This window comes from Orbicella faveolata, unplaced genomic scaffold (genome assembly GCF_042242905.1).
Source record: "Orbicella faveolata isolate gen_17 unplaced genomic scaffold, um_ofav_v1 contig_2, whole genome shotgun sequence".
Lineage (NCBI taxonomy): Eukaryota > Metazoa > Cnidaria > Anthozoa > Scleractinia > Merulinidae > Orbicella > Orbicella faveolata.
In genome coordinates, this window is record NW_028301547.1 from 25137620 (window position 1) to 25195000 (window position 57381).

General features: G+C 39.3%; 3 protein-coding genes across 4 annotated transcripts; 1 reads left to right on the top strand and 2 right to left on the bottom strand.

Moving 5' to 3' along the window:
- Positions 1–4239: 4239 nt before the first annotated feature.
- LOC110049890 (uncharacterized) lies at positions 4240–7611 on the top strand. The gene is made up of 5 exons (XM_020755735.2): positions 4240–4544; positions 4636–4856; positions 5089–5179; positions 5393–5542; positions 6063–7611. Exons 1-5 carry the CDS (start codon positions 4361–4363, stop codon positions 6599–6601), a joined length of 1185 nt encoding a protein of 394 aa, XP_020611394.1. The 5' UTR covers positions 4240–4360; the 3' UTR covers positions 6602–7611.
- Positions 7612–10279: 2668 nt separating this feature from the next.
- Positions 10280–40821, bottom strand: LOC110049850 (polyunsaturated fatty acid 5-lipoxygenase-like). Of its 2 annotated transcripts, none has more exons than XM_020755684.2 (15): positions 40674–40821; positions 21310–21667; positions 20875–21013; positions 19723–19881; positions 19589–19615; positions 18832–18984; positions 17760–17792; positions 17485–17591; positions 16778–16973; positions 16324–16430; positions 15870–16124; positions 15458–15564; positions 14665–14767; positions 11513–11731; positions 10280–10727 (listed from the first exon to the last, which is right to left on the bottom strand). In XM_020755684.2, exons 1-15 carry the CDS (start codon positions 40727–40729, stop codon positions 10494–10496), a joined length of 2253 nt encoding a protein of 750 aa, XP_020611343.2. In that variant the 5' UTR covers positions 40730–40821; the 3' UTR covers positions 10280–10493. The 2 variants fall into 2 exon arrangements, with proteins under 2 accessions (XP_020611343.2, XP_089146615.1); XM_089290489.1 differs by lacking the exon at positions 40674–40821 and adding an exon at positions 25138–25208.
- Positions 40822–44073: 3252 nt separating this feature from the next.
- Positions 44074–54459, bottom strand: LOC110049811 (uncharacterized). The gene is made up of 12 exons (XM_089289346.1): positions 52722–54459; positions 52185–52484; positions 51075–51161; positions 50254–50334; positions 49480–49667; positions 48940–49090; positions 47766–47989; positions 46513–46651; positions 45656–45885; positions 45097–45238; positions 44650–44815; positions 44074–44194 (listed from the first exon to the last, which is right to left on the bottom strand). Exons 1-12 carry the CDS (start codon positions 54457–54459, stop codon positions 44074–44076), a joined length of 3567 nt encoding a protein of 1188 aa, XP_089145472.1.
- Positions 54460–57381: the final 2922 nt, after the last annotated feature.

The following is a 57381-nucleotide window of genomic DNA, read 5'->3' on the forward strand; positions in this document are numbered from 1 at the left end:
TCATGTTGATCAGTTTCACATTTCTTTACCGAGCTTAAAATTCACCTTCTTTATTTTGATTATCACAGGAGTTTCGCTATCATGAGGTACTTATACTTGTCTTCTCCTTTTATCTCTCTCTTTCTTTTTTTTTTTTCTTCTGCTGTTCATGTTTTTTTTGTACAATCCAATTATTGCGTAATCTTCTCCTTGTTTTATCTGCCAATTAATATTTTTGCATGGCGGATGAATTTATAGCCAATCTTAATTGTAAGTAAACCCTTGACCAATTTTTGTACAGCTAGTAGCGACGTAAATAGGAGTGTAAAGCCCCAGTCAATTACACATGTTAATTTCGTTGTTTGTTTCATTTGATTCTTTGTTTGCTTTGCAACAGAACATATTAAATAAATAAGTAAACAAATTAATAAGGGAAAAAAGTAAGCAATGTAAGTGTTTAATTATAAGTAGAATATTGTACATTTACTAGTGAAAGTAACCTGTAGAGTAGGCAATGAAAAGAAGGTATGAAATTGTAAGCGACCAGTATTACAAGGCATGTAAATAGTGTACTGTAAATCGAGTATTGCAATGTGAGCGGTATAAAAAATGTAATTTTGTAAAGTAAGTATGTGTGTATTGAATGTATATAACTTATTAATTAAAAAAACAAACAAATAAACAAAAAACAAACTAGAGGAGGAAAGGAAAGCTTACCGCGCTTTTTGTCTGCCATGGATCTGTCAGCATGGCCGCTGTTTATCAGCTGAAGATAAAATATGATCAGGACAAATTTGGAGCGGTTTTTTTAGACGCATTCGACACGATAAGCTTTCCTCATAAAGATAAACACGTTGTGAATGAACATCACGTAATACGAAAAGTCATGACGCCGCACAGGAAAAATGTCCTCACGTGATGCATTTCAATGTACCGGGTGATTGGTTTGAAACAAACTCGCGGTATCAAAAACGTTAAGCCCTGGTCAAACGACGCATGATAGTTGATGATAGTTGATTCTTTCCTAACTATCATCAACTATCACCAACTATCATTCACATGGTCAAAAGGCCAAAGAAGTTCGTGATAGTTGAAGATAGTTCACCAGCAGTCGCGCGAGCAAAGTCACACGAGCAGCTAGTTCCAGGCTCTTCCCGCGTAAAAATGTGCACACTTAAATGGTGTTGCGTGTGACAAACTTGTAAAAAGTATGAATTTTTCGCGACGAAAGAGGGCGGCAGCTTGTTTGCTGGTAATCGATTCGTTGGAGGAATGTCAGTACGGAAGGTGAATCTGGAGAGCGTTGGTGGAAGAGAGGACGGACAAGGGAATGGATCAAAAGGAGAAACGAAAGCGGAATGATGAAATTGGAGGAAGAATTGCGAGTGAGGACACTGTCGCTTACAAGGAAATTTTGCGCATGAACTGTGAAACACTTGAGGAAATATTGACCGCTATCGGGCCTGTGATTACCAAAACAGCTGACCGAAAAACTATCATGAACTATCATACGCGTGGTCGAACAAGAAAAACTATCATGCTCTGAAGGCGGCAAAAAAATGCGTAGGTGTCGGGGTCTACTGGGAAGAGTAATACAACATTGTCGCCAGCCATCTGTCTTTGTTGCGCAGTCTGCGTTAATGTCTTCCTTTAAAATTATTTGTAGACAGTAAATTGTCTTTTGGGTTATTCCCCTGAGCCTCAGAGTCAAGTTAGAATTTTAATATATCGACATTGGCCTATTTATCTCAAGTTCTCGATGTGATACTTTGGTCTGCGAGTTTCTGGAGTATGTTTAACATACAAGAGCACTCTCCACCTGCAGTGACGGACAGAATTCTAAATTTAATCTGTTTCTCACTGCCCAAAATGTGACATAACAGACCGTGTCATCACCAAATTAATATACAAACCATTATAAAATGACTGTGTTAAGGCAGGCGTAAAGGAAACCCCAGCTTGAGTTGTAACGAAGTGTGTAACAATGAATTATAAATTAACATGCTTGGTAAAATTAATACGCTAATGTTTATATACAAGGAGGTTCAAGGATAGATGCACCCCACCACGTTTCTAGAAAACTGTTCATGCAAAATTTGTGGAAGCTTTTTCCCACAGGCAGACATGGCATTGTCGTCAGACATCTGCCTTAATGTCCTAACAAAATACGCGCGCTGATTGGTTAAAGGTCGTGTTTCTATTTAACAAGTAGATTCCATGTTGCCGTGCGTCTGTTCAGTAATAGATCACAGATGACGTCAAAATGTGGTAAGAACAAAAAAGTGGCACACGAGGCGATAGCCGAGTGTGTCACTGATGTTCTTACCACATTTTGACGTCTTCTGTGATCTATTACTGAACAGACGCACCGCAACATGGAATCTATTTGTTTTATATAAAAACGAAACAAACTACTACAGATAGAGCTTATTTCTTATTTCAAAATCTTTCAACATAACTCGAAAACCGCCCTTTGTCCACTTTGACGAACACGAAAAAAGCCATTTGACGTAATCTGTTGTCTATACAAATTGAAGCAATCTCATTGGTTGCTATGCGTAGCAAAGAATTTGGATTGGTCCGGGAAAATCACGCCACTGTCAAACTTGACTCGAGCGTCGCTTCTCGTGGAATGAAAACTTACAGCAAAAGCAGAGTTGAACTGCGAAATCTACAAATCTTAAAGAAAATGCTGGATAAGTCAAGTCAGGTTTTGTCATCAGAGCAGCTCTGTGAGCCGAAAAGCTTGGATGTTGCCTCGAATATTGCAGGAGTTGAAAAACTGCACTCGGAAAACTTGCGGTTGCGGTCAACCTGGGGGCCATTCGATTCGAGTTTTGAATGAAAGGAGCGTTAGTGATGGTGGAAATTTGTGTCCTCTGTGGTTGATGATTCTCAAATCAGTTTGAAATAGTGTCGGAGACAGCTTTTAGCTGCGATACAGTTGGCCGTGAGCTGTAGTGAGCTATACTTTGCTCGCTATTGCGCCCTGAAACGGACTGGAACATTCGCATCGGAAAGCAAGGTTATGTCTTTATTTTAAATTTAATTGATTTTAAGAAGTGGTTTTGACGTTTTATTCCAGACAATCACTGTGTCAACAATTATTTTGAGACTGAGAAAAGTTCAGTATTTTAAATAAATTAATCTCATAAACATTTTGTTTATTGGGTTTGTTAAATTCGAGATAAAGCAATGATTCTCGGCTTACCAAGACTAACTTTGTGTTTGGTTTAGTCTCGATCGACTGCCGACTGAGACTGCTCGGGTATTTTTTTCCAAGTCATTTTCTAAAAAAGAAACGGCTTTATCTTTCTCCTTCCTGCTAGACTACGCTTCTCGTTCTTGTTCAATGCCTCGACAAGACTTTTTTGTACTTTATCTTTTGCCCAGTCATGTAAAACATTATCTAAATTCTCAAAACTTTCCGCCATTTCAAAACACAGAGGGAAAAACTTTGAAATGATGACGTCAATCGTGCGTCTGTCCTCTAATAGATCATAGGCGAGAACCAATCAAAATGCGAGAATTACTTGGGTTATTATATAAAACTCGATGGAAACACAGAACCAGCACGAGCTGTTGACGTAATTATGACGCGAGCAAAGAGAAATTACACTTTGATAATCAAAGTTGACAAGCTGTTTTCCTTTTTTTAGTCGCGGTGTTTTCTAAAAGAAATAGAGAACATGTTCTCCGTGTTTCTATCGAGTTATAGAAACACTCGTGAAAGTTTGGGGGAACTAAAAAAAGCCGTGGAAACACTCGTCTGCGGCCCGTGTTCCCACAGCATTTCTCGTTCTCCCAAACTTCCACTCGTGTTTCTATAACTCGACAGAAACACGGTGCACGTTTTCTATTTCTTAATTGTCATGACAAAAAGGTTGATGATTGCGTCACGATATGTTAGAGCATTTTTAAGTCCTTATACGGTAACATTCTTAATTTATAAGATAGCACAAAGAAATTTTGGCGAAAGAAAACAAATATAATTGTGGACTCTAGAATGTCGTTATGGAAAACATCCATAAACATGATGGTTTTTTTATGAAAGCAGCTGTATGCCTTAAAAGTGAGTGAATGATTTCATTGCAGTCTCAGCACACTTTCAAGCAAAGAAAGTCGCTAGCTTTGATGTACTATCAAAAATATTTTATGGCTCCATGCGACAGTTAAATTAATTGCGTGGTCATCTTGACATTCAGAATAGAGCAAACTAATTAAAAAGGACCATTAAACTTGATATAAATATAAACAAAGTAAATGAAAACGTGCAGGCATCTCCTTTGGTACTAAATACGTCTATTATTAATTATAGATAAACACGGCTTGGCATAAAAGTTTATCCGCTTTGGCCCAAATTCACAAAGAAACATGATCGATGCGTCAAACCTCGTTTCTCGACAACGTTTTGAACTGCTATAGTCTGGCACACAACAAAACACCTTCGATGGCAGGTTCATGGCTAACTCAGCTGGCCTTTGCAGCTCTCAACATTCTCCTGGGAATGTTATTTGTAGCGGCAAAGAAAGACTTTTGTGGAAGCGTTTTTGAAACTCAAGTCGGTAAGTAAACACTTAAGAAGCCCTCCTCTTTCCTTCTATTCAGTCTTTTTAGTTTGCATCAATAGAAATTTGATTTTTTTTCTCCTTTTAGATCATGTCTTACTTGGTCATGTCACGGACACGGTTACTGTTGTTGATGAGTTTGAATGCCAGCTTAAGTGCATCGGAAATAACAGTTGCAAGTCGTTTAACGTTCGTACTGGTGGCAACAATATACAACGACGCATTTGTCAGCTTAACAACAAAACCCGACAGATGAAGCCAGGAGATTTTAAATGGAAGAAAGGTTCTACATACTATGGCTCTGTTCAGGTCAGTTGAAAACTGTCGTACATTCACATTTTCTATTGTAGTTAACTTCACCCGCGCTAACTTGTTCTCGTGCGATTTTTGAGAATGGCATAGGCTGGCTTGTGTGGTTACAAAGAGTGAATATAGACTTATCGTAGACTGATATAAGGCGAACAGGTTAGGATATTAATAAACCTTGTTGTTACTACTTAATTTATCGATTCGGTTTATTTCATATCTTAACCCAACACAGGCCTCCTGCATCGATGTTTCCCGTGAGCAAAACAAACAAACAAAGAACGGAGAGTGTTATCCAGGATACAAGGGGAAAAAATGTGAAAAACGTGAGTGTTGAAAATTTGTCTTCCAACGATATTTTGTATGATTTGATAAAGCAGGTTGAATTTTGTTTCAAAAGGTGCCCGCGTACTGCGCAGTGCTTGTAAGAGCATTATTATTTTAGAGTTAGCGATGTTGGCGGACGTTTTAGAAAGATTTCTCTTCCGCTTCAAAAGAATATGAAAAGTTTTATTTAAAACATGTTTTGCTTTTTGCAGCTATAAAAGGTTTGAATTCCAATCAGCCTGCTCATTCCTGTAAGGACATCCGGGACTCAGGAGACTCCAAAGGAGACGGCGAGTACTGGATCGACCCTGAGAAGAGTGGAAACCCTTTCAAGGTTTACTGTGACATGACAACTGACGGAGGTAAGTTAAGGATAATGATATAAGAGAGCAAACTTTCTAAAATCCTAGGAAGGAGTGCACAAAGCCCCCACAGCTTCCCGCTGTACTTAACAAAGTGAGACCAGCTTTTTAGGCGTCTCTTATGTGTCCCTTATTGCTAATAAATTGCGTCGTAACATTGTTGAAGTATCTGTGGATCCACGAGGCTTTGTCGAGAGAGAAAATGAGACACAAACTGAGATAAAAATAAAAACAAGAGAAAACGCTAGGTTAAAACCCGCGAGACATCGATAAACTTTAAACATACAATAAGTCGTAACTAAATTTCAGAAATGGAGATTTTTAATTAACTTTTATTCCATTTGGAAATTCTTGGAAACCCGCTGAATTATTACCGAGTCCAGTCCACTCGCATCAGATCAGTACTCAGAATACAACAAAATAAATATTGCACTCATCGAGGTCCTCGTCAATATACGCGAATATAATCCCCAACTGCTTTTATTTGTTCACGTGACCACTCAACTTTGTCTTATTTCAGGAGGCTGGCTTCTTGTCTCCAACGCTGTGCTTGACGGCTCATCCTCCACACCACAGTTGTCAATAGAGACGCCATACAGAGGAATCAGCAACTATCACAATAACCGGACGTTTCTGACGAAGAGTGCCATGAATGAGCTCAGAACGCACCTGTCTTTCACTCAACTGAGATTCCACTGCAGTAAACAACAGGGACGCACGTTCCACGTGACCACGGCCGCCAACAGCACTGGTGAAACTGTAGTCCAGTACTTCAGCGGTCAGACGGATGTCCAGCCTGATGCCTGTGGCTCGTTTGTTAGAATGGAGAATGACAACTCGAAGTTAGCAAGAGTTTGCGGTCAGTGGGGATATAATGGTTACAGCTATAACATTAACAAATGGGGGCATGGTGCAGATCAAGATAGATTGTACTCTTTCCCTGCTTTAGAAGGATATAAACATGAATGGAAGCTGACTCCAGGAGGCTCAAGATGGGAATGTGATGATTTTCTCGTTGGAATGTCTTCTGGTGATTTCTGGAAAGTCTTTGTTCGTTAAGATCCTGGTACACTTATTACCAACATAACTCCAAATATGGACGTCCGCTTATCTATGCTCAAATACAGAGCTGATTGTAGATTGATATATTGTAAGGGAATTTAGTAAAAAGGGCTTTAATTTTCAGACAATAACTAGATTTTCAAGAACTCGTGTAAGAAGCCTTCCACGTAAACATGTTTAATAAGAGCACTTTCCAAGCTGAATTTTAGTCTCAACGTTTCATCGCAAACTGAGGCCCCGTCTTTAATTCGCTAATGCGCATGCGTTTTCGACACGATGCCCATTCGATGATGGGTTTTCTTTGGTATCCAAATCTTTGTGTTCACGCTGCTGCCGTCTACGCTGCATTTTACCCGTCCACCCTGAAATGCTGGCAAACTGACACGCTGATGCCCTGTGAGAGAACTGTACGACCGTAATTTGCCTATTTTCGTTATCCACACTAACAAGATAGGGCTCCGTTTTCAATAGATCCACTGGAAAACGACGCGCGCGTCTCCTGTTGTATCTGTTTGGACGAGAGGCGAAAACGCATTAGTTTGCAGACAAGGCCAGATATATCTTGGCATAGCTGCTGTAAAATTATTCTCTACACCCCCTCCCCTCTGTAAAACAAAGTCTATAGTAATTTTTCTAGCCCCTTATTTACTTAACTTAGTCACATGTACTCCGTTTCGTGGAATTCAATTTAAACATAATTCTTGAGTTGCTTAGCTTGTATATTGCTTCATTCTTTCTCGCTCCACGTTTGTACAGTGGCGCATCTAGGGGAAAAAATCACAGAAGAAGAAAAGCCGGCAGGGCAAGAAACAAAAAAAAGCCCCCGCCTCCTAGCTCAAGGCCTCGATCCGCCACTGTTGCAGATGTCTGATTGAGTAATAACCGATTTACGTGTAGCAGAAATAAACGGATGCACTTTGAAATAAAATACTTCGAATAAACAAAGCTGTAAATTGTATTATGAATAAATGTAAATGAATAAATGTATACACGAAGTGTTTACAAAATGTGCCAAAAAGCAATTCCTCGACACTTCAATGATTCTGCGCGTTTACGTCTTGTTTGTTTTTAAAACCAAAAACACCGTTTTATTATGAGATTGGCTTGACCAATCTCAAACGTGGGGCCTGGTTATATTGGGAACCGTTATTCATTTCCCCAGAACCACTTTAATTTTACTTAGCATGAAAAAAGTTGCCCCTACTGATTGGCCCTCACAATTTCGCGCACGCTCTTTATGTTCCGACTTATTCCTGGTAAGCGAATGCAAAGTGTTTGGGCTCACCTTACCTATAAAACGAAACATTCTTCACGCCTGGATCAGAGAAATCATTTGTCTGGAAACATGAGCTAAAGGTTTTCGAATGTTTTAGTGTTATTCAAATTTGGTGCCTTTCACAATAATAAACATGTGTATCTTTTAATTACGATCTAAACCCCGTCACACCCTTAAACCTCAAAGCCTTTCCTGTTAAACCTTGACAATAGATGGTTACGTGCAGTTACGGATGGAAGCTCAAGTTGGTAAATTAAGCGGTTTATTTTGTCATTCATCCTAGCTTTGTCGTTATTTGCACTTGACGGTCGATGGAACTCACACGAAACTGCCACTATCCATTGTTGACATTTTAATTTAAATGGCCTGAGCTGAAATTATGAATATTAAGCATTTAATAGCACGATTAATTGAAAACATGTCTTATATTCAGGTAGCGTTTATCTTTTAGAGAAACTTCATATTAATGTAGTGATAGTTTTGATTCGCGTTTGAGGCGTTTTACCTGCACACACATGTAACTGGAGCTGTCTGCTTTCAAGAATGTTTCTCATAGGGGCCGCTACGGGTGTAAGGGATGGATAAGGGATGCCCAGCTAACTGAATACATTGTAAATACAAGAAATACTGGCATATTAAATGATATTTTTGTTCTATTACCTTGTGGAGTGCTGCGGTTACAGCGATAACTGAATACAGTACTGTATACTGCAGAACTACGACTGGCCTTTAGTGATAATTAAGAGTAAATCATAATTGCAGCCAACATTAACAGTCTCACTGTAACAAAATGCAGTGATAAAATTTACAAATGTCAGAGTATCTTTCATAGTCAGGCCCAATTCCTTTCGGGTGCCTGCTGACACGAGCGTAAAACAAAGGAAACTAAACCATACTCCCTCAAAGTGTCCAGGGGCCCGTTTCTTGAAAGCCCCGGAAACTTTTCGGGCCCGTTAAGCCATTTTTAATTAATATGTATCTAACAACAGAGAGGTGTATACGCCCAAAACTTCTTATATGAAGAGAACTTCTGTTCATATTAAGAATACGTGAATAAAACAGCTCTGTAATCATAAGGTTTGAGATTTTGCTACGGCTTTCCGGGTGCGAAAACATTTCGGGACCTTCGAGAAATGGGCCCCAGGGCAGCTTATGGGAATGCCCAATTACGGAGATGAGTAAATAGACGGCTTGTTTAATTGGGAGTTCAAACAGAGCTTTTTGAAGGCTGTCGTAAATAGAATTGTCCGCTTACAAGAGTAGCCATTAATAATAAGAGAGCTTAAGACAGCTTCCATTGTAAGTAGACTAGCCATGGTGGCCAAATGGTCAGCGCGCTGGACTTCTGATTGAACTGTCCAGGTTTGAGCTTTGGCTGGAGTCATTACATTGACACTTTTATTACCAATACTCTTGCAATGCTTCTCTCCACCCAGGTGTATAAATGGGTAGCGCTGAATTGAATGCTGGGGGTAACCCTGCAATGGATTGGCGCCTCATCCATGCTATGGAAACAGGGATATGCTCAGGCAGTATGTGCCATTTGGCCTGACGTTGACTTTCCTAAGTACCTTGCCATCGTTTGAGCTTTTAGCATTCTTCTGAGATTATAAGTGGGCCGTATGAGAAATAAAAGTGAAAATATTGTTTTGCAGAGAAAGCATAATAGAGTATTCAAGAGAAAATATTCTTACATAACACATTATCTTCTGTCATATTATTTCGGTTCAATACCCTAAATTGTACTGCAAAAGCTCCTGCTGTGGACATTTTGACGCTTAACACCCTAAGAAGTACCAAAACTACGTTTTTAACGCTTACAAGAAACGACGAGCATCCCCGTAATTTTTTTATGGGAGCTACACCCTTTTATATGGGAGCTACACCGTTTTATATTGGAGCTACACCGTTTTATATGGGAGCTACATCGTTCGTACAAGTTGGGTCAGGTACCGCGCTCTCTTCCCTCTCCCACACATGTTGTCTGACATGACAAATCTTTACGAAATCAAGTTCCCAGCTCCCAACTGTTATCGTGCAATCTCACCAGAATGGTTTGTCTCCTGTCATTTGGGATTTTTAACCTTGTTCTGTTTATTTGCGTCATTGGTTTCCTTATTTGTTTCCATTGGCCCTAAAAGCCCCCCTTACAGGAGTGACCAATTAAGACATCTTATTATTTACTTATGAAGCGGCTAGGTGTATTGGTACTCCTCCCTGGATGAGATGCAAGTCCATTGCGTTTCTGCCCGGCATTCCCCGATCCGTACCCATCTTACACGGTGTGACGACTGCCACGTTCCAGACGGGGGCACATGCATTGAATATTTGTAAAAGGAAACTCTAAGAGTCTGTCCGCGAGTAAACAAGAATAACAACAAGAAAAACACGAGAGTGAATGACAAAAAACAAGCACGCATGCCCACAAGTCATTTAATTGACCTTCAAAGCTCATTTGTTAACAACACATACAGAGCAGTGCCGCCTCTACAGCTTTGACAATATTTACCCACGCTTTAACGCGAGACATTCAATAAGCAATACGATTAGTGTTGTTTCTTCTTAGATCGCAGCTTGTATCGCATGCGACCTCCTACGAGAAAAACGAACTTCCTAAGTATGTATACCATTCGGCAGCCATCTTGGAATAAAATAAGGATAGGTCAGGTGACCACTCTTCTCCCGTTTCTGGTTTACTTCTTGCAAGAGAGGCTGAATCTTATGCATTAGGTAACTATAGTAACCATTGACGAGGTTGACAGCCTTGTTGTCCTCAAGTTCGTTGCCGTAGTCAAACAAGGAATCGAAGCGGAAAGTCGCCAGGGAATTACTGAAGCTGGCCTCGATCTGAAAATTCAAACGAAACAAACCGTTTGACTTTTGCTACTGTACTGCTTATGCAACCTTGAACCCAGAGTTTTTATTCCCAGCGGTTGGGAGACGAGCGACCCTGGATAGTTCTGATTGGAAGTCCAAAATATCGGACTTGCAGTCAGAACTAATCGCATGCCTAGATGACAAACACGTGGTTCCATCGAGTTGCTGGTGTTCTACTTCCGTTCACGATCATTTCCGTTGTTTTTGAAACCAAAGAAAATCGAGCCTGTAAAGGAACTCTCGAGAGTCACTCGCATCGTCAAGTTTGCGCAGTAAGGAAAGAAGATTCGTGAGAGGGGTTTGCTGCCTAAGTAGCACTGAACCGCTCATTGACTTAAAAACATGTCGCTGTTCCCCCCGTGGTTTTTGCACTGTAACGAACAACGAAAACAACGCTAATTTATAAAGAGTTTTCGCCGATTAAGTTGTTCTCTCCCTTCATAAAGAGAACAAATTAGATGAAATGAAAGCTTCTGATGTTACAGCTGTTGAGGAAAATATATGGCAGAATTTATAGCAGTCTCCGTATACTCCACCGCAATACCTTTCCCAGCTTACATTTTCCTCACTTTTTTATCTTAAGGCCTGCTAGCAAATGATACTCCTTTAACGATTTCCCCAATTAATTCTCTGAATTTGGGGATATTTTAAGATAATATTTTAAATATTAAAATAGCTGCTTCGGATTTAGAAAGGCTTCTGGCCTGTGATGCCTCTCAAAACCCCTTTTTTCAATCTAATACGCGACAACTTACAGCAGAAGTAGCTCTGTTAGGCAGCCAATAAACAGAGAACTCCCCTTCTTCCGCTCTGGTGTCATTGTACAGCTTAGTCGGAAGGTTGGGTATGTATTCAGCATAGTCTGAGAGCTCGTAGTTGACCGCGGCATGCCCAATCGTCAAATGAGAGATGATGCGGGTCACAATGTCACAGAGTTCTTCCTTGGAATCAATTCTTGGAGGCAAACCTTGAATCTGTTCAGAAGAACAAGAGACCTCACATTACGTGTGCCATTTAAATAAATACCTGGTATATATGAGATTCTCGCGCACTCACTGGCTCATTTTCATTGTCAATAAGCGGACAGACGCATGAATTTTAACAAATGGTAAACGCCATAGCGTGTACTATTGAGTTATGGATGCACGTGGGAGGTTGCTAAGCACGAAAGAAGCGTAAGAGTCGCACAATGCGATAGCCGAGTGCGACTCTAGCTTCTCGAGTGCTTAGCAAACCTCCCAAGAGCATCCATAACTCAATAGTACACGCTATGGCGTTTACCATTTGTTTTATAACATAACATTGAGACATTGGTACAACAGAAGTCCTTTTATTGAGCTACATCACAAAAAAATGTTCGTGTAGTCTTACATGACTAGAGAAAACAAGCGCGCGAAAATTCAATCATGACAACCGACTGCACACCAGTAACTCGATGAAGGATCATTTTCACACAACTGTGAAGACGGTTTCGCATTTCTGGGAGAAGGACGTCGACCATTACTTTGGAAACAATGTCTGTCAAAGGATTTGCTTTGTAAACATTAGCACACACGTCAGCAGCGTATACCCATGGGCAAATAGTAGACGCTAAATTAACCAATCAGAGCGCGCGCTTTGCTTTAGTTATGTTATAATATAATTTATACGATGCGTCAACGAGCGAGAGCGGACAGTTTGCTTTATTATGGTAAAAAAACGATTTGACATCAGTTTTTCATGCGTCTGTCCTGTTATTGACAATGAATTTGCTCATAACGTTGTCAAAGTAGTCTGTGGATCCACGAGGCGATCGCCTCGTGGATCCACAATTACTTTGACAATGTTATGGCGAAGGTCATGATCAATAAGAGGACAGACGCATGAAAAATTGACGTCAATTTGTTAAATAGCCTCCATTTGGCGTGAAAATATGCTCGCGGATATTTGTCGGCGGACATTGTCTGTTCCGATTAGTGATCGGTTTCCCGAGAGCGAAGCTTGAGGAAAACTGTTAGCTTCGAGTAACGGATAATGTCTATGGGGTAATATTCGAGCATATTTGTAAAGTCAAATGGGAGCTTTTGTGTACTTTTCGCAACACCCGAGATTTCAAAATTGGGAAATATTACTCGGATATTCCCCAGGTCTAGCTGGAGGGAAATATTCGGTCAAGTGAAGCGTGTAGACCAATCTCCTATTGAGATCTCGATGAGGACAAAAAACTCCCAAATGGCGTAGAAATAAGCCGCTGTAATGGGCGAAGGGGAACAACAAACAAAGGCTTATGAACGGCCGAGGCCATATTAGAATTAAACGATTCTCACTGGCTCTCGAAATCACGTGTTGTAGGAGCGATTGCCTGAAGGATAACGTTACGGTTACCATGCTTAAGAACCACAACGAAAGCTATATGTTACAAACGAATTTAAAAACACAAAGGTAACAAATTGACGTCAGTTTTTCATGAGTCTGCCCTGTTATTAATCCATGAATTTTGTCATAACATCGTCAAGTAGTAAAGCAGACTACTTTGACAATGTTAAGACGAAATTCATGGTCAATAACAGGACAGACGCATGAAAAATTGAGGTCAATTTGTTTTTTACAATAACAAATTCTCGCGTCAACATAGCACAGATTATCAATTCACGCTTCTGACCGCTTATTGACAATGAAAATTAGGCAATGAGCGCGCGAGAATTCCAGCAGTTATTATAAAAAAAAAACCGACATCTGAATTACCATCCAGAGATTCGTCATAACTTTCGAAAACGTTATTGGCGAGTTTAAGGCTCCGTCCACACCACGCCGGAGAAATTTGAAAACACAGCTTTATTTCTACGGTTAGGCCTACCTTCCACACTGATCCGTCACGAAAACGGAGTTTTTTGAAAACGCTCCTCAAACCGGAGGAACTTGAAGACGCCGGGTTAACGTTTTAGGGTGGACAAAAAACATTGTGAAAACGGAGATTTTCGAAAACAATGACATTACGATAATCGTGTGATTTTCCTGACCGAGTTTTCCTCAAACACAAATCCAAATTGATATTTCCCCCGCGTAGTGTGGACTGAAAACATTGGATTCGTTTTCAGAGTGAAAACACCGTTTTCGAATTTCTCTAGTGCAGTGTGAACGTGGCCTGAGAAAGCCACAACGGGACGAGAACGTCGCTAAACAAAAAGTTCAAGGTTTACTATGGCTGCGCAAGTGCCGTATAATTTTTGGTAGATTTCTTTGGCGTTCTCTACAACTGAAAAAACAACGCGGAATGACCAAATTTTGCGTAGACTACAGAAGATGAACCGCGGTAGCCAATGTTTTATAACTTCGTGTTCGAATTTTTAAGCATGTCTTACATATTCAGGTTTGGGATACTTCTAACAGTGATAGACAAACTTAATGAATCTAGATTTTTTCGGGATTTGTACTTTGAATATAAATTCGTTCTTCATCGACGTTGTCCTAGGGGTTGCCGTCGCGTTTGCTTTAAAAAAAAAAAACTCTGTATGTGTTAACACTGCAGTCTTTGGGAAAGCGGGGCTGGAAGTCGAAGCGAATTGCAAGATAAACTGTGCAACTGCTGTGATCATAGCTGCAAATTTTCTTTACTTTCTATCGCAGTTCAAACGAAAATTTAAAAGAAAAGTCACAGATGGATAGGGTAACTAGAATCTTAAAAAGTTGTAAAAGGCGGCCGATTAATTTAAGCTAATTTAGTATGGTGTCAGGAAGTGGGACATTTTTCCACCAACCAAATCGACATCAAACCTAAGTGGTTGAAGCAAAACGGGGCGTCGTATTTTTAAGCCGCCAGAAACTCTGAACGTCATGTGCTCTGTGAGCAAAGGTGTGTACCAAAATTCACACAAGCAACATCTTAATTAAAAATAAGTTTTATGTTTTTTTTTGTTGTCATATTTACCCTTCCAAGGCCACCATTTGGTCCAGTTCCGTTTAGTGACACTTCATTCAGATAAGCCTGAAGCTCCACGTCTTCAGTCACATCTTCATCCTCCTTATAATACCTAGACAAGCATACATCTCATTATCAAACTGAACTCTGAAAATAGCGAAAACTCGCCTGCAGTTTTACGACAGGTAGTAAGAGAGAAAGGATAATGTAATGTCGTGATTCAGTTATTGCCTTTTCTTTTATTGTGATGAAAGAATTCAGCGGTTTATTGTAAAATGTATCGTCCCTTGCAAAAATATTCCAAGTTTTTTCACCACTCCTGTTATTTTTGCTTCTGAGTGCGTTTGTTGTCGCTTTTCAGTAGCTGAGAATTTGACTGCGGTTCTAGGTTACCTAAGAGCATTTTAGGAAACATTCCACTCTATTTGAAATTCTGCAAAAGGGCCAGTGTGAACTTGAAAAATAAACACATTTTAGCTTTAAAGTGGCCCTGAATCCCACGTACAGACGTTTTAAAAGCTCTCCCAAAAGTTGCGTCTTATCCCTCTCAGATCAAAATATGATGATATAAAAGATTTCACCGTGCCGTTTTTGAATTATAAGCCTTTAAAGCTATAATTAAGGGCTTTTTTTCATCAGTTCATACCGTTGCTACGTAACCTATTGTTGCACGAAAATGATGACAACGTGTTTACCAATGACTGGGCAGTTTTTTGATACCATGATTGTAGCATCAATTCTCGGAAAGTGCTGGAAACTGTTTGAGCCACTTAAATATTGTTTAAATGTTTGTTTCACTTACAAGTTCACGTAATTCTTTATCATGTCTTCGATAACTTCATAGATTTTTTCACCATCATCTCGAAAAGGAAAGTATGGCAGGAGCTTCTTGTCGGCCACTCCGCGTTCCTTGTTAAATTTTAAAAAAATGTTAACTTCAGCACGCAATCGAAGAAAATAAACAGGAGGGAATTAAGACAGACATGCAGTCAGACTAGATGGAATGTTAGTCCATCGCAGGGTTACCCCCCAGCATTAATATCGCCGGTACCCATTTATACACCTGGGTGGAGAGTAAGAGTATAAAGTGTCTTGTCCCCTGCCAGGGTTCGCACCCGGACCACTCAATCCGGAGTCGAAAACTCTGACCATGAGGTCACCGCGCCTCAAATGCTGGATGCTCTCATTTTAAAAGAATGTTTAGCAAGCTGTACCTTGATGTTGCGTCTGAAATCTGTTACATCCCAAGTGGCGAATGGATGTGCGTCACGAAGAAGCCTTACTGCTCCGTCATTTCCATATGCAAAAAGGAGATCCATGAACCGCGCTTCGTTCACCAATGCTGGAGTTCCAAAAGTGTTGGGGACAAGTAACTCCCGGCAGTGAAACTTCAGTATCTGATTCAGCGGATGCATGGGAGGTAAGGTGCGTTTTAAGGAGAGGCAGAATGGTTCCAGCAAATAATGGACCTGAAACAAAATGGATGTTGATCAGAGGTGCTTAACAATTGCACGCCACCTGCACAGGGTAAAACAGCAGGAGTCTCTGGGAAAACTACATCATATATAGTTGGAGACCATGGCTTTACTTCCCACTGATATTATAGAGAACTGCGTGCGTCTAGAAAGCTCTCATTTTCTTGAAGATCAAAAATTGAGCTGTTCATACCTTAGCGAGGTGCTCAACAATTTGGGAGTATCCTAAATCCGTGACTTGAACATTAAGTTTGGCCATCATCCAGTTGTCTCCATCTTTCGGAGTGTAAACGGCTGAATCTGGCGGGCAAAAAAGTTAGAAACCAAGTGGGTTTAAATCAATATAGGTAACTTTTAGTTATCTGAAACTCACGTGTCGCAGAACGAATAATACAAAGCAACCCCCACTGATCGGAAACATACGTACTAAGCGTTTCCACTATTAACGTTACAGTGACCATCTGTCTGTCTGTCCGTCTGTCTATTTGTTCCAACTGAATAAACAGTAAGAATTACGTGAGGAAAAGCTGAACATTATATTGAACGTGTGTCAAGAACAACCCTATTTTATTGACCCGGGCAAATGAAGAACTTGAGTTATAACCTAGGAATGAAAATAATATAAATGTCGGTGGATTCTTACTAACTTGGCTCGTAGTCCATTTGTATGGCAACGGGCACAAGTTCATTGTGTTGACCAATTTTGGCGGATGCAAACAAAGCGATGGGAGATAGAAAGTCCAACATGGTTCTTCGAGGATCTTGATCAGTGAGGTCTGGAGACCTCACCATGTCGTCGCAAAGCTCGTAACGAAGAACGTATAACCGGCCTTGGCTTATCGCCTGAAAAAAGAAACATTTTGCCACAATAAAACAACGTTTTCCATAACATCGTATGTCACAATGGAAAAATAAAAACGTTTCCAGAAGAGCTTGGGCTCTCAGGAAAGGAAGTGAATTTGTGTTTTCTATCATAACTTATAGAAGCAAGTAAAAATTAACGATAAAATCGAACGCTCGACGTTTCGTAGCAGGTATGAAACCATTTTCAAGTTAAAAAAGATAAGAAATAAACTGTCAGAAAAAGATTATCATATTAAATAATTAATCAACATACAGTGTCACACAAATAGTTTGGTTCGAGTTGAGTCTGAGGGTGTAATTTGTAATTTCTTTTTGAACTTGAAGATGGTGTCATGAGAACTCCGAAACGCCTTTATCATTAATTTCTAATTGCGAGCGCATTACAAAAACTTTGCTTGTAACTTATGCACCCCTTTAAATTAAGCAGGAAGAGGATTGCTTTCTCATTCGCCATTTAACGTTACAAGAAATGTGCAAAAAGAGAGCATACATCTTCCAAAGATTCTTTAGTCTTCAGGGCCGCTTGCACAGCGGCTTCCCAGTCAAATTCAGGATTTAGCGTTTCCTCCAACTCCTTCCAGTCCAGTCCCTTTGGTTCTGAGGAGATAACACGTGATCATTATCTTGGATAAACTGGCTTCAGACAGCTATAAAAGGGTCATGCACGTGAAGATAAATCGCTATGCTGTTGCATTCTATATCACATACATTAAGTTATGTTTGTTGCCACAAGAATAGTTTTTCAACATTTATATTACAACCTACCTTCCTGTTTTTTCTCCTCTTCGACCTCTTTCTCTGAAAGAAAAGGTATTCTGCTTCAGGGATGAAGAAATTACCTTTGCGAGTCTATCCAAACCTGTACGTCGGATCTCGGATATTGTGTGTACGCAAAGCTGAGTTGTTTGAATTGCCCAAAACGTCCTTTAAAATGTTATAAAGAACTCGCTGTCCAGTCATATTACGGGTATAAACGAAACTTGCCGTTCGCCAGCTCCTGCTGGCTTCATAACTTAAATTTTTGTTTCTCTGTCACAATATTAACGCAAATCCCCAAGGCCAATCCCTCCGAATGACTGTTTTGTTGTTAAAGCCGAAGGGCCTGCTGCAGATCTGGAGTAGAATTTGAAATACATCAAACACCTAACATCAAACGTTATCCGAGCTCTTTAATTTGTAACTATTGCTGGAGTACCCTCTTGGTTGGCTTTAGCTCAGCTTTCAGCGCGTCAGTCATAAAAAACTAAAACGGACTGCATAGCTTCGGGATACAGCTGCATAAATATATCCCAGAAGGAGAACAAGGGTTACAGTAGGGCTATGTTGAAAGCGAATGTTGCCTAAAATTTCCATTACTTCCTGTCTCAATTTTCTCCCTTATCATTTATTATCTCTTAAATGTTCGTTTTTTAGCTCCATACTGAGTGTAGGTTTCTATTAATTTAAAGATAACTTTAGTAGGAACTTCTTCTCAGGAAAACTCCTAATTGGTACTGAGCCAGAGGTAGGTTTGGGACACCAACGTGGCCGCCGTTCCATTGTGTTTTGGACCATCAAGTCAAGTGGAAACACTCTGTAGAGTCGATCAATAACAAAAAAAACTCGTTTTGTCTCTCGTGCTAATAGGTCACTTTCGATCTATTAAAATTCAGCTTGATAGTAAGGCCTGGAGGACACAAACAACAGAAACTAATAAACATGTAATTCAATTTCCTTTGTTTTTGTCCTCTAGGCCTCACTGCCAAGCTGAATTTCAGTTTATAGAAATCAGTCTATTACAACGCACCCATGTCTTACGAGAAGCCTTGAAAGTAACGGTAAAGGGGTAAATATTTACCTTCACAAATGCCCCATCTGAATTTGTCATTTATAGCACACCACGGTGTATAGAAATCCTTTTCTGTACATTTCTCGTATTTAACTCCTTTGTAAGTGAATGGAAAATGGCACCATTCGCCTTTTATTGTCTTTACGGTACAGTCCATCGTTTCTGAAAGTGTAACATCAACAATTTACTAAGTTAAAAACATATATATCTCAACGGTGTCCATGGGGCTAACAATACTAATTTTCCCTAGCCTAAAGCCTCGTCCACTCAACGTCGGAGAAATTTGAAATCGCAGCTTTATCTCCACGGTTGGGCCTACCTTCCACGCTAATCCGTCATGAAAAAGGAGCTTTCAAAAATGCTCTACAAACCGGAGGAATTTGAGAACACCGGCTTTGCGTTTTAGTATATAGACAGAAAAAAGTTTGAAAACGGAGTTTTCTAAAACGATGACATCACGATAATCATCATTTGATTTCACTGCCAGAGTTTCCTCAAGCACAAATCCAAAATGACCACCAATTGTTGCGTTTTCAAATTTCTCCGACGCAGTGTGAACAGAAAACACTTGATGCATTTTCAGAGCGAAACCTCAGTTTTCAAAATTATCCGGCGTAGTGTGTGGACAGGGCTTAAGATGAAAAAATACCGGTTCAACTGAAAATTAGCACTTTACAGTCTTGGCCTCTTGCCTCTTTCGATTTAAGAGACTGGCCGGCACGCAAGCCAGTCGGGGAACTGGGGACTAGTTTAAAAGATGACTTACGTTCTGCTTCTTCGATGTCCTCTTTCTCTAAACAAATACAAACAAAACAAACAAAAAATTAATTAAACAATTCAAAGTTATAGTACAAATTTCCAACAATTTTGTTATTTAAATCTGGATTCTGAAAGCATTACCTTGACAAACACCCCATCTACCCTTGTATCGTTCTGTAGTTGAACACCAAGCTTTATGGTAAGAATCAGTGATACACTCGTGATGAACTTTCCCTTGGAAGGTAAAGGGAAAATGACACCATCTTCCATCTTTTGTCTTTACTGTGCATCTCCTTTTTTCTGTGAGGAAAATTACAACGGTAGCAATGTCATCATCATCATCATCATCATCGGCATCATCATCAAGTTTTGTCCTTAAGGAGCTACTTCACGGTTTGCACATCTTGAAAGGTTAAGACAGAATTCACCAGAAGTTTGAGTAAGAAGTGGACAAAACCTAGTACCAAGATTATATACATCGTATTGCAAACTTCTGTACGACTGTTTTAAATATCTGCTCAAAAAAATTCATTTCTAGCAACACCAAACGTCGAAAACGAATGTTGAACTTCGTATGAAACACTTGAAAGCACTGGTGAAATGAAACTGATGATGAAATTTTGCCTGTGTTTGCACAAGTTCTCTGAACTTTGAAATTTATTTTCTCTCGTTCTCATGGGAAATTGTTTTCGGTGTTATTTCAGGCAATTATTCATGTATTTTGCTTTAAGAAAATGTAAAAATGACTGTAAAATACTTAAAATTATTCTGGTACCAGATTTTTGTCCACTAAAACCTGAAATTGCTCGATTTTCTATCGGATTACGTCTTAAGCTAAAAGTTTTCAGATTAGTCGCTCATAGTCCGTGTTAATCTTCTCCATTCTCCTTCCTTTCTGCTTTATTATTATCAGTCTTTGGTGGGTTCCTATCTTAGTAAATTACTAATTACTGGAATTTTCGGTGGAAGTGTTTGCTTTCCAGAAATTCAACAATTTCCGGAATTTCTGGAAACTTTCTCCGGAAATTTCCGTACCATTTCTTCGGCGTTTTTGGTTGGATGGAAAACACCCATCACAAACCAAACTGTTTTTATGTTTTGTTTTAGTTTTAGGTTTTACCAAGGCCAACGTCATTCAGCGAAACGGTGAAGCGTTTTCAAACGTTCTGCAGATGTTAACAACAGTGTCTGCTGCTATCAAAGTAGAACAATATCTACGTGAAAACCTTCATCATTTATTTACTCAAGGTGACGTAACTTCTGTGTTTGCCTTCATGTGGGTGACCGTTTTACCTTCTCCGGGAATAATCACTCGTTTGATTGACATGGGGTTAGCTCCTGCTAGGCGTTGCTGAGTGAAAAACTTGTCACTGATCCATTCATCTTTGTCGTTAATAAACGCCTCGTGTTTGGATGGTAGCCTCACATATTCCTAAAAGCAAAAAAATTATAATAATTAAATAAGTCTGTTATTTTATCCTCGGCTTAGAATCAAGCGAAAGGTAAAAATATTTATTGTTAAAAAAGATATCTATGATTTTAATTACTTCTATAGCCAGGTGGTTATGAAATTGATTAGTCTCATCTCTTGTGTTTGGTTTTGGTTGACTGAGCCTGGATTATCCGTCAGACCTAGTACCTAGGCCCATTACTATCACTCACGTCCGAAACAGAATCGTGCCGATCAAAAATAACAGGAACAATATTATATTCAAATCTAATATTCACCCCAACTACAGGCTCCAGAGTCGACTGAAAAAACTTGGACAACGCGAGATAGTCTGAGGTGTCGCTGAATTCTTGTCCAGCCGTCATGTTCAAATACGTTTCCAAGAGTGTATTGGAAGCTGTTGTTACTCCAACGTAGGCCACTGTGAAGTATCTCATGAATGGGTCTTTCAGAGCAACCTGTCCCAGCTGCTCTGAGGTCATGTTTAACAAAGCAAAGCCATGCAACTCCGGGTCATATTTATAGGTGTATGTCTTCTTGTTTTCAGCAAGAGCAGCATTCCTGACAGCCTTACAGACTGGATTGGAATCTGAGTGCTGAGGAAGGGACACTGCGCATTTTACAGCTGATGCATACCTTAAACAACAAAAAAGTCTTTGTTATACTAATGTGCAGCTTCAAAAATTGCAATGTTGCTTATTGCTGCAAACTGCATGTTGCTTGATCGGCAGAATGCTTTAATTTATTTTAATTTAATTTTGTTCAAATCCGCTGACCATTAGATAAAGCGTTCGCAGTAGCTTGCGCATAAGTTAGCTGTCAGCGCGCGATACGATTTGTTCACCAAGTGAGTTTCGGAGCAATGTTTTCAGTTTAGAATCTCAAGACGTCGTCGACAGTACGAGTGTGGTTTTTTTTTTACAGGCTCATTCAATGCTGTTCAATAGAAGCTGAATGGCGGCCTGTGCCCAGATTCGTCGACTGACTACACCAGGACACAAGTCGCAATTATATTTGTTTCTAAGGGAAAGACTTCATAGTTTTTCCTTCGCTTAGGGTGCAACAAAGGCTAGCATATTTTGAGTTCGAAATCGATCGAAATACTCGACGAATTCTCGAATGATTAAAAGCTCAAGATAATTTTTTGAACACGAGAAACGGAAAGGCAAACGCCTATCGATAAATGGTTTCCTAAGATGAACATATGCGTTTATTTAAAAGAGAGAAAGAAAAAGGAAAAACAATGAAAAAGATAAAAGTATGCGAAACCGAACCCATTTAACCCATGTACTCCCGCATGCGAGGCGGACGATTACTCCACTGCTCCCACATCTATAATACATTTTGTGCGGGCAGAAAACTCAAACGCTGGGTAATTAGTACAGCAGGCTCAAGTGAGTCACAAGTCGTGCGAATTCGAATTAATGGCTGCTTCAAGTTAACCTGTGTCACTTATCCGACGAAGAAGTCGCGGCTGAGCTTGTTCAAGTGGGGGTGATATGATTTTCTCACCAGGTGAATAGGCCATTTTCGAATTACCGTTAGCCGCTTTCTCGAAGCAAGTCTTGGTGCCCATCCTTTCATATGAAAATGAGATTTAATTCACATGCAAATTAAACTCGTTTTCATACGAATGGACGTGCACCAGACCTCGCTTTGATTGAGAGGCTTAAGGCAACTCAGAAATGTGCTATTAGTTGATGGCAATGGATTCTCATTCGTGGAACTGTTAAGACATACATCACTTTCGACCGACTACATTTCGTCATGAAAAGAAAATTAGAAAAAGAACAACGAATCTCCTGGAGTTGGACCCATGGCCTATGGAGTAATATGAAAATCCAGTTCTGAGCCATTCATAAATCATTTTCCAAGTTGGGTGATTCATGGCTACTTTGATTGATTCAGGGTCCGGTCCGGTTTCTATTAAGTTTTGCTTTAACCAAAGCAAAACTTAATAGAAAATGGAGGTTTGTGCTGAAATAACTCTGAAGTGTTAATTTTCGAGTTGCGTTGTGCCTCTGGGTCAAAACGAGTCTTCGAGAGAAACCATTCATATGAGAACATATGAAAATGTGTTCCGCACACTGATTCATTTTTATCAAATCAAACTCATATTTATAGGAGAGGTTTTGCTCGAGGCACAAGGTAACTCGGAAATAGCCAATTGTGACTTGGCTTGTTGGCTACATAACGTTTGTCTCAAAATGAAATCAACCCTTCTTTCACTTAAGGACGTTCGCGCTCATTGTTACTGTGCATCCTTACTGCGTATCTAATCCATGTGGCAACGTCACGCCACGTCATACTGATCAAGCGCGCGTTCTAGGGAAGAAGTATAACCAAGCATAGGGCTCAGCACCAGGTGTGCGAACTTCGCCTACAATTTGTTCCGTTGAATAATCCGTGACGTCTTCTTTCCTTTTCATAGATCACTTCCTTTACTGATTCTCTCCATTTTAACAAAAAAATCTGCATTTTCTGCTCTCTTGCGAGCGAGCAAATGTGGACGAGCAAGGCAAATATCTATTTTTTTCAAGGCCTATTCTATCTCAAAGAACAAATTCAGCCGCAAAAAATTACGAAATATGCTCAGTTGTGTTGAATTGAGTACGTTTACCTGATTAAAATTTCACTAATGAGCTTCTTTTATTGCTGATAGTTGTAAGCCAATATCGTCTTAAATTAACTGAAAACATATCATCTACAACGGCATGGTCTTCGATGCGCCTTATGTCGGGAACGAACACGGTGACCCCCACCTTTTTTGTCTTTTTCGCAAACGTTGATCTTTACCTTACTGTATGGCAAATACTAAAAATCTATCTACGTGGGAACATTTTGGGTGCAAACGTCCTCAACTTGTTTGTTTTTTTTCCTCATAAGACAGCTGTTAAAGCATTTTACCGTAATTTGCGGTTGAATGATGAAGTAATTAAAAACAAACTTTTAATCTCCTAGCACTTGTCAAACAGTTTAAATTCCACAAAAAGCATATTGTTGCCTTCGAAACGGTAAGCGATGGCTGTTTTCAAGTGGTTTAAATGTCGATTACAACTGGGGTACATGTGTTTTTGTTTTTTAACAGCATGGTGGGAATCTCAACACTTCATAAAATAAAGGGCTCTCAATTCAATTCAGTTATCATTAAAGGATTTTAAAATGTTGTTAGAATTGTAAGAGAAGGCCATTAAAAGTGAAAGTGAAGAATGATCATCGCAGTAAATTTTCCAATTTAAGCAATTGGAAAGAAGAAGCCTGAAAAAAATCAAGGCTTCAACGGGATTCGAACCCGTGACCTCCGCAATACCGGTGCGATGCTCTACCAACTGAGTTATGAAGCCACACATTGGGAGCGAGGTCAACTAATTGAGTTCATATTTTCCCGTGAGGAGTGAAATGATGTGAAGTATATACGAAATAATTCATATTTGAACTGCGGTTGTAGATGAAAGTGAAGAATGATCATCGCAGTAAATTTTCCAATTTAAGCAATTGGAAAGAAGAAGCCTCTTCTTTCCAATTGCTTAAATTGGAAAATTTACTGCGGTGATCATTCTTCACTTTCATCTACAACCGCAGTTCAAATATGAATTATTTCATATATACTTCACATCAGAAGGCCATTAGTTCAATCTTTGCAAAACAAATACTCGCGAGTCTTGAGCTCTTGAAAAAGAATTCCATCGTCGAGAAGGCGCTTTTCCTCAGTAATTAACAAAACACTTTTGATTTCAAAGATCTTTAGTTTTCAAGCAAGACGAGACTGGATTAGTGAAACCACTGCAAGATGACACCAGGCCCATAAATCCTCTTGGAATGGAATTTACTGACCCATATACATTTCAAAGCAAAGATATCAACATATAAATTGTGGGTAAAATGTGGGTCTTTGTCTGGAATCGCATCGCGTGGTCACACAAAAATCACCCAAATTTTATATGATGTTTTTGGTTCTTAGCAACCAAAAAACTCATACACGGTTACTGTGAGCCACAACCGTACCTTCTACATTTACGAACTGTCCAAAGTTCATCCAATTGATTAATTTTACCCTACCGTGAAAAATTCAACAACTAGTAATGGATAAATGATTCTTAGCCTACCTGGGCGCTATGAAAAAGCCTCCAATTAAAGTCATTATAATCAAGAACATAGCCATCTTGTGAGTTCGGAAAAGAGTGTGGGGATAATTGAAAAAAGTGTTAATTTAAGTCTGTTCTCACTTGAGAAACAATTCAAATGACGTATTTTGTTTTATCAGGAGGTAGTAGTCGCACATAAAATTAAACTGGTAACATAGAGCTTCGCGATCAACACCTTAATGCTATATTTACATATATGCAAAGAACCAAAGCGAACGGTAGCTTATAACTGAATTATATAAGAATATTCAAATGATGCGTATAAACAAGAGCATGACACTCAGACATACACAGTTTATTAGCGTCTATAGCAGGCGTAAAACGATGGGGGGGGGGGGGTGGGGGAGGGAGGGAGATGAATGGAATAGGTTAGGAGAGAGCAGGCACTCTTTCCTCCTCGAGTAATATTTCGTCTCCACTTCACTCAGTTTTCCCTGTTACGTCTGTAACGAAGGCTAACAATTTATGTTCAAAAACGTTGTACAAACAATGACAAACGTCACAGAGAACTACAGAATAGTAATTTCCATTCGTTCTTGCCTATACCAATCATAACCATGCCGACCAAACGTCGAAACGAACAGAATTGCCCCACAATCACCACTTGTCTTTTTTGAAGAGTTATCAAACAACGTTCTACAGCGAAGAGCAACTCTCTCAAAACTAACGAACAACTGGGAACTTATGAGTTTTGTTCGATCCGGGTGCCACGCACTATACTCGATCCTGTCATAATACACTTTAAATATCTTAGGCGTCAAAGACCAAACAGACTAATCCTTAAATGATTGCATTGTATCAGTCTGAATCAGCGACTGGCGTTACTGGCAGGGGACTATCAGATCGTTTTCGAGCATTTCGAGGAGCCGAAACTACGGATAAAAGCGCCTCCAGACTTGTCTGCGCGGTTGATTATTTGCGTGTTCACACTAGAACACAATCAACCTGTATAGAAGGATGGCGTGCAGTCTGATGAATTTTCGGTCCTAGTGTGCACGTGAATTCGTGACGGAAAAGCCATCTCACTTTACCTTCACAAATTCACTTTAGGATGGAATAGAGACCACTTAGGCGCCATTTTTTTTTAACCTAAAGTGTTATGTACTTCGGCGAATTTCTCGTCTTGTATAAGTCATAATTTGCGCAACTCAACGTTTTTACACGCGTCGTCGTCACACTTGGACGTGTTTCCCGTTTCTAGGGTAAATTCGACAAAACAGTATATAATGCAATGCGTGTAAACACTTTCTCTTTAATCCACCGTAACAGATAGTAACTTGAACCCATCTTTACTGGAGAAACGAGTCTGACGAGTTTTTTGTCCCAGTGTAAATCGTTACGCAAAACGCCTCATTCAAGCCTTATCTTCGACTTTCATCGAGTTTCTCTTCTAGCAGGAGCTCAAACTCATTGAATGGTTGGGTAAAGTAGGACGAGTTTCTCTTCAAAACCCGTCCCGTCCCGTTTTTACACAAGGACGAGCAATTTGACACTAACGGTAAACCAGTCTTGGACAAACTGAAAACAGTTGAATACAGGCTTCAGCACATAATGAACACAGGACATAATGTAGATCGAGCATGCAATCGCCTACTTTCATGTCAGCCTAAGAGAGAGCGTAATAGCTAGACATTTAACGATCGATATACAGCACCGGAAGCTGATCAATCTTTGAAAATCCTTTTGCGACCGATATTTTATCCTTTTTGCTCTTTTTACAGAAAAATCAAAATTTCGCGACGGTTCTAAACAAACACGACGAAAGGACTACCTCGAATGGAAACAATTTGACAAATTCCAGCCGAAAACAGTCATGCTACTCGAATGGTCCGGGATGATAGAAAAAACTCGGGAAGGGTTGTCCCAAGTTATCGAGGGCCCTAATAGTTTTCGGTTCAGCTTCATCGAACCTCACGATGTTTCAACGTGATGGACGAAGTTAGCACAAATACGTGTATTCGTAACTTCCTTGCCTTCCCCCGGCACTGGAACACCGTGAACTCCGATTAAACTATGACACGTTTAGGCGTTGGTGCGTACCCTTTTAAGCTTCCGAAAGACAACGTCAATAGGAAAAATCTGTTTACTGGACCATAGACAAGAGAATAATTTACATGTGAGCGAGGTTAAAATCATCAGTGCGTACGTAAAATCATGCAGAAATTTGTGCAAGAATTTCGTTTAAAGAGGCGCAATTCATGAGTGCTTCATTAGTGAAATCACCCTTCGCCAAGTTCGCTTGGTTTAAATCCAGTTGATCTGCAACGCTTAAAGACCACTTTTTTGTGCACTTTTGTTAATCTGCACCTCTGTTTTTCTTTAGGCTTGAGGCATTGTTTGTGTTCTTTACCCTATTTTTTTTTGGAACAATTATGTAGAGCCTTGTAAACGGTGCAGATCGTACAGTGAAACCTGTACATGCACAAAACCTGCAATAAGCGGACACTTCTAGAGCTATTTACTTCTAAAGGTTCAGCTGAGACTCGTAACATTGTTCAACGATGTCGTTCTTAAGCTAAGTGATTATTCCAGATTGATGCATTGATAAACTGGACATCGTACTATGCTACTCTTTGATCTTACACTGCGTTACAATGTGTTACACGAGAGTTAATAACTAGCACTATTATTGCACAACATATTAGAACCTGTTTTGACCGGACACCCTGTATTAAGCGGACACTAGTCAGGGTCCCAAGGGTGTCCGCTTAATACAGGTTTTACTGTATCTTTAAATCAGTTATATACGCTCAGCTTTCAGTTTTAAAGATTTTGGGCTTGATAACGTTTCAATTATATTGATAGCGTCCCTCACCGTTTTTTTTTTTTCGCCTAAAGTATTTTAAACCTAAGATGCTGCCCAGTTGAGTTACTTGGTTTGTTTCATCTGAAAACGACTTTTCAAAGTAATGTACACTGCATTATAAAACTATTTCACAAGCGGTTTGAAAGAGCAGATTAAACTGGATCCTGTTTTTACTTTCTTTTGTTATCATGTTTAAAATCCTCTAAACCCAGTGTACAATTAGCTTCAATAATAATTGTTCAGAGACGTAAAAAAGCGTGCAAAAACAGCATTGAACGCGAAAGTGTCATGAATTATTTATCACGTGGAGGACAGAATTACTGATATCCTGTGCGTGTTTTCTGTGTAGGAGTTGATATCTTTAAGCAACTCCCTTCAATGACCATAAAATTCCGCATTGGAGTATATTTCCAACCTTACGTAACTAACTAACAAAGCATATGAACTAATTTATACATTGCAGAGGGCAAAAAATAACAGCAAACCGGGCTAACTTCGCTGTCGGTCAAATAATCAACCAACACAGAAAACATGAATCAGTTTACAAACTAAATCAAGATAAATCACGGTGTTGCATTTCAGTTCTAGTTTTCCGGCTTTCTCCTAGCAGGCGTCAGTTACCGACGGTAAAAAACAAACAAAACAAAAAAAAAAAACGTGCTACAGCAGCTTTCAGACACTTTATTGTTGTATTCATTACGATAAGTAACCCGTGAATGATGTCTGCGGTAAATTTTGAAGTATCTATTTTTTTAAAAATCTATTTTGATAAAAAAAGTGCTTATCATTACTCTCATGAAAATAGATTTTGTTTACCAACGTGATAAACTGATTTATCAGTGAAACTTTGACTCCGCCTGGGCTCGTGTTAATTTTAAGAGTTATGTTCAAACCACGACTCAACATATTGCATAATAACGATTTATCACAAATAAAGCCACAAATGAAAACAAGGTAAAAATTGTGATGTAATATTTTCGAAGGAACGCGAAAACAAATGAATCTGGGTTCACTTTCTTTCAGCACATAACTGATGTCATTACAACACATACAGCAATGAGACAAGTTAAGGTCCAAATTACTACGGCCTTCCCAAAATTGTGATTTCAGTTACTGCCATAACACAACCTCAGGAGGAAAGATTTTTAACATACCTTGTAGCCGTTATTAAGCCTGCAGTTAATGAAAACAGGGCAATTAAGAGTTTCATATTCGAAGCTGATGAAGTCGACGAGGACGTGCAATCTTGTTGTGACCTATGTGTCGAGTTTAAAGGGCGTCCACCAACCTGACCCGTACTTTGTTTGCACTCATGCAATGCAAGCAGCGTGCCTTAAAACATAACGTTTTTTTTCACAAATACCGATACGGGAATGTGAATAGCACTCATGGTCAATAGTTTTGATATTATGGCACCTATTGAAATTAGCTGGAGCGGAAAAATCGTCACTTACTGATCCGTTAAAATATTTCGTTCATAATACGAGGATGTGATAAATGCATATTAAAATCACGTTTACTTTTTGAAAATTTTGACTGTGGCTTTCCTAACAAAAGCGTTTATTCATTACAGTAGGCCAATATTTCTGTGATGTGACTTTGTCAGTCAACAATGATTGAAAACAATAGGTTTACTTTAAATTTGCATGTGACGGCTTCTACCTCTTTAACGAAAAATGATAAGCCTGTTTCCAGTCTAACAACAGTCAAACCTCTGCAACTTAAACTTATGATTAGGCCCTAGCTTCTTTATCTATCATATAGAAAAGGTAAAGGTAAAGTCTGCATACGAGCCAAGCGGCCCACCAGGCCGGAGCTTATCCCGGTTTCTGTAGCATGAAGCGACTAGGAGTAATTCTACTCTCCCCTGGATGGGATGCTAGTCCATCGCAGGGTTACCCCCAGCATTAAGTTCGCCGGTACCCATTTATACACCTGGGTGGAGAGAGGCACTGTGACAGTAAAGTATCTCTCCCAAGGACACAACACAACCCCCCGGCTAGGGCTCGAACCCAGACCGCTCGATCCGGAGACGAGCGTTCAACCATGAGACTACCGCGCCCCCCTTTGTCATAAGGACCCTAATAGGACACTGTTCTGCGGCCCAAACCTTGGAACCTGCACCTTATTTCAGAGCTGAGCGAGAACTCGATACCCCATTTTAGACTTCTGAAATTAGTACACGGCTGTCTGCAGCTAACAGCTAACCAGAATTGGTTTCCATTTGCCTAAACATTTGAGAAGGGCTGCAAAGTTGTGGAAACAGGTGGTCTCCTTGTAAACACTGATTACGCATTGCCAAGCTAGAGTGAATAACATATCCTTTTTCAGAAAAAAAAGCTCAAACGCTATTTCTCTCGGGGTCCCACATACCTATATAGCCCATGTAAAAGAGTAACTCTCCGGGAGGCCGGGGGGGGGGGTTAGCTCTGCTTCTTTTTACAACCAATGCCACCAGACCTTCTGCGGGTTCAACTGCTTTAATGTATTTTCATCTCATATCAAGAATAGTTCTAGAATAACACTGACTCTCAAATCTTGCCGTCAATCAAATGTCAAAATAACACTCTTTTGCATTTTTTGCCAATTTACGCTTACGCACAGGTTTTATCTGCATGCTTTCTTTCTCCAACGCTCATTTTTTTCAAGATATTCTGGCCAAAATAAAAGAATACAAGTGATATAAAAACTGCAAAGATCGTTTTAACTCGATAAAGTTTGAAACAATGTACACAAAAACTTGGAGGAAAGCTCATTTACTCCATTTCGAAGAAAACTGGACACGGACAAAACTCCTCCACTACTCAATATTCACTGAGTAATGTGCTCTGTATAGGGAGGCAGCGTGGCCGAGTGGTTTAGGGCGCTGGATGTGAAATCTGGAGGTCTCTGGCTCAAATCCTCCATCCTACCGCTATCTGGATTTGTTCTCGTAGACCCGAGTTCAACTCCTCGACTGCGTTGTGTAAAGAGCCAACGGGACAGCCTCTGAACAGTTGGGATTCTTAATAATTTATTTTCTATTTGCAATATTTGGTTACTTATTTACAGTGTTCCCAATTAGCACAATAGTGCTAAATACATTCGACGCTTTAATTAAGTTATTATTAGTAGTAGCAGTAGCAGTAGCAGTAGCAGTAGCAGCAGCAGTAGCAGTAGCAGTAGCAGTAGCAGTAGCAGTAGCAGTAGCAGTAGCAGTAGCAGTAGCAGTAGCAGTAGCAGTAGCAGTAGCAGTAGCAGTAGCAGTAGCAGTAGCAGTAGCAGTAGCAGTAGCAGTAGCAGTAGTAGTAGTAGTAGTAGTAGTAGTAGTAGTAGTAGTAGTAAAAATGTATGTACGTGGGAACATTTTGGGTGCAAACGTCCTCAAGTTGTTTGTTTTTTTTTTCGTCATAAGACAGCTGTCAAAGCATTTTACCGTAATTTGCGGTTGAAGGATGAAGTATTTAAAAACAAACTTTTAATCTCCTAGCACTTATCAAACAGTTTAAATTCCACAAAAAGCATATTGTTGCCTCCGAAACTGTAAGCGATGGCTGTTTTCAAGAGGTTTAAATGTTGATTACAATTGAGGTATATGTGTTTTTGTTTTTTTAACAGCATGGTGGAAATCTCAACACTTCAAAAACCAAAGGGCTCTGAATTAAATTCAATTATCATTAAAGGATTTTAAAATGTTGTTAGAATTGTAAGAGAATGCCATTAGTTCAATCTTTGCAAAACGGATACTCGCGAGTCTTCAGTTCTTGAAAAAGAATTCCATCGTCGAGAAAGCGCGTTTCCTTAGTACTTAAGAAAATACTTTTGACTGATTTCAAAGATCTTTAGTTTTCAAGCAAGACGAGACTGGATTAATGAAACCACTGTAAGATGACACCAGACCCATAAATCCTCTTTGAATGGAATTTATTGAGCCATATACATTTCAAAGCAAAGATATCAACATATAAATTGTGGGTGAAATGTGGGTCTTTGTCTGGAATCGCATCGCGTGGTCACACAAAAATCATCTAAATTTCATAAGACGTTTTTGGTTGTTAGTGACAAAAAACTCATACACGGTTACTGTGAGCCACAACCGTACCTTCTACATTTACGAACTGTCCAAACTTCATCCCATTGATTCATTTTAATTACCTTACCGTGAAAAATTCAACAACTAGTAACGGATAAATGATTCTTAGCCTACCTTGGCGCTATGAAAAAGTCTCCAATTAAAGTCATCATAGTTAAGAACATAGCCATCCTGTGAGTTCGGAAAAGCGTGTAGGGATAATTGACACCAGCGTTAAAATTGTTCTCACTTGAGAAACAACTCAAAAGACGTATTTTGTTTTATCAGGGGGCAGTCGCACATAAAATTGAACTGGTAACACAGAGCTTCGTGATCAACGCCTCAATGCACATTTACATATATGCAAAGAACCAAAACGATCGGTAGCTTATAACTGAATTGTATAAGAATATTCAAATGATGCGAGTAAACAAGAGCATGACACTCAGACATACACAGTTTATTAGCGTCTATAGCAGGCGTAAAACGACGAGGGGGGAGGGGGGAGGGGAGATGAAAGGAATAGGTTAGGAGAGAGCAGGCACCCTTTCCTCCTCCGGTCGAGTAATATTTCGTCTCCACTTCACTCAGTTTCCCCTTTTACGTACGTCTGTAGCGAACGCTATCAATTTATGTTCAAAAACGCTGTACAAACAGTGACAAACGTCACAGAGAACTACAGAATAGTAATTTCCATTCGTTCTTGCTTATACCAATCATAACCATGTCGACCAAACGTCGAAACGAACAGAATTGCCCCACAATCACCACTTGTCTTTTTTGAAGAGTTATCAAGCAACGTTCTACAGTAAAAAGCAACTCTCTCAAATCTAACGAACAACTAGGAACTTTTGAGTTTTGTTCGATCCGGGTGCCACTATACTCGATCCTGTCATATTACACTTTAAATATCTTAGGCGTAAAAGACCAAATAGTCTTCAATTCTCGAATGATTGCATTGTATCAGTCTGAATCAGCGACTGGCGACGGTTGCTGGCAGGGGACTATAAGATCGTTTTCGAGGATTTCGAGGAGCTGAAACTACGGATAAAAGCGCTTCCAAACTTGTCTGCGTGGTCGATTATTTGCGTATTCACACTAGAACACAATCAACCTGTATAGAAGGATGGCGTGCAGTCTGATGAATTTTCGGTCCTAGTGTGCACGTGAAGTCGTGACGGAAAAGCCATTTCACTTTACTTTCACAAATTCACTTTAGGGTAGACTAGAGACAACTTAGGCGCCATTCTTTTAACCCAAAGTGTTATGTACTTCGGCGAGTTTCTCGTCTTGTATAAGTCATAACCTGCGTAACTCGTCGTTTTTACACCCGTCGTAGTCACACTTGGACGTGTTTCCCGTTTCTAGGGTAAATTCGACAAAACAGTATATAATGTAATGCGTGTAAACACTTTCTCTTTAATCCACCGTAACAGATAGTAACTTGAACGCATCTGTACTGGAGAAACGAGTCTGACGAGTTTTTTGTCCCCGCGTAAATCGTTACGCAAAACTCCTCATTCAAGCCTCATCGTCGACTTGCATCGAGTTTCTCTTCTAGCAAGAACCCAAACTCATTGAATGGTTGGGCGGACGAGTTTCTCTTCAAAACCGTCCCGTCCCGTTTTCACACAAGGACGAGCAATTTGACACTAACGGTAAACCAGTCTTGGACAAACTGAAAACAGTTGAATACAGGCTTCAGCACATAATGAACACAGGACATAATGTAGATCGAGCATGCAATCGCCAACTTGCATGTCAGCCTAAGAGAGAGCGTAATAGCAAGACATTTAACGATCGATATACAGCACCGGAAGCTGATCAATCTTTGAAAATCCTTTTGCGACCGATATTTTATCCTTTTTGCTCTTTTTACAGAAAAATCAAAATTTCGCGACGGTTCTAAACAAACACGACGAAAGGACTACCTCGAATGGAAACAATTTGACAAATTCCAGCCGAAAACAGTCATGCTACTCGAATGGTCCGGGATGATAGAAAAAACTCGGGAAGGGTTGTCCCAAGTTATCGCGGGCCCTAATAGTTTTCGGTTCAGCTTCATCGAACCTCACGATGTTTCAACGTGATGGACGAAGTTAGCACAAATACGTGTATTCGTAACTTCCTTGCCTTCCCCCGGCACTGGAACACCGTGAACTCCGATTAAACTATGACACGTTTAGGCGTTGGTGCGTACCCTTTTAAGCTTCCGAAAGACAACGTCAATAGGAAAAATCTGTTTACTGGACCATAGACAAGAGAATAATTTGCATGTGAGCGAGGTTAAAATCATCAGTGCGTGCGTAAAATCATGCAGAAATTTGTGCAAGAATTTCGTTTAAAGAGGCGCAATTCATGAGTGCTTCATTAGTGAAATCACCCTTCGCCAAGTTCGCTTGGTTTAAATCCAGTTGATCTGCAACGCTTAAAGCCACTATTTTGTGCACTTTTGTCAATCTGCACCTCTGTTTTTCTTTAGGCTTGAGGAATTGTTTGTGTTCTTTACCCTATTGTTTTTTTGAACAATTGTGTAGAGCCTTGTAAACGGTGCTGATCGTACAGTGAAACCTGTACATGCACAAAACGTGCAATAAGCGGTCACTTCTAGAGCTATTTACTTCTAAAGGTTCAGCTGAGACTCGTAACATTGTTCAACGATGTCGTTCTGAAGCTAAGTGATTATTCCAGATTGATGCATTGATAAACTGGACATCGTACCATGCTAGTCTTTGATCTTACACTGCGTTACACTGTGTTACACAAGAGTTAATAACTAACACTATTATTGCACAACATATTAGAACCTGTTTTGAACGGACACCCTGTATTAAGCGGACACTAGTCAGGGTCCCAAGGGTGTCCGCTGAATACAGGTTTCACTGTATCATTAAATCAGTTATATACGCTCAGCTTTCAGTTTTAAAGATTTTGGGCTTGATAACGTTTCAATTATATTGATAGCGTCCCTCACCGTTGTTTTTTTTTCGCCTAAAGTATTTTAAACCTAAGATGCTGCCCAGTTGAGTTACTTGGTTTGTTCCATCTGAAAACGACTTTTCAAAGTAATGTACACTGCATTATAAAACTATTTCACAAGCGGTTTGAAAGAGCAGATTAAACTGGATCCTGTTTTTACTTTCTTTTGTTATCCTGTGCGTGTTTTCTGTGTAGGAGTTGATATCTTTAAGCAACTCCCTTCAATGACCATAAAATTCCGCATTGGAGTATATTTCCAACCTTACGTAACTAACTAACAAAGCATATGAACTAATTTATACATTGCAGAGGGCAAAAAATAACAGCAAACCGGGCTAACTTCGCTGTCGGTCAAATAATCAACCAACACAGAAAACATGAATCAGTTTACAAACTAAATCAAGATAAATCACGGTGTTGCATTTCAGTTCTAGTTTTCCGGCTTTCTCCTAGCAGGCGTCAGTTACCGACGGTAAAAAACAAACAAAACAAAAAAAAAAACGTGCTACAGCCGCTTTCAGACACTTTATTGTTGTATTCATTACGATAAGTAACCCGTGAATGATGTCTGCGGTAAATTTTGAAGTATCTATTTATTTAAAATCTATTTTGATAAAAAAAATGTTTATCATTACTCTCAATGAAAATAGATTTTGTTTACCAACTTGATAAACTGATTTATCAGTGAAACTTTGACTCCGCCTGGCTTCGTGTTAATTTTAAGAGTTACGTTCAAACCACGACTCAACATATTGCATAATAACGATTTATCACAAATAAAGCCACAAATGAAAACAAGGTAAAAATTGTGATGTAATATTTTCGAAGGAACGCGAAAACAAATGAATCTGGGTTCACTTTCTTTCAGCACATAACTGATGTCATTACAACACATACAGCAATGAGACAAGTTAAGGTCCAAATTACTACGGCCTTCCCAAAATTGTGATTTCAGTTATTGCCATAACACAACCTCAGGAGGAAAGATTTTTAACATACCTTGTAGCCGTTATTAAGCCTGCAGTTAATGAAAACAGGGCAATTAAGAGTTTCATATTCGAAGCTGATGAAGTCGACGAGGACGTGCAATCTTGTTGTGACCTATGTGTCGAGTTTAAAGGGCGTCCACCAACCTGACCCGTACTTTGTTTGCACTCATGCAATGCAAGCAGCGTGCCTTAAAACATAACGTTTTTTTTCACAAATACCGATACGGGAATGTGAATAGCACTCATGGTCAATAGTTTTGATATTATGGCACCTATTGAAATTAGCTGGAGCGGAAAAATCGTCACTTACTGATCCGTTAAAATATTTCGTTCATAATACGAGGATGTGATAAATGCATATTAAAATCACGTTTACTTTTTGAAAATTTTGACTGTGGCTTTCCTAACAAAAGCGTTTATTCATTACAGTAGGCCAATATTTCTGTGATGTGACTTTGTCAGTCAACAATGATTGAAAACAATAGGTTTACTTTAAATTTGCATGTGACGGCTTCTACCTCTTTAACGAAAAATGATAAGCCTGTTTCCAGTCTAACAACAGTCAAACCTCTGCAACTTAAACTTATGATTAGGCCCTAGCTTCTTTATCTATCATATAGAAAAGGTAAAGGTAAAGTCTGCATACGAGCCAAGCGGCCCACCAGGCCGGAGCTTATCCCGGTTTCTGTAGCATGAAGCGACTAGGAGTAATTCTACTCTCCCCTGGATGGGATGCTAGTCCATCGCAGGGTTACCCCCAGCATTAAGTTCGCCGGTACCCATTTATACACCTGGGTGGAGAGAGGCAATGTGACAGTAAAGTATCTCTCCCAAGGACACAACACAACCCCCCGGCTAGGGCTCGAACCCAGACCGCTCGATCCGGAGACGAGCGTTCAACCATGAGACTACCGCGCCCCCCTTTGTCATAAGGACCCTAATAGGACACTGTTCTGCGGCCCAAACCTTGGAACCTGCACCTTATTTCAGAGCTGAGCGAGAACTCGATACCCCATTTTAGACTTCTGAAATTAGTACACGGCTGTCTGCAGCTAACAGCTAACCAGAATTGGTTTCCATTTGCCTAAACATTTGAGAAGGGCTGCAAAGTTGTGGAAACAGGTGGTCTCCTTGTAAACACTGATTACGCATTGCCAAGCTAGAGTGAATAACATATCCTTTTTCAGAAAAAAAAGCTCAAACGCTATTTCTCTCGGGGTCCCACATACCTATATAGCCCATGTAAAAGAGTAACTCTCCGGGAGGCCGGGGGGGGGGTTAGCTCTGCTTCTTTTTACAACCAATGCCACCAGACCTTCTGCGGGTTCAACTGCTTTAATGTATTTTCATCTCATATCAAGAATAGTTCTAGAATAACACTGACTCTCAAATCTTGCCGTCAATCAAATGTCAAAATAACACTCTTTTGCATTTTTTGCCAATTTACGCTTACGCACAGGTTTTATCTGCATGCTTTCTTTCTCCAACGCTCATTTTTTTCAAGATATTCTGGCCAAAATAAAAGAATACAAGTGATATAAAAACTGCAAAGATCGTTTTAACTCGATAAAGTTTGAAACAATGTACACAAAAACTTGGAGGAAAGCTCATTTACTCCATTTCGAAGAAAACTGGACACGGACAAAACTCCTCCACTACTCAATATTCACTGAGTAATGTGCTCTGTATAGGGAGGCAGCGTGGCCGAGTGGTTTAGGGCGCTGGATGTGAAATCTGGAGGTCTCTGGCTCAAATCCTCCATCCTACCGCTATCTGGATTTGTTCTCGTAGACCCGAGTTCAACTCCTCGACTGCGTTGTGTAAAGAGCCAACGGGACAGCCTCTCAACAGTTGGGATTCTTAATAGTTTATTTTCTATTTGCAATATTTGGTTACTTATTTACAGTGTTCCCAATTAGCACAATAGTGCTAAATACATTCGACGCTTTAATAAAGTTATTATTATTATTATTATTATTATTATTAGTAGTAGTAGTAGTAGTAGTAGTAGTAGTATATACTACGCAACTGACGTTGAAACCCAGGAGGGAGCCATTATGTAAACACTGTTGAAATAGGTTTTAATAGTTTATTTCTTTTACTTACGTTTACCTTGTATATACCAATTTGTATGGAATATGTTAATTAATGTTATGATGATGATAGTAGTATTAGTATTAGTTGTAGTAACCATGATATCATGATTAGATACGGAAACATGTTTTACAGGTTTAACAGACATCCGCGTGAAGATCAAATTGAAAGTTTAAATAAATACATAATGACGCTTAAAATTTTAAAAAAGTTATTACTATTGTTACCTTTTTTAAATATACTACGCAAGTGAATAGTGCTTTTCGCGCGCTCTGATTGGTTAACTCGGAGGTGATTTCACCTCAGTGTCGGTAAAAGTGATGGATATTTCCCTCCACTTCGGTGAATAATTGTTTATTATTATTATTATTATTATTATTATTATAACAAGAACTTTATTATTATTATTATCATTATTATTATTATTATTATTATTATTATTATTATTATACGTTACATTTTCACATGCGGGTTGGAAGAGCAGATTATACTACAGATCCTGTTTTTATATCCTTTTGTTTTCATGGTTTAAAGCCCTCAGCCACCGTCTAAAATTCGGTTGAGCTTTGGATGCTAGCAAAAGGCGCATTCATTTTTATCAATATGACGCAAACGTTTCATGCGGTGCTGCAGTTATCAATACCGGCCAAAACCAAAATTACATATATATTTACTATATATTCCAAAATTACTATATATCACAAGCCCGCGTAAAGTATAATCTACAGCGTGCACGAAATAACAGCAAACGCGACAACCCAGCTGTTAGTCACACAAGCTAAAAGCACTGATGATAAATCACGGACTGGGTGAAGACTAGTAGTTTATACACACGAAACGCCGCGATCTACATCAGAAGTGAGCAAGTCACCGCATAAGAAACAAAAAGATATCATTATAATGTAAGACTCAGGTCAATCGTCGAACTTCGCATGAGACGAACTCAATTGCAATTTGAGTCGATCCAATCGAGTAAAGCTCGACCGTTGGGTCACACGTGGAACTTAATTCGAATTTATATCGATCAACAGTCAGTCGGACGAACTCAATCGAGTCAAACGTCGAACTTATCATGAACCTTATTCGCTCAGTTTAGTTCGTCTCACTGCATGTGAAGTTCTACTTTTGACCTGGGAACTAAGCAGAACAAATGGTCAATAGTTTTAACGTTTTTCATGAATTTTAATGAACCAAAGCGGGAAAATCGTCGCCGTCACCCAATGATCCGTTAAATGAGATAGCGTGGGTTGGAATGCATATTAAAATCACATTAACCTTTTTGAAACTTTAAAATAAGTATGAAACAACCGATGAGTAAGGCTTTCTTCACAAAAGCGGTCTAGTTGTTATGGTTGAAAAACAAATATTCTATTGTCTCTGGATGACGTCCTATATCTTTAACTGTACCTTTTTCAGTCAACCATATTTGAAAAGAAAAGGTTTTTCCAAGCGTTTCAAATAATTTCTCTTGCTTTAAATGTTTGACACTTTCAGCTTTTTTTGATCGATGTATTTATAAATCAAACAGGGACACAAAAAATGAGAAATATTTTCTCCATCTGCAATTGGCAGTAGAAAACTTTAAAACTTTATACCCTTCCGTTCCGACCTAACTCAGTCAAGAAGTGTTTTATGTACTAACTTTGCTGACTTTTTTTTGGAACGATTTGAAATTTTTTCAGTAAAACTCGCTAACTGATGGAATTGCGTTTGCGAGGTCTGACAGCCCACCGTTTACAAGGTTCTTTACAACTGGCAAAAAGAAACAATAGATAAAAAACACAAAAAATACCCCTCACCCTAAGAAGCAAATGAAGTGCAGATTAACAAGGAGATATCAAACTATAGGGATTTTAAAGCAATTGGTTAAATTCTTTAGGTGAAAATTCAGAAATAACATAACATCTGGTGTAAGCGATTGCTCGACGAAACCATGAGTAATGTAACAACGACGGAATAGCTAAAAAGAATCTAGTCTCGCAGCGTTCCAACTAAAGCTAACCGAGTCACGTACGCTTTTATATTCTGTCACTATAGCTTTTAATTCTTACTTCATCTCCCAAGGGACAGTTCAAAAAACTACAAGCACTTCTTATGTGCCAATATCGTTCAGAAACCAGTTTCATCGTCCTTTTTGTGATACACAGCCCATGAATGAAGTATTTCTATGAGGAATTTGGGTGTTTACAGTTTTAATTTTTATAAAATACCATGCAGTATGCCAATTGTCAAACTGAATTTAATTGTTTGTCGCCGGGTGTGATTGAGAAATCAATTATTAAATAACACAGTCTACTTTGAACCTGATAATTCAGGGAGCGGTGAGCAAACCATATACTCAAAGCATTTTTGCTACAACAGCCCCGTTGTATCACACACGAAGAATATCTAATATTGTACTGTAATATTATTTTCGAAAGAGGATAAAAGAAACAAATCAACACCTCCAGTGCACATGACTGGGTGTGTTTGGTTATAGCATGGCGGATTGTGTATCGTCAGCAATTGTTTAAGATTTCATTGTTGATCCCTTAAAAATATTCCTAACCGTAGGAAAAGGAAACATTTGTTACAATACCTTGAAGCTGTTATGAAGCCTCCAATCAATGACAGTAGAACAGCCAAAAGTTTCATTTTAGTAGATAATGGATTGGAATTCTCTGTGCTGTAAGCGAGTAGCTTCAGGGCGTTCACCGATCTTGTTTTGTTTGCAGTGTCCTTTATATAGTGCGTTTTTTCTTAATTATTCAAAACAAAGAGATCAATTCGCATGATTGTGAAAAACAGTTGTGCTCAATATCTTTTTATATTGTATCATTTCTTTTAAGTCACTTGATTGAGCGGAAAAGAAAATAGGAACTTTTTGGTCTGTTTATTTTGCCCGTGCATAAAAACATAATGTGAGGGAGGAACTGATTTTGTTGGAAAAACAAATAACGGCGCAAAACCATAGCAAAACGGCTTCACCATATAATTGTTTTAGAGTTGCCCTAGCAACTAAGGAGACAATTAAAGCAGCTAAATGTGGGTTTAGTTTAAGCTGGTGTGAAGTTTACCATGAAATAAGGCTCATCATATGATATGAACTGGCTCCAAGCTGCTAGGAAAACAAAATTCGTGCCAAGTTTTATGTAGATAAGCACATTCCATAAAAAAAACACGACGTGCTTTCTGATAAAAGATCATGATTCTTAAGCGTGGTAAAAATTTCGTCTTCTTTAAATGATCTGACAAGCCCGAAGCTAGAACAGCTCTTCATTATTACTTTTATTTCTTACTACTTACAGATTAAAATACATTATTTCTTACCTTCCTTTATTTTAGAAGCCCAACTTTTTGAATTGATATTGACTCGTTATATATTCTGATAAGACTGAACAGTTTCGTGCGTGGGGCAAATATCAACACCGTTAAAATCGTGCCTTCTTCTGGCAAGTCGAATATCTATTTGGACTTATTATTTGTCCCTTGAAAAGAGCGAGGTCGATTCATAGTCGTTTTTAATTCAATGTTCTTTTAAATCTGACGTCATATAATGGTCTGCTTTTCTAAATAATATGGTAGGAAAACAATACTGTAAGTCTTTCGTCTGATAGGTATAAATTATAATAATTGATTTTATTCTTGCTGCTCTTAAGCCATGGCCAAACGGAAGTAGTTGCAATTAGCCGCACGTTGAACTTGCGTACAGACTTGTGTTGGGTGGTCAAACGGACTCGCAAGCTCCTCGCAAGTACACGCAAGTCGCTAAACAATTCAAGGCTATGAACTTAGTCCCGCGCAGAGATATACCTTATTTCATTGGCAAGTAGGTTGCTAGAACAACGAATGGATGTCACTCAACCTGTGATTGACTTCGGTTGGGTGGCCTTGCGTCGACTGCTTGCATGCCTGTGTAAATTTGGTCTCGACCAAAGTAAGCCCAAGTCATGGCAAGTCAACTCACACATGCAAGGCCTAGCCCGAACGGAGTCAAAAGTAGTTTTCAACTTGTCTACTGCCATCCCTGCCAAATAAATAAATGAATAAATAAATAAATAAATAAATAAATAAATAAATAAATTTCTACTTATTTTTTCTTTGTCCCACGCTCGTGTCATGTTGATCAATTCACCTTTCTCATTTCATTACCGAGCTTAAAATTCACCATCTTTATTCACTTATCACACTCACGATAACTTCGAAAGTGCTGATCCCAGCAGTATGCGGGACGCCTGTCAGTTAAATGACCTTGCTCTCCATGAGTTCTCGTAGCTCAATGGATAGAGCGCCTCCCGGTTTTCGGAAGGTCATGGGTTCGATTCCCGTGGAGTACTCAATTCACCTTTCACAAACAAATTTCTGTTATTGTAATCCCCAGGCCCTCTTGCGATCGGCGTTTTGCCACGAGGCAAAGCTATCCATTTACCGTTAGAAAGCACATAGTTACAAATTAAACTTTTTGTGCGCAAAATTATGGATAATCAGGCAGCCTAACAGTTTCAAAAGAGAATTAAAAGTTGCATTGTTTCAAAGTTAGGAAATTCACCCATTATTTATAAACATCTTTGTTTTTGGTTTTGTTGTTGTTTGGTGTCCATCACTACTCGACTAAAACTTTAGGAAATATAAAAACGGTAGCAAACGGTTTGAGAATTTCCAGGGAAAGTTTCAGAAACATCCAAGTACCTTAATTTTTGAAATGCCACTGAACCATTCAATCGAAAATGCCTGGTCGGGAGCGAAATTAATTGAAATAGACTAATTACATGTTTAGTTCACTAATCGACTTACCCCAGAAACATTAACAAGGATCGTGGAATAGAAATTCTAGAGGCACGGAAGCCCAACAACAGGAGAGCCGTACGGCACCCGACTGCCGAAGGAGTAGACTAATTGGAACAGACTAATTACATGTTTAGTTCACTAATGGAAGCGAACTATGACAAGTGCAAATAGGAGAGGGCCATCAGGGTCGACCTGGCGAGCATCAAATATACGTTCCCTGTAATTTTTGCCAACATCAGAGCTTTCTCTTTGTATTCAATTAGGTTAAAATTTCCCTTTCCTGGGGCCAAACGACAATCAAAGTCTTCGAAAGCCCAGTTTGACGTAACGTTAGTCATAGCAAGGAATGAGCAAACACGAAAATGGAAGAGAAAAGTTATTTTGACCTTGGTGAGATTGGAACTGAAACACGACTTCCATTGTCAAAGCTACGAGGACGGACGAAATTTATGTATGAGGAGAACAAATGAAATCCACTGTGGTGCTCGAAAGAAACCTCAAGGCCGGATCATTTTCAACAGTTAAAAAAACTACAGAATTTATTCTCTGATAGCGTAGCATTGACGAGTGTATAAAGAAGAGGACAATTTAACCCACACAAATAGTTAGAGCGAGAGCTACATCAGCCTCAGGGTCCTCTTTCAGGTTGAATTGAAATAAAGAAACTGGTTGGTGTGGGCTCTTTCCATTCAACTAAAATTAATTGAAAAATTAATTTGGAAACTGGGACAATTGGGGAGTAAATTTGCTGGGGAAGTTTCAGGAAAATCAGGAAATTGTTGAATTTCCGAAAAAGCAAGCCATTTAACCAAAAATTCTGACGGGAAAATTATCTGGAACGGAAATTCCCTGTAAGAAAATTCTTAAACGTTGGGTTTTCGTCAGGAAGTTGTCCTCTTTTCCGGATAAATCCAATTTAAGAAAAATTCAAACCAGAATTTTTCACCGAATGGGAATCGCCCATTGCTTCCAGGTGGGAGGAAAACCGGAGGACTCGGGAAAAACTCTCAGAGCAAGGCCAGGAACAAACAACTCCGGGTCAAGGATTCGAACCAGCGCCACATGGGTGGAAAGCGATCACTCTAACCATTACCCCACCCCTGCTCTGATCTGTTCTCCTAAAATGAGTTATAAGTTTGGATTTACCCATATGTATGTAACGCAATTAAAGTGGCAACTCTCAAAGCATTTATTACATTTGTAAACGCAAATTATTCAGTTTCCGTTCGTTGATCTTCATTTGGCTTTGCTTCTTCTTTGTTATCTTCGGTTCGAACATTCTGTCGGGATTTCTTAATTTTCTGCAGGAATCTTAAGAGAAGTTTGATCAATCTGCACAGAAAGAGAAGGAAAACGTGGTTAAAAGAATATTGCTACGTTGCTAGCCTACGAACAGGCTCTTGACGAGCGTGAAAAAAAGAATTAGGCGAGCGAAGCGAGCAGCCCGCTCTCTTAGCTCGCCGAATTCCTTTTTTCGTCCTCGTCGGCTCGCTTTGCTAGTCGAAATTTTTTCCTTCCCTGCCGAAAGGCTGTTCGCAGGCTGCAGCGTTGCAAGAAGATATAGCTATAAAAAACTAGCAAACTTCTTTTGTCCTAAGTTTCATGTCCCTGCCTTTTTACTGTACACTTACAAGTGAAATAGCCATTAAAAAAATAGCCAAAATGAATTCGTACCTGGGCCCCTAGTGTTTGTGGAAGCGAACAAGACCCAGATGGCTAAATTAAAGAAGTTAAGTTATTGCGCTGCGCGTGTGCCGTTTGTAAAGTAAATGATTGATGTAACCTACCTTCCTTCTAAGTTGTATTTGCCAATTACAAACATGCAGATTGGAGTTAATAATGACATTAGTGTTGTCGTCAGGAGAGTTAGTCCCTGGCTAGTGTTAAGGAAGTCTTTCTTCACGTGATACTCTTCGACCACGGTCTTAAATTGTTCTTTACACCAGGAGTTGGCTAAATATGGAAAAATAAAAACAGCTTAACAAACGTTCTCTATAACAGGAGGGAGAGATTTGTTCAAAAATGTTTAACAAAAATATGACTTTCCTTAGTGCAGGAAATAAGGGAAAGAAGAACAAAAAAAGTTTACTCTGTTACCAGATCTCGTCTTAAATTAAATGTGGAAATGGAAATCTAACTGGATTTATTTTAAAGTGCTATTGAAGCTTGAACACAGCAAGCAGCTGCGAAATTAGCTTACGCCTGTGCTTTAGCTATCGGACAGCCCTTCTTACCTATCGGACAACCACTGATCGTTAACTTGTTCGAACATGTAGCATTCCATGTTTCATCACACACAAACTGAACATAACGAGCTGCCACAGGTGAAGCAAATTTGCACACAAAGATCCATTGGTTGTTCTTGTAGTAATATGACTACAAAGCAAAAGGAAGAACAAAAGATTCTGGTTATTGGGCAATAAATCATACCGTCGAGCCATTTTAGCATAATTCCAATACTTGCACTCTCTTTCGGCCCCTTCACTACCCCTGAGAGAGGCTTTAAAGTGGATAGAACAGTTAATCGGGGTTAACGTAGGCGATGAGACAAGGCGATACGCACCTTTGAGTCCGATAAACAAAAAGCCACAGGATATGTGCAGGTTGAAGGGTTTGTAAACAGACCAGACAAGCCAAAAAACGTTCACGTGTTTTAGCGACATACACCAACAGCAAGTCATTAACATTTCAGCTCATAACGAATGAACGAAATAATGCGCCAACAAATTTTTAGTTGAGCTGCTGTTGATAAAAGAGTGGCATAGCAGTGAACTATTATATTGATCAACGTACTTCAATTTTAAGTCCTTCGCTGAAGTTTGTAAGCACGGAGGGGTTGTTACCGCTCAGTAGTAGAGCATGATTTTTTGACGATTTTGCCATGAACTGATAGCTGGAGATCAAACTACACGACGGTAAATCAAACACTGGCAGCTCGCTATAGATAGCAGTAAGGTCCTCCTCATTACAAGTCGTGCCCAGTTCTCTGACGGTGTGCCAATTAGTGTTACACCATTGCTTAGCTGAAACGAAAAGTAAGGAAAACAGTCGTTTGTTACCATTATGATGAATGACGCCAAAAGTTATGAAAAACACATTTCTGTGTAATAATATCTTAATACAGTAGGTACGCCTAAAAAACATAAGCAGTTTTATCACACGACTATCTCGGGTGGAGAGAGGCACTGTTAGAGCAAAGTGTCTTGCCCAAGAACACAACACAATGTTCCCAGCCGGGCCCGTTTCTTGAAAGCCCGGAAACTTTCGGGCCCATAAAGCCATTTTTAGTTCACCTGATCTAAAAACGGGGAAGTATATACGCCTGAAACTTCTTGTACGAAGGGAACCTCTGCTCGATGCGGAGGTGTTCGCACTAACCATGAGGTCACCGTGCCTCCCAAAAGAAAAAAAAAAAACAAAAGTTAACACTAAATAAGACATGCAGGTGCTTTTGAGAGCTATTTGCAAAGCTCCCTAAGTAGATTGTCTCACTACTACAACCAGTAATCTCTGATAAGTATTTTTTTATCAGTGCTCTGACTGTTTTTTTCTGAGTCTTACGAACTGCAATCAATCAGTATACAAAGTAAACGTAGTGCCGCCTGAGGTTTTTATATGCGGACAGATTTGTAGACAGATCGATGACTCACCTAATCTGCAGCCATTGATCTGTAATTTGTTAAAAGTAAGGGATTTGCCAGCTTCTTCTGGAATGAACTGCACGTAGAGTGCAGGGATTGGTTTATCTAAGCTGTTGTAAAATCGCCATTCACCGTTCACAAACTCCATCTTAAAAACAAAATTGACTACCTCTGGTTAGTACTGTTCAATCCAACAAAGAGAAGAATCAGCTCCAATAACATGGACATTATAACCTTTCAATTCAAGAGTTCTTTTCCATTGAATTTCAGTAGAAATAAACTGGTAATGAGAAGAACTCGTTCTCTTCCATGGCATTACAGATATCGGTCCTCGTCATTTGTTTATCATCTTATACATAACGAAGAAATGGTAAATAAGAAACGAAACTCTCAGATAACGATTGACTTGGAAAACATTGATTTGACTTGCTTTTGAGATTCATCAACCGTATCGTAATAAAGATTATTCAGGTAAAAACGTTTAGTTTTTGTTTCACAGAAAAGGACTCTCCTGCGGAAATCAAGTTGTATTCGTCGCACAGGGTAGAGGGTAATATTTGCCCTTAGCCGTGAAACTTAAAAAACTAAATTCTTCAATGACAGCCATTGGAGTATGGCAGAAACTAAGGTGGCTCAAAACAGTTTCCAGCAGTTTCCAAGACTTAGATTTTGGTGGGTCATTATAACAGCTCTGTATTAATTGATGCTACAATCATGGTATCCAAAAAACTGCTCAATCATTGGTGAACACGTTGTTATCATGCATTTTCGTGACACAATAGGTTACTATCGCAACAGGATAACCTGCTAACTAAAATTAAGGGTTTTTATAGCAGGTCATAATGTTGCTATAGTAACCTATTGTGTCGCGAAAATGATAACGACGTGTTCACCAACTGGGGATTGGGTAGTTTTTTAATACTATGATTGTAGCATTATCTGATAAAGAGTGCTGGAAACGGTTTTCAGCTACCCTAAGGCACAGGAACTATGAGCTACTCAACTAATGTTTGGTTCAAATTCGCCATTTATGTGAATATAGCAGGTTTCACAGAACCAAGGAGTTTGAAAGAAACATGGTTATCGCTATTAAAAAAAATGCTGAGTCATTTAATTTGTTGGTCTAAAATTGGAACCTCTCTTTGAGCCACGACCACAAAAAGAGATTCCGGTACCTTTAGGGCTTCCGTTCAAGCCTCTCGATGATCACCCCACCCTTTCTATAGGGGATTCGTCTACCCCCAGATTTGTGTATAGCATACCTGAACTTCAATTTTCCCGTCATATTCTTTTAATCGCTTAAAGTCTTTAGGGCTGGTCAACATTTTGTGGCGCGTTGTTCCATTAGAAGCAAGCTGGTAGCTGGTAATTAAACTGCAAGATGACAGCTTTTTCACTTCTTCCTCTTTGTTGGAAGCGGCCCTCTCCACATCGTGGCACAAAATGTCATCGGAAGTGAAATTTTCAGGCTTGCATCTAGACTCGACTGGAAGAAAAATTACAATAAAATGAGGACATTCAACTGTTCTCGCTATTTACTAACATTTAGAGCGGCCTTACTTTAGTATCGAAAAGTAATTGGTTTAGCATTACTATGCTACCCGAATGGCTTAAAAAAAGTCTTTCCACTTTTGATCCAATCAATGGCTAAACCAAAATCAATAGAACAATTTCGATATATTAAAATTCAGCCTAAAACAATAGACCTCAATCAGAGGTTCTGGGGAATAACTACAGAGTTTGTGGGGTTTATTTCCCAGAGCCTCGTGCTGAGGTCTTTTGTTTTAGGCTGAATTATATATATCTAAATCTATATATATCGAAATCTGTAACTCTCTATGTATAGCTAGTACACCGTATCATCCACAAGTATTTATCACTAAATCTGTATGTATAATTAGTCTTTTTTTTGCGTGTGTTGTGTGTGTGTGTGTGCTCTTGCATGTCTTTTTCTTACTTCTTTTTTTTCTTATTTTACCCAAATAAATAATCACTTAAATCACTAAGGATGGCTGCTCAGTCTTATTAGCCCATTAAGGTCATTTCGGGCAGCCATTTACTTTTCAAATTTTTACTTATTTTTGTTCATCTAATTTCTAATTTCTAGCTCAGTACAAATAAATTTGTTGTTGCTGTTGGTCTATTGTGACTCGCTTGCAGCACGTTTTCCCGCGCTTGGCGCCAGCCACTAGTATTTACTATGAGTTTTGCTTGGTTCATTGGATTATTGCATCATTGCCTGTGTCCTTTGTGATTGACCAGAGTAATAACATTTTTAATTTTTTTTTCCAGAATGATACTTTTGGTTCAATTGAGTGTCGTAAAACAAAACCAGAGTGAAAACTTCGGTTTTGTCTTTCGACGCTCAATTGAAAACCGCTCTAACCATCTCTGTTTACGTCTCAAGCATGAATGACACAAACATGTGTGTCTTACCTACAGTACAGCCACTCACTACTAAATCGCTCAAACACATTGAATCTTTGACTTGATCTGCTGTAAAACGCATGAAGCGAGCGACCACTGGTTCAGGAAAGAAGTAATGAGCTTGCCAGGCATCTTCAGAGTTGCTTTCAATGTTGCTTGTCTGCAGAAACAAACTTTATCTTAGTAATCTAGGACGGTCAGATCAACAACTTAAAAACGGGAACATGTTAATTATTACATTTAGAACGATGAGGACGAAATTATGAAAAAATAAAATAAACAAAAAGCGTTGGGCAGGAAAATTATCTTCTAACTGCTTAGTCTAAATTTACTTCGAAAATAAGTGTTGTCATTTCTCTGCATGACTGATTAACATGAGGCGCCATGGCTGCTGACCAGAATTAATGCATTCTAACACGCTCGAAAGTCGTTTCTCCAAAAGTAATGAGCGGATGAAGGCGAAAAAATGTCTTTGGGAAACGTTTTCAAAGCGACCTTTCCATTTCTATCCACCCATTCAAACATGAGTTAATGTAAATATAAAAATACCTTCATTTTAACATCACCCATGTATTCCTCTAAGGACGAATTGTCGTTAGAACTGATGTAGAGTTTGTGTGGCCTGAGCGAGTGAGTTATGAAACCATAACTTGTGATAACACTGCACGGGGACAATTCTTCAACAGAATGATCCTTATATTTGGAACCATGTTTGTCCTCGCTATAACATGGCACATCTACTCAGAAAGAAAAAGAAAAGTTGTTTGTTTCCACAATATTTGCTTGAGATGCTATTTAAAAGTTGAAAATTAAAGAAAACCGAACGTTTTTGACTCACTAACTTTTTAGTTTTGTAAATAGCGTCTTAAAATTTATTTCTCTAAGAGCGACCGTCTTGTTGAATACTCTCTTGTCATAGTTTTCCATCTAGTAAGTATTAAAATAGCATAGAATATACCATCAAATCAGATTTGAAACCCGTCATCCGTCTAGGCAGAACGCTGATCTCTCAACCTACGCAGTTATCTAAAACTAATCTAGATGGACCAGAAATAATTGTGAAATAAACAAAAAACAACAATAATGGTGTTTATAGCAAATACCAAACACACAAGCAGGTAGCAGATACATGTATATAAAGAGCAAGTAATTTAAAAGAAATACTCATTCTTTATATTCTATTTGTTTTTGTTTTTTTCTATCCTATTTATAGTCTCTGTAGCTACTCAGAATTTAATTCAAATATATATTTTGTTTTTGAATTTTGTAAGTCGTCAGTTTGATTGGCGCAAATTTGTGGAGACCAAATGAAAATATACTTACCAATCTTCCAACTTGTAGAGTAATTCTCTTTCTGGTGTTCGTTAAAATTCAGTTTTCGAACAGTACAGAATCCTGAGATACAACGAATAAAAGTGATTTACTAAACTGAGAGGAGAGCAAATTTTCCATGAACGCGCCTGGGAAGCTACACGTTATTTTGCACCTTCCCGCAATACCTTGTTGAGCCTTCAAGGTTAGTACTAAGGGATGCTATCAAAGCCCTTCTGCTATATGTTTGGTCAATGCAGTGTTAAAAGAATAATCGGGTATCTTCACTCTTACGCAAAATGATTCTAGAATTTGTACCACGATGAAGATACCACGTGAACAGTTGAAAGGGGGGCGCGGGTCGGAAATTGTAACTCATTTAAAGCTATTGTGCGAAGACACGACCAGACTTTGGACAACACAACATAACCATGTACAAGTGTAACTATTTTGTAACAATCCTTTTATAAACTCAGTGCACTTATCTGTTTTTTTTTTGTTTTGTTTTTAATAAACTAGATCATTGTAGTTAGGTTACTATAACTGAAAATATGTCTTGGACTTTTCTGACTTTTTGAGATCATGACGATGGTGGTGTCCCTCTAACATCGCTTAACCTGCTTTCAAGAGTTAGATTTCACCTTTAACCCTTGCACACACAAAAAGCTTGGGCTGCCTGTGTTTCATCCAAGGTGATAAACACAACAAAACCAACTGCCCGAAGTCTAAGGTTGTGAGGCCAAATTTCCTCCGCCAATAAGACACCTTTCCTCCACCCCAACCCCTCTCAAGACCTTGATACATGTACCCCTTAACAATATTCTTCGTCTCACCTGTATTCTCAGTGGGCTCCTCGACCTCTTCCGTGTTGTTTTTAGCATCTATTGTAGGGAATTCTCCTTCTTGGTCGACTTCTCGGCCTTTTGAACAAATTGTAAATGCAAGAAAAGACAAAAACACGTGAGAAACCGGCGATATATTACGAGCGTAAAAAGTGATGAGCCAAGTCAACGGTAAACAGGGAAGAGACAAAAGAGTCAAAGACAACAGATTCAAGAGACAAAAGAGCAAGATTCAGAGAAAAAAAAAGGATCTTCAATTTCTGCTTGCAAACCACGCAAAAGGTAACAACAACCAAAAAATGTATGGCTGAAAAGGCTTTCACTGCAGTTAACTGTCAAAGAGTTTAGTTTAAGTCACTTTCTAGAGAATTATAATTATATTGCCCAGAGTAGAACTACATGAGAGTCCTACTCAGAAGCTTTAATGTGAATAGTATAAACAGCACCACCTGAAAGTACTGCTCTGTGCCTTTCATTTGAATGGTCATACACGAGGATTTTATTCACGGACTTGAAAGTTAGAACCACCTTGTACAGCATAATAAACAGTACCACAAGAAACTACCGCTCAATAGCTTTCCTTTGATTATGCCGTCACACCCTACGGTTTTATTCATGAACGTAAAAGTTAGAACCACCTTGTACAGCATAATAAGCAAGCCTACTTGAAAATACTGCCCTATACCTTTCATTTGAATAGTCACACACTAGGGTTTTATTCACAGATTGAAAAGTTAGAACCGTGTTGTACAGCATAATAAGCAAGCCCACTTGAAAATACTGCCCTATAGCTTTCTTTTGAATGGTCACACACTAGGATTTTATTCACAGATTGAAAAGTTAGGGTCACCTTGTACGGCATATTAAACAAAAAAAACATGAAAGTACTGCGTATTGGCATTCATTTGAGTGCTCACATTCTATAGCTTCACCCATGCATGCATGACTGATGTTGAAATCTGGGATCTTATTAAACTTGCATGAGTATTTGCCCTGAGAGGTCTGAGAGCGAAACGCCCGGCAATATTGAGTTATCAAAATTGAACTGTTAACTGCATAAAAACAATTTAGACAAAGGTCAGACTATCACAAATCGTTCACCTTGGTCTTGCTGTACATGAAATGTCACAGTCGCTTTACAGCCTTTTTTCTCCGTCTCAACAACGTAGATTCCAAAGTGCCTCCAGTCTACCGAACTAATCACAAGAATTTCTGATATTCTGTCCTTTGCTAGGGTTCGTTGAAATCCCATATCCGGGTCATCGGGAATTTCAGGAATCTCAAGTGCATCGTAAGTCCAGGTAGTTTTCAAGCCTTTTTCAGTCTCCACTGACAGGGAAATTTCATTGCCTGGCTGGGTGAAGACTTGTATAGGCGATTTGGCGATAAGATGCGGTTGTTCTGTAGAGCAAGGTTTAATTGTCAGCTAAATAAAGATTAAAATATTTCATAACATTGTCAAACTTAACCACAAGTATCAAAGTTGATGAAATGCGACTCGCATTCAGTTTACCCTCGAGTAAAGTCTATTGTGTTTCTGGAATTCTAAGGTCCAGCATGCTACATATTTTTAATTATTTGTTTAGCCCACGGTATAACCAAAATGATAATAATATATAGAAAAAGAAATGCACTTGCCTTTCACTTTGAATTGGCCCGTTGCGTTGGCAGTCCCTGAATAAGAAGAGCCCTGTACTCTGATCCAAGTGTCTCTTTTAATCTCCTTGATGGTTATTTTCTTTAAGTCAGCCGACAGTTCAAACACTGGGTCCTCGAGAGATATTTTTTTTGTAATTCTCTTCTCTGAAGCCCCATATTTCCATGTAATACTTTCTTCCAAGAGTTTGAAACCTCCAGACACTTGAACTTTCAAACTGCCTCGTTCCCCTTTGCAAAGTGGTAAAACACTGGGAATCACCGACAACTTCATTGGATCCCGCACGTCAAGTTTGAAATTCGCTTTGAAAGTGCTCTGCTGAATTTTCGGATTTCCTTCTTCGAAGGTGTACTGTACTTGGTATTTTCCACTGTAATCCTTTTTCACGTTTTTTATTTCTATTGTGCTTAATTTGTTTGGTGGAACGTTTGCGGTTAAAGTGAACGATTGAGCAAACCTAACCAATCGTGATACATCAGAGGTGATGCTAAGGCCACTGGCCTTGTGAATGCCAAATGCTCCAAATTTGATTATCTCGCTCTTTCGCCCGTTCACCAAGATTATCTCCACCGCTTCCACGTTGGACTCTTTGAGGTATGGTCGCCCAAACGAATTGAAAAACAAGAACCAAACCTGTCTTACAGTGCACTGTGGAATCCTGCACTCAACTAACTCCAGCCTGCTGTCGTCGTCGTCCTTTATAAGAGCCTCGTGAGACTTTTCACTAGCAACTAAGCAATGCGGTGTCTTTTTGTCCTTTCTTGGACGGCATAGATTTGATTCCCATCCTTTACCAGACATGCACAATCGTGGCAAACCTTTCTCGTCCTCCTTGAGAGTCGCAATCACTCGACCCTTATATTTTGGGAACATCTGCCTCCAGTTGATATCGTCATGATATTCATCATAGAGATCGAAGTATCCGTCCCCGTTTCCATACATGCACTCCGAGCATTCTTGTACAACACAGAACTGTTTCCGTAAACTAGACTTAGTTGAGGTTGTGATGCACCATGGGCTGTGATCTCCGGTTGGATTCCTGCAGTATCTGTGTTCCTTATCATAGTCTACATTGTAATCACTGCTGTCGGAGTTAGGACGATCCTGAAACCAATACTGACATTTACTGGGTGGGTTACTCTTTGTCTGATAAGCATCTCCTTTATAGTCTTCTCCTTTACCGTAATAACAGTCTGTGTTATACCACCATTTGTAATCATCGCAAGTTCTGTAAAAGTACCTCTTTACGTTGAAAATACATATCCTAGGATCGGTCGGATATCCCAGAGGCGAGTGAAGCCGAGTTACGACCCAGATAATCTGAAATCTCGGTCGCTTGTTCACCATTACCTCGCAAGAGACAACTAACATCTCAGTTGCCATTGGAAAACCACCTTTACCGATTCTTATGATACTTTGATGCTCCTTGATTTGATCATTTAAGACAAGGCTTGTGGATTCAGAGAATGGTCCCGCGCTGGCTTTATTGATGAGATCCCATCGATACTCAGAGAAGCCAGGAATGAAACAATCCAACGTGCCGTTGTCTGCGGTTCCAATGAATTCAACGTGCCTAACAGCTACCGGAACGTTTGACCACTTTGAATTGACGACTTCTACTTCTCTATCTGGCAAAAGAGAATGAACTGTGATAGCTGAGAAGTGGAGTAACAAAAGAATGAATCGGAGCTTCACTGTGCTTTGTTTTCCGTTTGCCATAAGGTTCACGTCCCAAAGGCAATTATAACAGACCATAAAGGTAGAACAAACACACAAAACTCTTCAGATTATGCCGATCATCAACTGGCGTCCCATAAGAACAGACCATAGCTTAGTGAAAATATCCACTCCTGATTTATTGAGTTCGATCACAATCTCTGTCCGCGTGCGCCAAAATATCGACTATTACATCATTTGTTGCTACGTCGCTGGTATTCGATAGTGCGCGCACGCAACTCGCAATACAAGATAGCGCACTGCGCATATTTTGAGTAACCAAACCGTTCTTTGCGATTACATTCCCCAAAAATATGTTCATGCATCTCTCAGTAGAGTAGCGATCGCCTAGCATGGGCTAATTTCCACGTCGGAAAAATGAATTCTCACCGAAAATTTTCTCTTAACCATTACTCAGAGAAACTCCTTGCTGTCCTAGGACCACACAAGCAAAGCAGAATTTGACATGATTCAGTGGCAACTCGATATTCGTTTCATAAAAGATGGATAAAATTAGTCTATTCCTTGCAGCTGATAAAGAAAAAATTTTTTTCTACCGTTCATTGTGGTGCTAATAATATGGAATTTTAAAATACCATTTCTTCCAAAGAGTATAAGACGATAAAGATATCCTCTTCAACAAGCAAAAAGTGTATATGGGTTATTGACCAAGCGTGCGGTCAAGATAGCTGAATATTGGCCTCGTTCTTTTTTTGCGTGTTTATGAACCGAGACGGAGTCGAGGTCCATAAACACGCAAAAAAAGAACGAGGCCAATATCCATCTATCTTGACCGAATAAGCTTTGTCAATAAAGGACTTACTACATGGTAAAAAGCAACACTATTTTCTTCCGTGACACAGCGGGTCATCCCGAGCGGGCAAGATAGCGCCATTTTGCCTGCTCAAGGAGCTGACCATATAATAAATAGGTCATAAAGCACTCTATAAGCAAAGAAAAAGGGTCCGTGGGACGTTGGAGCAGCGTTGGAGCAGCGTTGTAGCCGTCCTTTGCTCCATAGGGAGCCTAAAGGAATGCGCACTCTATCATGATTTCCTAACTTTTATTGAATTATTCTGATTTTTAATTTATAGATACTCATTGCTCGAAGGGGGTTCGTTAAGGAAAACTTTTCAAGCATCCTAGAACTTACAATTCTGCCTGGCTAGTGTTGAAGAAGAAAATTTAGGGTAACTTAAAAATTCTCGAAGTAAAACTTGTTATCTCTCTGTAAGGCAAATTTCGAGAAATATTTAAGAAACAGAAAACATGTACCGTGTTTCTATCGAGTTTTAGTGTAAATCTATTAGCGTTCTATCACGAATGCCGTTCTCTGATTGGCTACGCTACTCACTATCTATCCTGTAATAGATGGTGAGTAGCGTAGCAGTGTGCCCTTGCTAACAAAATAACGCCCGTTTCTAGGCGTTTTCGAAGTGTCTGTGAAGGGGATTTCGATAAAGACGACTAGTAGATTTATACTAAAACAATTAGATTATTTGCTCTCGATTTCTATGCGTGATAGTTGACTCGGGTTACGCCCTCGTCAACTATCACGCGATAGAAATCTCGAGCTCATAATCTAATTGTTTATCAGTATAAATCTATTAGCGTTTTATCACGAATGCCGTTCTCTGATTGGCTACGCTACTCATTATCTATTCTGTGATAGATAGTGAGTAGCGTAGCAGTGTGCCCTTGTTAAGAAAATGAGGGCCCCTTCAAGGCGTTTCCGAAGTGTCTGTGAAGAGGATTTAGATAAAGTTTTGAACGACTAGTAGATTTATACTAAAACAATTAGATTATTCGCTCTCGATTTCTATGCGTGATAGTTGACTCGTGTGGCACCCTCGTCAACTATCACGCGATAGAAATTTCGAGCTCATGATCTAATTGTTTAATAGAAACACGATTTTTAAGCAATCAGCGCGGGTATTTTCTTAGGGCTGTTTTCTAATGGGCTATGTCAGTATGTTGATTAACCAATTGCGACAAATAGTTGCTTTGAATTTGTTATTTGTTTTAATTAATTGAAAGTAACACCATTCGTGACTTTTGTAAATTCTCACTCAGTAAGTTATCGATTCTACTACAGGGCTACTTTTTCTTACGCTACTTCCATCTGAGTGATGTCGTTAAACCAAGCCAAGGCCTCTGTGGCGTAAATCGTAATTTTAGTTCAACAGCCTCTAAGTCTATAAATGTTTTACTTTTTGTAGCTTGTGAGCATCCAATACTCTTTCAAGAGTTCTTTTTTGTCAGTCAGTCAGTCAGTCAGTCAGTCAATCTTTATTTAAACACGAGTCCTGTGCTTTTCCCACATGAGTAAAACGTTCAATGTGAGACTAGAAGGCTGATACAAAAATTGGGAGAGAAAATTGCAATGGTCAGACAAAGTGACCCATTTCAGGAAAGAAGATTTACGAAATCGAAAAAGAGGAGCGAAAAATAAAGAAGTGATAGGATCATAGACACTTTGCATAAATAGAGCTGATCTTTGAATAACAAAACTTTATACTTCCCAGTCCTCACATTCATGTGAAAAACCTTTGTCAGTGGAAACATAAACACGAGGCTATTCTAATTTGGGCTTCATTTATGCAAAGTGTCTTTATTAGGGACCGTTCATTTTTTATCAGGTAGGGGGGGCTGGTGGGATTTGGGGGGGGGGGGCCATGCGAAAAAAAGTGGCTTTCGAGGGGGGGCCATCCCAAAAACATAAGGGGAAAAGAGGGGGTCACGTGAAATATTTTAGTAAAACTTTAAAATGGCATAATGTTTGAATATCAAAAAAATTGCTATAGAATAAACATAGAAGGCAGGATACAAATTTATTACAAACTTTCCTTCTGCTTTAAAAAAACGTTTGGCGACAAAAAGCATTTGTAGCTACTGAAAAGAAGTATTTAACACTGTTATTTTCGA

Excerpts from the sequence above, each read along its gene's own strand:
- LOC110049850 (XM_020755684.2), bottom strand. The coding sequence starts at position 40,729 with ATGAAACTTTTGGCTGTTCTACTGTCATTGATTGGAGGCTTCATAACA. Across the intron at positions 16,974-17,484 it reads CTAAAGAATCTTTGGAAGAT|GCGATAAGCCAAGGCCGGTT; the intron begins GTATGCTCTCTT and ends TTCTTTTTTCAG. Across the intron at positions 16,431-16,777 it reads ACAAATGGACTACGAGCCAA|ATTCAGCCGTTTACACTCCG; the intron begins GTTAGTAAGAAT and ends TTTGCCCGCCAG.
- LOC110049811 (XM_089289346.1), bottom strand. The coding sequence starts at position 54,459 with ATGGCAAACGGAAAACAAAGCACAGTGAAGCTCCGATTCATTCTTTTG. Across the intron at positions 46,652-47,765 it reads ACGGGAAAATTGAAGTTCAG|ATGGAGTTTGTGAACGGTGA; the intron begins GTATGCTATACA and ends TTTGTTTTTAAG. Across the intron at positions 44,195-44,649 it reads AAATACAACTTAGAAGGAAG|ATTGATCAAACTTCTCTTAA; the intron begins GTAGGTTACATC and ends CTTTCTGTGCAG.
- LOC110049890 (XM_020755735.2), top strand. The coding sequence starts at position 4,361 with ATGCGTCAAACCTCGTTTCTCGACAACGTTTTGAACTGCTATAGTCTG. Across the intron at positions 4,545-4,635 it reads CGTTTTTGAAACTCAAGTCG|ATCATGTCTTACTTGGTCAT; the intron begins GTAAGTAAACAC and ends TTCTCCTTTTAG. Across the intron at positions 4,857-5,088 it reads CATACTATGGCTCTGTTCAG|GCCTCCTGCATCGATGTTTC; the intron begins GTCAGTTGAAAA and ends AACCCAACACAG.